The following is a 71,168-nucleotide window of genomic DNA, read 5'->3' on the forward strand; positions in this document are numbered from 1 at the left end:
TACCGTATTTTCCGCACTATAAGGCGCACCTAAAAACCACAATTTTTCTCAAAAGCTGACAGTGCGCCTTATAACCCGGTGCGCTTTATTACGATTCATTTTCATAAAGTTTCGATCTCGCAACTTCGGTAAACAGCCGCCATCTTTTTTCCCGGTAGAACAGGAAGCGCTTCTTCTTCTACGCAAGCAACCGCCAAGGAAAGCACCCGCCCCCATAGAACAGGAAGCGCTTCTTCTTCTACCCGCCCCCGGAAGAAGAAGAAAAAACGCGCGGATATCACCGTACGTTTCATTTCCTGTTTACATCTGTAAAGACCACAAAATGGCTCCTACAAAGCGACAAGGATCCGGTTCATAAAAAGACGCAATCTCTCCATCCGCACACGGATTACTACCGTATTTCACAGCAACTGATATTCCTGTGAACCGCACTGTGGAACGGGAGCACGTACGGTGAATATTCGCACCACAGGGAATGAGAAGTCATCCTTCACTGTGGTTCTAGCTTGCCATGCTAACTTCCACCCATGGTGATATTCAAAAGGAAGACCTTGCCAAAAGAGACCTTTCCAGCCGGCGTCATCATAAAAGCTAACTCGAAGGGATGGATGGATGAAGAAAAGATGAGCGAGTGGTTAAGGGAAGTTTACGCGAAGAGGCCGGGTGGCTTTTTTCACACAGCTCCGAAGGCGAACACACCTTCACTAAGACGGGCAGACAGCGCCGGACGACATACGACAACATTTGCCAGTGGATCGTAAATGCCTGGGCAGATATTTCGGTCACAACTGTGGTCCGAGCTTTCCGGAAGGCAGGATTCACAGAACTGCTGCACAACAACAGCGACACTGAATCCGATGACTTCGACGAGACGGAGCCGGCCATTTTTGGATCCCACGCTTGCGCAACTTTTCAATTCGGACACCGAAGACGAAGAATTCGAAGGATTTGCGAATGAAGAATAACTTCAGAAGGTGAGCGCTATGTTTATTTTGTGTGTTGTGACATTAACGTTCGAGCAACATTATGTTGCTTTTGCTCTACACCATTTTGAATTTTACTATGTTTGTGATTGCACATTTGCGTACATTTTGGGACAGAGTTGTTAGAACGCTGGTTTTCAATATATTATTAAAGTTTGACTGAACTATCTGACTGTTGTTTTGACATTTACTTTAGCGCAGCGTTTTTTTGACATTCACTTTAGCGCAGCGTAGGCGCGGCTTATAGTCCGGGGCGGCTTATTGGTGGACAAAATTATGAAATATGTAATTCATAGAAGGTGCGGCTAATAATCCGGTGCGCCTTATAGTGCGGAAAATACGGTAGTTGTCCTTTAGAACTGACATTGAAACAACGTTGATTATACATAGTAGTCCTTTAGAACTGACGTTCAAACGTTGATTAAACATAGCTGTCCTTTAGAAATGACATTGAAACAACATTGATTAAACATAGTTGTCCTTTAGAACTGACATTGAAACAACGTTGATTTAACGTACTTGTACTTTAGAACTGACATTGAAACATCCATCCATCCATCAATTTTCTACCGCTTGTCCCTTTTGATTTAACATACTTGTACTTTAGAACTGACATCAAAACAACGTTGATTATACATAGTTGTCCTTTAGAACTGACATCAAAACAACGTTGATTATACATAGTTGTCCTTTAGAACTGACATTGAAACAACGTTGATTATACAAAGTTGTCCTTTAAAACGAAAAAAAAAAAAAACCAGAACGGAGCAATAAAGGTTCATAGGGGCATTTACGATGCATGCGTCACATTAACTGAAAACAAATGTGAGTCATTCTCTCTGTGCCATGGTCTGGCATAAAAGGGTCTGAAATCCGCCCATGTGAACACCCTGGCTTGTGTAGTTTAGTGTTACAACATTTAGCTGCAGGCACTGGCAAACTGCGAGAGACAGACACCTGACAAGTGAATGTTCTCATCCAGGCGTGACAAACTGTAATCCAGGGATCACACTGAACTGTAACACATATTTTGGGAGCTTACGTAACAATAAAGTGGCAACACTTCACTTCACGACATGGAAGTGAGCACTATGCACGCATCAAGAAGGCCCCGCCCATTCATTTTTGCAGTCTTGCAGTGCAATTCTACTTTTTTTTTTTTTCAAAATAAGAGTTGCCTCATTTTTGCCGACAGTGCTCCATGGGCACAAAATATTGCAAGAAAATGTGCAGTTGACAAGAGTCTCTGCAAAAAAAGGCAACAGTGGAAAGTGGTGTGAACCTCTACCGTGCCCACGAAACCGGCGTTCAAACATGCGGCAACAATTACGTAAAGGTATGAACGCGTAGTAGTGGTTGTCTGGGAACATTGCTCCGCACCGTCTCCGGTGCCAAGAGTCCAAACCTCAATTATGTGGATGCTTAATGGCAGCTGACGGATTAAATACGATGGATGTCGTCACACACGCGGCCCGTTTGAAGATGTCTTCGAGCAAGGCACCTCGGCTCTGCACACAGTCACCATTTACTTTGACTTACCCCCTGCAGGCCCATGTGTGTGTGTGTGTGTGTGTGTGTGTGTGTGTGTGTGTGTGTGTGTGTGTGTGTGTGTGTGTGTGTGTGTGTGTGTGTGTGTGTGTGTGTGTGTGTGTGTGTGTGTCGATTATACGTCCTTTAAAAGTGACTTTGACACAACCTTGCAAAAAACTTAATATTTGTAAATTGAGACAACATCGATGTCTGACGTTGGATCCACGTTGTTGGCTGGGGAAATGACCAAATTTCAATGGTCAAATCAACGTCACAACCCAACATTGATTAAATGTCGTCAGAAAGCATGTTGTTTCAACGTTGTATTTGTGTTGTGGGATATTGGTTGGGAAATAACCAAATTTCAATGTCAAGTCAACGTCACAAGCCAACGTTGATTAAACTTTGTCAAAAAGCATGTTGTATTTGTGTTGTAGGATATTGGTTGGGAAATGACCAAATTTCAATGGTTAAATTAACGTCACAACTTGACATTGAATAAACGTTGTCAAAAAGCATGTTGTTTCTACGTTGTATTTGTGTTGTAGAATATTGGTTCGGAAATGACCAAATTTCAATGTCAAATCAACGTCAGAACCCAACATAGATTAAACGTTGTCAAAAAGTATGTTGTTTCAACGTTATGTTTGTGTTGTAGACTATAGGTTGGGAAATTACCGAATTTCAATCTCAAATCAACGTCACAACCCAACGTTGATTAAACATAGTCAAAAAGTCTCCAAGACTTCCGGTTCCGGTTCATCGTGCGTGACTGCTCGCTGACTGCTCGCCGTTTCGAAAAAGCTAAGTATCGTTCTATTTGTGTGCTTTGAATTGTTCTGCAGCTTTCTTTATTACTTTCTCAACATATTTAGTAGTACTATTTAACTTGCAAATCACCCGATCTCTGTCTCACCACCCCTCCCGCAGCTAGCTAGCAGCCTACAAGCTACGGTGTACCGGTTGAGACGCATAATAGATTTAGCTTTTTAGCTAGTCCTACACCCCAGTCTACCGGGCACCACACCTTAGTCATAGGGGACTCCATCACCCGAAACATAAAGCTTAGCAAACCAGCCACAATTAAGTGTATCCCTGGGGCTAGAGCACCTGACATTGAGGCTAATCTTAGGGAGCTAACTCGCAACAGGCCTAGTAAACACGTACGACAGGCTAATTGCACCACTAGTTATGCGAATATAGTTGTACACGTTGGCTCCAATGACACTAGAATGAGACAGTCAGAGATTACAAAGAGAAACATAGCCAGGACTTGTGATCTCGCTAGAAAGATGTCCAGGCATCGAGTAATTGTCTCTGGACCCCTGCCTGCGAGAGGCAATGATGAGAGATATAGCAGATTAGTCTCGCTTAACAAGTGGCTGGCTAGCTTCTGTAGACAACAGGGACTAACGTTTATTGATAATTGGCCCTCTTTCTGGGGCAAACCAGGCTTGCTGATGAGAGACGGCCTTCACCCTAACCAGGAAGGCGCCATCATCCTTTATAAAAACATAGACTACTGTTTAAGTCACATTTGACTAACTACACTAGAGCAAGCCCGGTCACAGGCAATTACAGAGCCTGCTAGTCCGGGTGAGGAGTCAGTTAAGCTAGAACTAGCCAGCGCCAGGCTGGATAATTCCTGTACGCATAGCAATTTTCTTAGAATAATACACAACTCACATAATGTGTTTTCTGTTGTGAATGTGTCAGAGGTAGATATGCATTCTACTGAGGTGGCAAATCATGATGCGTTCAGTCGATCGCAGCATCAAGCAAACAATCTGAAAATTCCCGTCGTATCAATTCCTAGATATGGTCAAAACTATTTAAAGTGCACTACGTATAATAAACGCAACATTATTAATATTGCTACTACGGATAATTTAAACAAAAACTCGTCAAAACAGCCCAATACTTATAATATGGGCTTTTTAAACATAAGATCATTGTCTCCCAAAACGTTATTAGTTAATGAGGTCATTAGAGACAACAATCTTAACGTCATTGGTCTTAGCGAAACCTGGCTCAAACCAGACGATTTTTTTGCGCTAAATGAGGCATCTCCTCCTAACTATACGAATGCGCAAATTGCCCGTCCCCTCAAAAGGGGTGGGGGGGTCGCACTAATATACAATGAAAACTTTAACCTTACCCCTAACCTAAATAATAAATACAAATCGTTTGAGGTGCTTACTATGAGGTCTGTCGCACTGCTGCCTCTCGATATGGCTGTTATCTACCGCCCCCCAGGGCCCTACTCGGACTTTATCAATGAATTCTCAGAGTTCGTTGCTGATCTAGTGACGCATGCAGACAATATAATCATAATGGGGGACTTTAATATCCATATGATTGTAGCTGAGATAGGCTCCAGCGCCCCCCGCGACCCCAAAGGGGATAAGCGGTAGAAAATGGATGGATGGATGAATACCCCATCGGACCCTCAGTGCGTGGCGCTCCAGACTATAATTGATAGCTGTGGCCTTTCACAAATAATAAATGAACCTACGCATCGCAACGGTAATACGATAGATCTAGTGCTGGTCAGGGGTGTCACCACCTCCAAAGTTATGGTACTCCCGTATACTAAAGTAATGTCCGATCATTACCTTATAAAATTCGAAGTTCTGACTCATTGTCAACAAACTAATAATAATAATAACTGCTATAGCAGCCGCAACATTAATGCTGCCACAACGATGACTCTTGCTGACCTACTGCCTTCGGTAAAAGCACCATTCCCAAATTATGTCGGCTCTATTGATAACCTAACTAACAACTTTGACAATGCCCTGCGCAAAACCATTGATAGTACAGCACCGCTAAAACAAAAAAGGGCCCCTACAAGGCGCACCCCATGGTTTACATAAGAAACCAGAGCTCATAAATTATCATGTAGAAAGTTGGAACGCAAATGGCGCGCGACCAAGCTTAAGGTTTTCCATCAAGCATGGAGTGATTGAATATGGAGTGATTTAATATCGTATAAACGCATGCTTACCTTAGCTAAAGCTAAATATTACTCAAATCTCATCCGCCTCAACAAAAACGACCCTAAATTTTTGTTTAGTACAGTAGCATCGCTAACCCAACAAGGGACTCCTCCCAATAGCTCCACCCACTCGGCAGATGACTTTATGAATTTCTTTAATAAGAAAATTGAACTCATTAGAAAGGAGATTAAAGACAACGCATCCCAGCTACAACTGGGTTCTATTAACACAGATACAACTGTATCTACGACGGATACTGCAATACAAAATAGTCTCTCTCTTTTTGATGAAATAACATTAGAGGAACTATTACGGCGTGTAAGTGGGATAAAACAAACTACATGTTTACTTGACCCACTTCCTGGGAAACTTATCAAGGAGCTTTTTGTATTATTAGGTCCATCAGTGCTAAATATTATGAACGTATTACTTTCCTCTGGCACTGTTCCCCTAGCATTCAAGAAAGCGGTTATTCATCCTCTGCTCAAAAGACCTAACCTTGATCCTGACCTCATGGTAAACTACCGACCGGTGTCCCACCTTCCCTTTATTTCGAAAATCCTCGAAAAAATTGTCGCACAGCAGCTAAATGAACACTTAGTGTCTAACAATCTCTGTGAACTTTTTCAATCCGGTTTCAGGGCAAATCACTCTACGGAGACAGCCCTCGCAAAAATGACTAATGATCTACTGCTAACGATGGATTCTGATGCGTCATCTATGTTGCTGCTTCTTGATCTTAGCACTGCTTTCGATACCGTCGATCATAATATTTTAATAGAGCGTATCAAAACACGTATTGGTATGTCAGACTTAGCCTTGTCGTGGTTTAACTCTTATCTTCCTGACAGGATGTAGTGCGTCTCCCATGATAATGTGACCTCGGACTATGTTAAGGTAACGTGTGGAGTTCCACAGGGTTCGGTTCTTGGCCCTGCACTCTTTAGTATTTAAATGCTGCCGCTAGGCGACATCATACGCAAATACGGTGTTAGTTTTCATTGTTATGCTGATGACACCCAACTCTACATGCCCCTAAAGCTGACCAACACGCCGGATTGTAGTCAGCTGGAGGCATGTCTTAATGAAATTAAACAATGGATGTCCGCTAACTTCTTGCAACTCAACGCCAAGAAAACGGAAATGCTGATTATCGGTCCTGCTAAACACCGACATTTATTTAATAATACCACCGTAATATTTGACAACCAAACAATTACACAAGGCGAATCAGTAAAGAATCTGGGTATTATCTTCGACCCAACTCTCTCCTTTGAATCACACATTAAGAGTGTTACTAAAACGGCCTTCTTTCATCTCCGTAATATTGCTAAAATTCGTTCTATTTTATCCACTAGCGACGCTGAGATCATTATTCATGCGTTCGCTACGTCTCGTCTCGACTACTGTAACGTATTATTTTCGGGTCTCCCTATGTCTAGCATTAAAAGACTACAATTGGTACAAAATGCGGCTGCTAGACTTTTGACAAGAACAAGAAAGTTTGATCATATTACGCCTATACTGGCTCACCTGCACTGGCTTCCTGTGCACTTAAGATGTGACTTTAAGGTTTTACTACTTACGTATAAAATACTACACGGTCTAGCTCTGTCCTATCTTGTCGATTGTATTGTACCATATGTCCCGGCAAGAAATCTGCGTTCAAAGAACTCCGGTTTATTAGTGATTCCCAGAGCCCAAAAAAAGTCTGCGGGCTATAGAGCGTTTTCTATTCAGGCTCCAGTACTATGGAATGCCCTCCCGGTAACAGTTAGAGATGCCACCTCAATAGAAGCATTTAAGTCCCATCTTAAAACTCATTTGTATACTCTAGCCTTTAAATAGCCCCCCTTTTAGACCAGTTGATCTGCCGTTTCTTTTCTCTTCTCCTCTGCTCCCCTCTTCCTGTGGAGGGGGTGAGGGGCACAGGTCCGGTGGCCATGGATGAAGTGCTGGCTGTCCAGAGTCGGGACCCGGGGTGGACCGCTCGCCTGTGCATCGGTTGGGAACATCTCTGCGCTGCTGACCCGTCTCCGCTCGGGATGGTGTCCTGCTGGCCCCACTATGGACTGGACTCTTACTATTATGTTGGATCCACTATGGACTGGACTCTCACAATATTATGTCAGACCCACTCGACATCCATTGCAATCGGTCTCCTCTAGAGGGGGGGGGGGGGTTACCCACATATGCGGTCCTCTCCAAGGTTTATCATAGTCATTCACACCGACGTCCCACTGGGGTGAGTTTTTCCTTGCCCTTATGTGGGCTTTGTACCGAGGATGTCGTTGTGGCTTGTGCAACCCTTTGAGACACTTGTGATTTAGGGCTATATAAATAAACATTGATTGATTGATTGATTGAAAAGTATGTTGCTTCAACGTTATATTTGTGTTGTAGAATATTGGTTGGGAAATGACCAAATTTCAATGGTCAAATCAACGTCACAACCAGACATTGATTAAACGCCGTCAAAAAGCATGTTGTTTCAACGTTATTTTTGTGTTGTAGAATATTGTTTGGAAAATGAACGAATTTCAATGGTTTAAATAACATCACAACCTGACATTGAATAAACGTCGTCAAAAAGCATGTTTTTTTAACTTTGTATTTGTGTTGTAGAATATTGGTTGGAAAATGACCAAATTTCAATAGTCAAGTCAACGTCAGAACCTAACATTGATTAAATGTTGTCAAAAAGTATGTTGTTTCAACGTTGTATTTGTGTTCAATCAATCAATCAATCAATCAATCAATGTTTATTTATATAGCCCTAAATCACAAGTGTCTCAAAGGGCTGCACAAGCCACAACGACATCCTTGCTACAGAGCCCACATAAGGGCAAGGAAAAACCCACCTCAGTGGGACGTCGATGTGAATGACTATGAGAAACCTTGGAGAGGACCGCATATGTGGGTAACCCCCCCCCCCCCCTCTAGGGGAGACCGAATGCAATGGATGTCGAGTGGGTCTGACATAATATTGTGAGAGTCCAATCCATAGTGGATCCAACATAATAATAAGAGTCCAGTCCATAGTGGGGCCAGCAGGAAACCATCCCGAGCGGAGATGGGTCAGCAGCGCAGAGATGTTCCCCGGGTCCCAACACTGGACAGCCAGCACTTCATCCATGGCCACCGGACCTGTGTGTCTCCCCCTCCACAAGGGAGAGGGGAGCAGAGGATAAAGGAAAATAAGCGGCAGATCAACTGGTGTTGTAGAATATTGGTTGGAAAATGACCAAATTTCAATTGTCAAATTAACATCACAACCTGACATTGACTAAACGTCGTCAAAAAGTATGTTGTTTCTACGTTGTATTTGTGTTGTAGAATATTGGTTCGGAAATGACCGAATTTCAATCTCAAATCAACGTCACAACCCAACGTTGATTAAACATAGTCAAAAAGTATGTTGCTTCAACGTTATATTTGTGTTGTAGAATATTGGTTGGGAAATGACCAAATTTCAATCTCAAATCAACGTCACAACCCAACATTAATTAAACATTGTCAAAAAGCATGTTGTTTCAACGTTGTATTTGTGCTGTAGGATATTGGTTGGGAAATGACCAAATTTCAATGGTCAAATCAACGTCACGACCAGACATTGATTAAACGTCGTCAAAAAGCATGTTGTTTCAACGTTATTTTTGGGTTGTAGAATATTGGCTGGAAAATGAACAAATTTCAATGGTTTAAATAACATCACAACCTGACATTGAATAAACGTCGTCAAAAAGCATGTTTTTTTAACTTTGTATTTGTGTTGTAGAATATTGGTTGGAAAATGACCAAATTTCAATAGTCAAGTCAACATCAGAACCCAACATTGATTAAATGTTGTTAAAAAGTATGTTGTTTCAACGTTGTATTTGTGTTCAATCAATCAATCAATCAATCAATCAATGTTTATTTATATAGCCCTAAATCACAAGTGTCTCAAAAGGCTGCACAAGTCACAACGACATCCTCGCTACAGAGTCCACATAGGGGCAAGGAAAAACCCCCCCCACTCTAGGGGAGACCGAATGCAATGGATGTCGAGTGGGTCTGACATAATATTGTGAGAGTCCAGTCCATAGTGGATCCAACATAATAGTAAGAGTCCAGTCCTTAGTGGGGTCCAGCAGGAAACTATCCCGAGCGGAGACGGGTCAGCAGCGCAGAGATGTTCCCAACCGATGCACAGACGAGCGGTCCACCCCGGGTCCCAACACTGGACAGCCGGCACTTCATCCATGGCCACCGGACCTGTGTGTCTCCCCCTCCACAAGGGAGAGGGGAGCAGAGGAGAAAGGAAAAGAAGCGGCAGATCAACTGGTGTTGTAGAATATTGGTTGGGAAATGACCAAATTTCAATTGTCAAATTAACATCACAACCTGACATTGAATAAACGTCGTCAAAAAATATGTTGTTTCTACGTTGTATTTGTGTTGTAGAATTTTGGTTCGGAAATTACCAAATTTCAATGGTCAAGTCAACGTCACAACTTGACATTGAATAAACGTTGTCAAAAAGCATGTTGTTTCTACGTTGTATTTGTGTTGTAGAATATTGGTTCGGAAATTACCAAATTTCAATGTCAAATCAACGTCAGAACCCAGCATAGATTAAACGTTGTCAAAAAGTGTGTTGCTTCAACGTTACGTTTGTGTTGTAGACTATAGGTTGGGAAATTACCGAATTTCAATCTCAAATCAACGTCACAACCCAACGTTGATTAAACATAGTCAAAAAGTATGTTGCTTCAACGTTATATTTGTGTTGTAGAATATTGGTTGGGAAATGACCAAATTTCAATCTCAAATCAACGTCACAACCCAACATTAATTAAACATTGTCAAAAAGCATGTTGTTTCAACGTTGTATTTGTGCTGTAGGATATTGGTTGGGAAATGACCAAATTTCAATGGTCAAATCAACGTCACGACCAGACATTGATTAAACGTCGTCAAAAAGCATGTTGTTTCAACGTTATTTTTGGGTTGTAGAATATTGGCTGGAAAATGAACAAATTTCAATGGTTTAAATAACATCACAACCTGACATTGAATAAACGTCGTCAAAAAGCATGTTTTTTGAACTTTGTATTTGTGTTGTAGAATATTGGTTGGAAAATGACCAAATTTCAATAGTCAAGTCAACGTCAGAACCCAACATTGATTAAATGTTGTTAAAAAGTATGTTGTTTCAACGTTGTATTTGTGTTCAATCAATCAATCAATCAATCAATCAATGTTTATTTATATAGCCCTAAATCACAAGTGTCTCAAAAGGCTGCACAAGCCACAACGACATCCTCGCTACAGAGTTCACATAGGGGCAAGGAAACCCCCCCCCCCCCCCACTCTAGGGGAGACCGAATGCAATGGATGTCGAGTGGGTCTGACATAATATTGTGAGAGTCCAGTCCATAGTGGATCCAACATAATAGTAAGAGTCCAGTCCTTAGTGGGGTCCAGCAGGAAACTATCCCGAGCGGAGACGGGTCAGCAGCGCAGAGATGTTCCCAACCGATGCACAGACGAGCGGTCCACCCCGGGTCCCAACACTGGACAGCCGGCACTTCATCCATGGCCACCGGACCTGTGTGTCTCCCCCTCCACAAGGGAGAGGGGAGCAGAGGAGAAAGGAAAAGAAGTGGCAGATCAACTGGTGTTGTAGAATATTGGTTGGGAAATGACCAAATTTCAATTGTCAAATTAACATCACAACCTGACATTGAATAAACGTCGTCAAAAAATATGTTGTTTCTACGTTGTATTTGTGTTGTAGAATATTGGTTCGGAAATGACCAAATTTCAATGTCAAATCAACGTCAAAACCCAACAATGATTAAACGTCGTCAAAAAGTATGTTGTTTCAACGTTATGTTTGTGTTGTAGAATATTGGTTGGGAAATTACCGAATTTCAATCTCAAATCAACGTCACAACCCAACGTTGATTAAAGGTAGTAAAAAAGTATGTAGTTTCAACGTTATGTTTGTGTTGTAGAATATTGGTTGGGAATTTACCAAATTTCAATGATCAAATCAACGTCACAACCTCACAATGATTAAACGTTGTCAAAAAGCATGTTGTTTCAACGTTGTATTTGTGTTGTAGAATATTGGTTGGGAAATGACCAAAATTCAATGGTCAAATCAACGTCAGAACCCAACATTGATTAAACGTTGTCAAAAAGCATGTTGTATTTGTGTTGTAGGATATTGGTTGGGAAATGATCAAATTTCAATGGTCAAATTAACATCACAAGCTGACATCGAATAAACGTTGTCAAAAAGCATATTGTTTCTACGTTGTATTTGTGTTGTAGAATAATGGTTGGGAAATGACCAAATTTCAATGGTCAAGTCAACGTCAGAACCTGACATTGAATAAACATTGTCAAAAAGTAAGTTGTTTCTATGTTGTATTTGTGTTGTAGAATATTGGTTCGGAAATGACCAAATTTCATCGTCAAATCAACGTCAGAACCCAACATTGATTAAACGTTGTCAAAAAGTATGTTGTTTCAACGTTGTATTTGTGTTGTAGAATATTGGTTGAGAAATGACCAAAATTCAATGGTCAAATCAACGTCAGAACCCAAAATTGATTAAACGTTGTCAAAAAGCATGTTGTATTTGTGTTGTAGGATATTGGTTGGGAAATGATCAAATTTCAATGGTCAAATTAACATCACAAGCTGACATCGAATAAACGTTGTCAAAAAGCTTATTGTTTCTACGTTGTATTTGTGTTGTAGAATAATGGTTGGGAAATGACCAAATTTCAATGGTCAAGTCAACGTCAGAACCTGACATTGCTTAAACGTCGTCAAAAAGTAAGTTGTTTCTACGTTGTATTTGTGTTGTAGAATATTGGTTCGGAAATGACCAAATTTCATCGTCAAATCAACGTCAGAACCCAACATTGATTAAACGTTGTCAAAAAGTATGTTGTTTCAACGTTGTATTTGTGTTGTAGAATATTGGTTGAGAAATGACCAAAATTCAATGGTCAAATCAACATCAGAACCCAACATTGATTAAACGTTGTCAAAAAGCATGTTGTATTTGTGTTGTAGGATATTGGTTGGGAAATGATCACATTTCAATGGTCAAATTAACATCACAACCTGACCTCAAATAAACGTTGTCAAAAAGCATATTGTTTCTATGTTGTATTCGTGTTGTAGAATAATGGTTGGAAAATGACCAAATTTCAATGGTCAAGTCAACGTCAGAACCTGACATTGAATAAACGTCGTCAAAAAGTAAGTTGTTTCTACGTTGTATTTGTGTTGTAGGATATTGGTTGGGAAATGACCAAATTTCAATGTCAAATCAACGTCACAACCCAACGTTGATTAAACGTCAAAAAGCATGTTGTATTTGTGTTGTAGAATATTGATTGGGAAATGACCAGATTTCAATGGTCAAATTCACATCACATTCTAACATTGAATAAACGTCGTCAAAAAGTATGTTGTTTCTACGTTGTATTTGTGTTGTAGAATATTGGTTGAGAAATGACCAAATTTCAATGTCAAATCAACTTCAGAACCCGACGTTGATTAAACGTTGTCAAAAATCATGTTGTTTCAACGTTGTATTTGTGTTGTAGAATATTGGTTGGGAAATGACCAAATTTTAAAGGTCAAATCAACATCACAACCTGACATTGAATAAACGTTGTCAAAATGTATATTGTTTCTAAGTTGTACAAACTTATTTGTGTTGTAGAATATTGGTTGGGAAATTACCAAATTTCAATGGTTAAATTAACATCACAACCTGAGATTGAATAAATGTTGTCAAAAAGCATGTTGTTTCAACTTTGTATTTGTGTTGTAGAATATTGGTTGGAAAATGACCACATTTCAATAGTCAAGTCAACGTCAGAACCCAACATTGATTAGATGTTGTCAAAAAGTATGTTGTTTCAACATTGTATTGGTGTTGTAGAATATTGGTTGGGAAATGACCAAATTTCAATCTCAAATCCACATCACAACCCAACATTGATTAAACGTCATCAAAAAGTATGTTGTTTCAACATTATGTTTGTGTTGTACCAAATTTCATTGGTCAAATCAACGTCAGAACCTGACATTGCTTAAACGTTGTCCAAAAGCATGTTGTTTCAACACTGTATTTGTGTTGTAGAATATTGGTTGGGAAATGACCAAATTTCAATCTCAAATCCACATCACAGCCCAACATTGATTAAACGTCGTCAAAAAGTATGTTGTTTCAACATTATGTTTGTGTTGTAGAATATTGGTTGGGAAATAACCAAATTTCAATGTCTAATCAACGTCAGAACCTGACATTGGTGGTAGCGGGGGGGGGGGGTATATTGTAGCTTCCCGGAAGAGTTAGTGCTGCAAGGGATTCTTGGTATTTGTTCTGTTGTGTTTATGTTGTGTTACGGTGCGGATGTTCTCCCGAAATGTGTTTATCCTTCTTGTTTGGTGTGGGTTCACAGCAGTGACGTTCAGTCAGGGGAGGCAGCTGAGGCGGGGCCTCACGTGCCATCATGGAAAGAAAAATAAAATAAAAAGAAAAAAAATTTTTTGAATTGTTATATGTATCCAGTGGGGCAGCACGGTGGAGGAGGGGTTAGTGCATCTGCCTCACAATACGAAGGTCCTGAGTAGTCCTGAGTTCAATCCCGGACTCGAGATCTTTCTGTGTGGAGTTTGCATGTTCTCCCCATGACTGCGTGGGTTCTCTCCGGGTACTCCGGCTTACTCCCACCTCCAAAGACATGCACCTGGGGATAGGTTGATTGGCAACACTAAATCGGCCCTAGTGTGTGAACGTGAGTGTGAATGCTGTCTGTCTATCTGTGTTGGCCCTGCGATGAGGTGGCGACTTGTCCAGGGTATACCTGGCCTTCCGCCCGATTGTAGCTGAGATAGGCTCCAGCGCCCCCCGCGACCTCGAAGGGAATAAGCGGTAAAAAATGGATGGATTGATGGATGTATCCAGTGATTATACTATAAAGTTATTTTCCATTTAACTTCACCAGTTTTACATTATTGTTATTAAAAATCGCTGAATTTTCACATTTGCCGTTCAAATACTGAGAAGAGACTTGCGGTGATCAGCAGCCAGTTGAGCCTCGCCATGGATTGCGCAATGACTCGGCTAACTGCTGGCCTGCTGTGCAGTGAGACCGTATTGCTATATGAATTATATTATACATTTCCATAGTTTAGTTAGCTGAGGTATATAATGTACAGTGTATTTTGTCAACAACTGTATGTGTGTAACGTATTTCTTGTGCTGAGCAATCATAAAACGGCTGCTTAGACGCACTGGGGGAGGCTCGCAGTAATCCCGCCTCATGGTGGTAGAGGGCGCTAGTGATCCCAGAGATCATTCTTGCGACTACTCGGCTGCAGAAGAAGTGACAACAAGCAGCAACAGTTAGCAGCGATCGTTTATTTTTTCCTCTCGCCTGAACTTTTAACATGGAGGATTACATATCTAAAATAAAACAGTTTTTGTTATGCCCGTTTCATTGTGGACTTTTACTGACACCTTGTGGCGATGGGAAACTGCTGCACGTCATCAGTTTGGGCACTTCTGGTTTACGATGTTAGTTCAGTTTATGAGACAATAAGAAGTAGACAAGTTGTGTTACCTCTTACAAGCCTTGGAAAAGATAAGTCTGTAAGTAAACTGTTTAACTTGTTTATGTGGCTCAATATGAAGGTGGAAAGTGGCTAAATTTGATAGTAAGATGTGTATTGAAAAACGATTTTTGTGCACTAATTTAATGGATGTTTGAGGACTTAAAATGGCTGCCGGTCGTGTATTTCCACCATAGAAATAGTTTCAACACTCAGAAGTATTTGTGTGATGATATTGCTGTGTATTTGTGTGGAGCTGATGTTTACATATTGTCTATTGCATTTCAGTGTGTTGATTGAATCATATAGTTTATACATTGTCATTGTGTGTATTTCAGTTTTACAAAAAAAAAAAGTCCAGTGCAAGACAAAGCAAGATCAACAACAATAAAGAGCCTAAATGGATTCATCTGCTTTGGAACTTTATTAGAACGTCATGGATTGGTTGTTAGCTGTCTGCCAAGCTGTGAAACCTCAACACATATAGTGAGGGCAGAACAGTTTTCTAAACTGGACTTTCAATCGAAGCAGGAGGTAATAATTAAAGGAAGATCTCCATCGAGACAGAGAGACTTTTAAAACTGAAGAAAGATAAGGAAGACTTCTATGAACAAGTTATCGAGGCTTTTGTTCAGAAGGAGCGGCGCATGGACTTCATTTATAAGTAAAGGTAAGACCATAATAACGTTTTTTTTATTAAATGTGCTTTTTTTTGTGTGCTACAGTTTGTATGTGTAAAGTTAAAGTTAAGTTAAAGTACCAATGATTGTCACACACACTAGGTGTGGTGAAATTTGTCCTCTGCATTTGACCCATCCCCTTGATCACCCCCTGGGAGGTGAGGGGAGCAGTGGGCAGCAGCGGCGCCGCGCCCAGGAATAATTTTTGGTGATTTAACCCCCAATTCCAACCCTTGATGCTGAGTGCCAAGCAGCGAAGAATGCTGGTATGAGCTTTTAAACATAACCCGTTAACTGCTACCAGTCAAATGGTGAATAACATACTCTTTAGGGTTCATATGTTTGTAAATCTGACTGTGATGAAGTCAGTGCCTCACCAGCCATGAACCTCACCGCACGTCACTGGTTCACAGTGTGCCGCATATTTGTAACAGTGTTAAAGTTGTTTATATGGCCACCCTCAGTGTGACTTGTATGGCTGTTGATCAAGTATGCCTTGCATTCGCTTGTGTGTGTGTAAAAGCTGCATATATTTTGTGACAGGGCCGGCACGCTGTTTGTATGGAGAAAAAGCGGGCGTGACGACAGGTTGTAGATGACGCTAAAGGTAGTGCCTTTAAGGCAGGCCCCCGATATTGTTGTCCGGGTGGAAATCGAGAAAAATTCGGGAGAATGGGTGCCCCGGGAGATTTTCGGGAGGGGCACTGAAATTCGGGAGTCTCCCGGGAAAATCGGGAGGGTTGGCAATTATGGTGTGCAGGCCTCTCCTATTATTTTCCCTTTAATCAGGACTGGTGACGACCACAGTAGTCGTCGCAGGAACAATAAAGGACAAAATGCGTTCCACTCCAAGAGACGCTGTGTGGCCCTGGGTGCGGCTCCCCCACCCAGAATGCAGGCTCCAACCTGTTCCTGTTGCATTCTTTTCATCCAACATTGGCTTCCTGGAATTACGCTGCATGGTGTGACAGAATGGCCTTCATAACCTTTATTGTGTATTGTTGACTTCCTTTGGAATCAGGAGAGTTGCGCGCTTATTTATAAATAATTAGGGTAGCAACTTGGCAAGTGGACACAAACTGACAAAATACATTTTGCGAAGTTTGATTTATTGAGGTCAGGTTTTTAAAAGCTATACCACATTGCCATCTGGTGGATACATGCATGTACTGACGCGCCTTCCATTTGAATTGATTGTATCTTTTTTTTATTTCTCCAAATCAAACCAAGGCTCACTCTTCAGCCGCTGCCTCCACCTGCTCCTGCTCCTGCTCTTTCTTCTCCTCCACAGCGGGGACCTCCACCTTCACCTCCACCTCCTCCTTCTTCCCCTCACTGGCGGTCACCACCGTCTCTGACTTGGTGACTGTGATGGTGCTCTTCACTGCTGCCCCCTCGTGGCCGGAGGCGGAACCTCCGCTGGCCTTGACAGCGCCGAAGGAGCAGCTCATGTAGGACGGGGTGCGAGAACTCTCCAGACCATAAGTCTTGTAGTTTAAAGCTGTATATTCATAAAAAATAAAAAATAAACATCTGTTAGACATTTAGATGATCTTAATGTGTATTTTTCTAATTGCAGTGGTAACTCAACTTAAGAGTGTTTTGAGACACGAGCTTATTGTTTTTGCTTTAAGTTACAAGCATCTTCGCCGGGAGTTGGCATAGCAAACGTTACATTGCATCTGCCTAAAACATCTGGTCTTACTCGCTAGCATTAGCTTACACTCGGAAAAAAACGCTAGGTTGAAATATACCCAATTTGGGTCGTTTTCTACCCAGCTTCTGGGTCATTATTGGACACAACCAACCAGCAAGATGGGTTAAATATTCAACCCAAATGCTGGGTCATTTTAACGGTAATGCTGGGTTAATTCTAACAAGTATATTGGTTAAATAAATACTCAACCCAAATGCTGGGTCATTTTAACGGCAATGCTGGGTTAATTCTACCAAGTACATCGGTTAAACAAATACTCAACCCAAATGCTAGGTAATTTTAACGGTAATGCTGCATTAATTCTTCCAAGTACATCGATTAAATAAATACCCAACCCAAATGCTGGGTCATTTTAACTACAAAGCTGGGTTAATTCTACCAAGTACATCGGTTAAATAAATACTCAACCCAAATGCTGGGTCATTTTAGCTGCAATGCTAGGTTATTTCTACCAAGTACATCGGTTAAATAAATGCTCAACCCAAATGCATTGGTCATTTTAACGACAATTCTGGGTTAATTCTTCCAATTGGTTAAATAAATACTCAACCCAAATGCTGGGTCATTTTAACTACAAAGCTGGGTTAATTCTACCAAGTACATCGGTTAAATAAATACTCAACCCAAATGCTGGGTCATTTTAACGGCAATGCTGGGTTATTTCTACCAAGTACATCGGTTAAACAAATACTCAACCCAAATGCTGGGTCATTTTAACTGCAATGCTGGGTTAATTCTACCAAATAAATGTAGAGTTTTTTTTCATGTTTTTGTAGTCCAAACTCCGTGACGGGCAGAGGTCGGTATTTCAACTTGTTGTTTTTTAAACTCGGCGCCAACCAGTAACACAAAAACTACCCGACCCCTTAGAAATAACCCAAAATATGACCCAACAGGCCCAACCCAGCATTTGGGTAGAAACAAATAACCCAGCATTTTTTTACTGTGTATAGCTAGAGATCCACACAACTTTGTTTTCAAGCGTAGGTGAGCGCGAGGGACAGTGCTGAGAAGAAGAAATGGACAATATTCATTGAATTAAGGAAGGAAATCGTCAGCTTGGCAAAGCAATTCGGGCGTATCACTGCTAGGCTGCGGCAAAACAGCCAAGAACGACGGACATTTAACAAATTAAATATGGAAACGGTGCTGATGGTGTGTTTGACGGAAGCTGGAATAACACACTATTTCTATGTCTATTTTACGGAGGACTGTAGTCAATCATAGAACTGGCACCCAATGTTATTTAAAAAAAAAAGTATTCATTTTGAATTGAGAATCTTTTTGAATCGAGAATCGATTCTGAATCGAATCATTACCCCCCAGAATCGAATCGAATCTTGTGGTGCCCAAAGATTGACAGCCCGAGTAAATACTGTACATTATTTTCACATGACTTCATAAAACATGTGTGGTAGTTAGTAGTCCAGTCGGTGGTATTGTTTTGATACAATATTGATTAGCTAGAAGTTTGTTTTTATTTCAAATGCATCTCACAGACGTTTTGAGGGAGACTATTTGAGATTGGTCACAGTAACTTGAGGTACTACTGCGTGGGAAAACATGAAATACGCACAAGTCACTTTGGACACGTTGGTCTTGATTCCAGCTGCCAGCCTACAAAGAGAAGGAGATGATGCATTATTACATGACGTCATGACGATGTCCATGCTGGGTGACCCCATACCTGTCCTCCTCTCCCTCCAGCAGCTTCCTGTAGGTGGCGATCTCGATGTCCAACGCCAGCTTGACGTTCATCAGTTCCTGGTATTGGCGCACCTGCAGGGCCATGTCCTGCTTGGCCCTCTGGAGGGCTTCCTCCAGGTCTCGGATGCGGAGCTTGGCGTCTTTCACCGCCAGCTCACCGCGCTCTTCGGCCTCCGCGATCTGAGCCTCCAGGCTGTTGATCTGCACAAGGAAATAGTTTAGCAATGGAGAAAAGTCTGGTTGTTCTACTTAATAGTACACAGTATTCAACCAAGTAGTGCACAGTATTCTACTGAGTAGTACAAAGTGTTCTACTGAGTTGTACATTGTGTTCTGCTGATTAGTGCACAGTATTCTACTGAGTAGCACACAGTATTCTACTGAGTAGCACACAGTATTCTACTGAGTTGTACATTGTGTACTGCTGAGTAGAACACAGTATTTTGCTGAGTAGTGCACATTATTCTACTGAGTAGTGCACAGTGTTCTACTGAGTAGTACACAGTGTTCTACTGAGTAGTACACAGTGTTCTACTAAGTAGCACACAGTGTTCTACTGAGTAGTACACAGTGTTCTACTGAGTAGTACACAGTATTCTACTGAGTTGTACATTGTGTTCTGCTGAGTAGTGCACAGTATTGTACTGAGTAGTGCACAGTGTTCTACTGAGTAGCACACAGTGTTCTACTGAGTAGCACACAGCATTCTACTGAGTAGTGCACAGTGTTCTACTGAGTAGTACACAGTGTTCTACTGAGTTGTACACAGTGTTCTACTGAGTAGTACACAGTATTCTACTGAGTTGTACATTGTGTTCTGCTGAGTAGTGCGCAGTTTTGTACTGAGTAGTGCACAGTATGCTACTGAGTAGTACACAGTGTTCTACTGAATAGCACACAGTATTTTACTGAGTTGTACATTGTGTTCTGCTGAGTAGTGCACAGTATTCTGCTGAGTAGTACACAGTATTCTACTGAGTAGCACACAGTATTCTACTGAGTTGTACATTGTGTTCTGCTGAGTATTATACGGTATTTTACCGAGTAGTACACAGTATTCTACTGAGCAGTACACAGTATTCTACTGAGTTGTACATTGTGTTCTGCTGAGTAGTACACAGTATTCTGCTGAGTAGTGCACAGTATTCTACTGAGTAGTTCACAGTGTTCTACTGAGTAGTACACAGTGTTCTACTGAGTAGTACACAGTGTTCTACTCAGTAGCACACAGTATTCTACTGAGTAGCACACAGTATTCTACTGAGTTGTACATTGTGTTCTGCTGAGTAGTACACAGTATTCTACAGAGTAGTGCACAGTAATCTACTGAGTAGTATACAGTATTCTACTGAGTAGCACACAGTATTCTACTGAGTTGTACATTGTGTTCTGCTGAGTATTATACGGTATTTTACCGAGTAGTACACAGTATTCTACTGAGCAGTACACAGTATTCTACTGAGTTGTACATTGTGTTCTGCTGAGTAGTACACAGTATTCTGCTGAGTAGTGCACAGTATTCTACTGAGTAGTTCACAGTGTTCTACTGAGTAGTACACAGTGTTCTACTGAGTAGTACACAGTGTTCTACTCAGTAGCACACAGTATTCTACTGAGTAGCACACAGTATTCTACTGAGTTGTACATTGTGTTCTGCTGAGTAGTACACAGTATTCTACAGAGTAGTGCACAGTAATCTACTGAGTAGTATACAGTATTCTAATGAGTTGTACATTGTGTTCTGCTGAGTAGTACACAGTACTCTACTGAGTAGTGCACAGTATTCTTCTGAGTACTACATTGTGTTCTGCTGAGTAGTACACAGTATTCTACTGAGTAGTACACAGTATTCTTCTGAGTAGTGAATTGTGTTCTGCTGAGTAGTGCACTGTATTCTACTGAGTAGTACATTGTGTTCTGCTGAGAATTACACAGTACTCTACTGAGTAGTGCACAGTATTCTACAGAGTAGTGCACAGTATTCTACAGAGTAGTGCACAGTATTCTACGGAGTAGTACACAGTATTCTACAGAGTAATACACAGTATTCTACCCAGTAGTACACAGTATTCTACCGAATAGTACGCAGAATTCTACTGATAAGCACACAGTATTCTACTGAGTAGTACGCAGTATTCTACCAAGTAGTACACAGTATTCTACCGAGTAGTTTGCAGTATTCTACTGAGTAGAACAGAGTATTCTACTGAGTTGAGTAGTACACAGTATTCTACTGAGTTGTACACATTATTCTAGTACATGCACCTGGGATTTAACCATGTCGATTTCAGACTGCAGTCTCATGATCCTGCGGTTCATGTCGGCGATCTCTGCTTTGGTGGACTTTAGGTCGTCGCCACATTTGCCTGCAGACTCCTGCATCTCTGCGTACTGGACACACATCAATGATGTCACATGTCATGTGTTCATTTATTCAACATATCAATGATGTCACATGTTCATGTGTTCATTCTCAATACAGCGTTTCACATCTCTTGTTGGTAAGAACAGGGCTTCTTAACCTTTTTGACCTCGGGACCCAACTTGTCCACTACACAGAGGGCCGGGGCCAACACAAATATTAACAATGATCGTATACAATAATAACATCTAACCTGCTTACAGTTTACAAACTTGTTAAATGGTATGAAACCTTGTTTTAATCATTAAGAATATTATTTATTTAACAAATAAACCTTAGGCTTTGGTCAGGCTGATTAGAAAAATACCAAAATTATTACAAACAATATACTACATAAGAAGGGACACATAAAAAGACCAGGATGTTGTGCTGAAATAAATCAACCTAATTAATAATAAATAGTTTTAACTAAACTGTCAATACAATTAAAGTGTAAATTAAAATACAGCTTCAGTATTTTAGTCATCATTTTTGCGCTTAAGAAATGTCTCTATGTTTGTTGGACATTGTCATTACTGCCACACGGACCACAGCTGAGGAAAAGATTTCATCTGGCGGCTCTCGAGGAGGAGCTGGCGGCCCAAAAGTGAAGTGAATTACATTTATATAGCGCTTTTTTCTAGAGACTCAAAGCGCCTTACAAAGTGAAAGCCATTATCTACATACTTAAGTTGCATTTAACCAGTGTGGGTGGCACTGGGAGCAGGTGGGTGAAGTGTCTTGCTCAAGGACACAACAGCAGTGACTAGGATGGCGGAAGCGGGGATCGAACCTGGAACCCTCAAGTTGCTGGCACGGCTGCTCTGTCAACCGAGCCAAAAATGTAGGAATTTTTTTTTTTTTTTTTTGCAACGATAATATTTCATGCATACTGTACATTTATATATGTAGGAAATAATTATTGAACATATTTTAAATAAAAAAATGTTTATTAGCTTTTTTCTTTCTTTCAAAGTTATTTTTATTAATTTCACATTTACATTAACATTTATTAGCTTTTTTAATAATTTTTATTGATGATTTCATGTTCAAAATGAATCATACTTACTAGCCTTTTTTTCTCGAATGGGTATTTTTTTTTAAACAAGAAATGACTCAAGCAAGCAAGTAAATATTGTATGTATATATATATATATATATATATATATATATATATATATATATATATATATATATATATATATATATACATATACAAACAAGCAAGTAAATATTGTATGTATAAAAATAAATACATTAAAAAGCTAATAAATATTTTTTAAATACATGTTTAATTATTTCCTACATGTACAAATATATATATATATATATATATATATATATATATATATATATATATATATATATATATATATATATATATATATATATATATATATATACATACAATATTTACTTGCTTGCTTGAGTCATATATATATATGTATATATATATATATATATATATATATATATATATATATATATATATATATATATATATATATATATATATATATATATATATACCGTATTTTCCGCACTATTAGCCGCACCTAAAAACCACAAATTTACTCAAAAGCTGACAGTGCGGCTTTTAACCCGGTGCGCTTTATATATGGATTAATATTAAGATTCATTTTCATAAAATTCGGTCTCGCAACTACGGTAAACAGCCGCCATCTTTTTTCCCCGTAGAAGAGGAAGTGCTTCTTCTTCTACGCAAGCAACCGCCAAGGTAAGCACCCGCCCCCATAGAACAGGAAGCGCTTCTTCTTCTACTGTAAGCAACCACCCGCCCGCGTAGAAGAAGAAAAAGCGCGCGGATATTACCGTACGTTTCATTTCCTTTGTGTGTTTACATCTGTAAAGACCACAAAATGGCTCCTACTAAGCGACAGGGATCCGGTTCATGAAAAGACGCAATCTCTCCATCCGCACACGGATTACTATTTCACATCAACTGCCTAAAGACTTTCAAGAAAAGCTGGCTACTTTCCGTGCATATTGTAAAAACAAGATAGCTGAAAAAAAGATCCGGCCAGAGAACATTATCAACATGGACGAGGTTCCACTGACTTTTGATATTCCTGTGAACCGCACTGTGGATACAACGGGAGCACGTACGGTGAATATTCGCACCACAGGGAATGAGAAGTCATCCTTCACTGTGGTTCTAGCTTGACATGCTAATGGCCAGAAACTTCCACCCATGGTGATATTCAAAAGGAAGACCTTGCCAAAAGAGACCTTTCCAGCCGGCGTCATCATAAAAGCTAACTCGAAGGGATGGATGAAGAAAAGATGAGCGAGTGGTTAAGGGAAGTTTAAGTTTACGCGAAGAGGCCGGGTGGCTTTTTTCACGCAGCTCCGTCCATGTTGATATACGATTCCATGCGCGCCCACATCACGCTGGTTTTAATATATTATTAAAGTTTGACTGACCTATTTGACTGTTTTTTTGACATTCCTTTAGCGCAGTTAACACGGGGCGGCTTATAGGTGGACAAAGTTTTGAAATATGCCGTTCATTGAAGGCGCGGCTTATAACCCAGGGCGCCTTATGGTGCGGAAAATACGGTATATATATATTTGTACATGTAGGAAATAATTAAACATGTATTTAAAAAATATTTATTAGCTTTTTAATGTATTTATTTTTTATTGACAATTCCATGTCCACACAATGTCCACACATACCTGTTTTATCATTTGCTGAATGGGTGTGTTTTGTTTTTTCTAACTACAAAAGTAATTAGCTAAACACTGTAAGATTTTTTTTTCCCAAGTAGAAAAAAAAGAAATAAATAAATAAATAAAAAATAAAAAATAAATAATGAATAATAAATAAATAAATTATATATATATATATATATATATATATATATATATATATATATATATATATATATATATATATATATAGGAAATACTTACATATTTTTTAGTTTTTGTCATGTATTACTATTTCCCTTTTATTACCGCCTTTTTACATTTTTTATTAAATGTTTTTTTTTTTGTAACTGTATATGACCCAAGTAAATTGCTATAAATATTTTAAAAATACTTATATCATATTTTTTAGCTTATTTTCATATATTACTTTAAAAAATTCCATACATTATACCCTTTTTTTATTTTATTGAATTAAATGGGTACTTTTTAAAAAGATATACAACCCAAGTAAATGGCTGTATCCTGTAAGAAGTAGTTGTTTAAGTAAACATTACATATACATATATATATATATATGCTGTACCTTGGACTGGTACCATGATTCGGCCTCAGCTCTGCTTCGATTGGCGATGTCTTCATACTGAGCCCGCACTTCAGCAACAATGGCGTCCATGTCAAGGCTGCGGCTGTTGTCCATCTCCACCACCACCGACGTGTCCTTGATCTGACTCTGGAGCTCTTGGATTTCCTGCAGAGGGCAGAGCCAAGGACATGGCAGGACCAGGAAGGACACGGACGACTAATAGTCTGAGGTAAACAAAGGTTTTTACGGCGTCATAGATCTGCCTCAGGAAGTCCAGTTCGTCAGAAAGTGCGTCCAGTTTGGCCTCCAGCTCTGCCTTCACCAGGTAGGCTGCATCTGTGTCCTGCATGGTCAACAATCATCCTTACATCAAGTCACAACTAATATTATTTTTTTTTTAGAGGTGGACCTGATACAAACCTTCTTTAGGAGGACAAAGTTGTTCTCACAGTCGTTGCGCTTGTTGATCTCATCCTCGTATCTAACAAAAAAAAGTCCATATGTATTCACAGTGAAATATGTCAACATGATGCAAAAATACCCTATTTTTGGGACTTTCATTTTCCAACGCTTTGGACCCTGCGGTTTATAAAACTGCGTGGCTAATTTATGGATTTTGCTTAGCTAACGGCCATAAAGTTTTCTATTCAACAAATCATTTTAATACTACAAGAGACACTGAAAAGGTGTGTCATTTTTTGTTTGTGTCATCTTTTGGACGAGTTTGCTTACTGCAGGGTTGAAAATGTACTTCCTGTTTTGTGTCTCGAACCTGAAGTATAACCGTCCATAGCATCCTGCTTCGAAAAGATTCTTCATTTATCGCTCCGAGCAACGTTTGTAAGATTTATAATATAACTAAAAAAATCTTACTTACCAAACCGTCCCACGTGTGATGTCTGTAGGAGTGTTTTCATGCATATTTGTATGTGCTATTTAATGTAATCAAGCTAGCGTTGTTAGTATTAGCTAGTATGCTAACACATTTACGAGTGTCATTCTTTTTGTATTGTTTCACTTTCATAAATTCACCAAAACGTCACAGTGGAGTTGTTGAGTCTGTTTTGCTGATTGGAGAGCTAGCTTGCGCAGCTAGTGGATCTATGACCATGACTTCTGTTTTGTTTGATCAGCCGTTTTTCTGCCGTGTTACAGACACTGTTTGGAAACAATTAGGTATGTAAATAACAATTTACAAAATATTTCTGTGCAAATAGCTTATTTCACAATGTACCTGTACCTGTACCTATATGGCTATACATAACGTATATATATGACTATATATAATGTATATATATGACTTCTGTTTTGTTTGATCAGCAGTTTTACTGTTTTGTTCCAGACACTGTTTGGAAACAATTAGGTATGTAAATAACAATTTGCAAAATCTTTCTGTGCAAATAGCTTATTTCACAACGTATTTATCTGCGGCTGATTTATGGAAAAAAATATTGTTTTCTTAAATTTTTTTACCAGGTGCGGCTTATGTGCACTTTATAGTACAGAAAATACGGTAAAAAAAGTGTTCCTCCTATGCTGCCTTTCCACAGAAATCCACTTATTAATTGAAGCAATACCTATAAAACGCAGCTGTTTCCTGTACAGTGCTCTTATTTTTTGTTTCCACTTCCTGTTTGCCTCCGTCACTCCTCTAGTCTGAGCGCTGGCTGGCTCACCTGTGCCTGGTTGACAATCAGGACACACCTGTCCTTGCTGGCTGTCCTACCTCAATGAGGTGCATAGCTGTCCTCATACCTCCTTGCTGCACTAGTCTTGGTGTTTACCCTACTTGCACTTCTCCTGCTCTCCCTGTGTCCTGGGGTCCAGACCTACAACACCAACACGGACTGAACTATTTTCCTAAATGTATTAATTTTTGCATTTTTAACATTAGCCTACTCTATGTGTAATTCTTATGTGCAATTTTGTATGTGCAATTACAAAAGGTGCTATTTGTTTACATTGTCTATTTGCCTTATATTCAAATAAAATATTGTTTTTTTTAATGGAATTGAACTGATTTAGAGATCTATTTAGTGAGTATCGCCAACCTAAGTGGAAAACAGCGTCACTCACTTGGTCTTGTAGTCCTCAACCAGACCGGCCATGTGGTGCAGGTCCGATTCCAGTTTGACCTTTTCGTGCCCCAGGTTGTCCGCCTGCTGGCGCAGGTTGGCGATGTAGGCCTCGAACATGGCGTCGATGTTGGAGGGCGCCGTGGTTTGCTCTTGCAGAACTTTCCACTTGGTCTCCAGCATCTTGTTCTGCTGTTCCAGGAAGCGCACCTGCAGAAGGGGCAATTATTTAGGAATAATAATGGGGGTTATCCTGGTAGCAGTGTTCTGGAAATCACTTTTAACAAGTAGTGAATTATTATTATTATTATTATTTTTTTTTTTTTCTTTATTTGTATTTATTTATTTATTTATTTTATTTTGGGTTTTTTTTCATATTTGTTTTTAATTTTGTAATGAATTATAGTTACTTGTTACATTTACTTTACCAAAACAAGTAAATGAATTACTATCAGAATTACTCTTTCATTACTAGGGAAAGTAATTTATACCTTACTTCAAAAAAAGCTTCAAATATCTTACGTTTGTGTCTCAATTGTTTGTGCTTTTTAAAGGCGGGGGCCTTTTTTTTGTTAGCTTTAACAGTTAGCAGCGGCAGTGTATTGGCTTTGACGCCAGCTCTTTGGAATCTTTTTTAACCGGATTGTGTTACCTCTGGTTAATAAAGAGACTCAATGGCTGTCATGTCTTCTTGTCAACAAACGGGGTATTGTTTGGACAGCAAGTAATCAAACAAAGGCTCCTAATTAGTCTGCTGACGTATGCAGTAACATATTGTGTCATTTATGTACCATTTATTGTGTCTAAATTATGAGGGACAAACTGTAAAAAATGGATTACTAATCTACTTGTTCATTTACTGTTAATATCTGCTTATTTTCTGTTTTAACATGTTCTATCTACACTTTTGTTAAAATGTAATAATCACTTATTCTTCTCTTCTTTGATACTTTACATTAGTTTTGGATGATACATCAAATTTGGGTATCGATCCGATACCAAGTAGTTACAGGATAATGCATTTGTCACATTCAAAGTCCTCATATGTCTAGGGACGTATTTACTGACTTTATAAACATGGTATGAATTTAAAAAAAAGGAAAAAAGATTTTGTGACAATACTTGGTATCATTACAGTGGATGTCAGGTGTAGATCCACCAAAGGCATTTGTTTACATTCAGGGGTGCTAGCTTGCTGTTAGCGGTGAGCTATTGTATCCTCCTACGGTGTGTAGTGAAGCAGGTTTAGCTATTCCTCGCCCTGCAGTGATTATGGTACTTGTAAGAAACATACTTTATTTGTCGCCATGGAGGCAAAGATTAGTGATTTAGAAGTAGCTAAAACACTGTGGATGGATGTTAGCCGCTAGCTAGCTAGCCATGTCTTAAAACACCTCTTCCTGAGGTTTCAGTGTTATAACTTCACCTTTATCTTTACTTTTTACACCAAAATGCACCCATTCCCCCTTTTCTGTCTACACACTGTGTCTGCTTGTAAGTACTCTATGTGTGCTCTGCTGAACATGCTTCTCTGCTCGTAAAACCCGCAATGTCATGACGTGACGACCCGCCGTCATGCCCGTTAAAAAAAAAAAACATTTGGGGTAACACTTTATTATGGGGAACATATTCACCATTAATTAGTTGCTTATTAAAGTAACAAAGACTTAATTTAGAGTTATTTGGACACTAGGTGATTTGTATTTTTTTTTTGTTTGTTTGTCATAAAAAAATACAATCATGTGTGCTTACGGACTGTATCCCTGCAGACGGTATTGATCTATATTGATATATAATGTAGGAACCAGAAATATTAATAACAGAAAGAAACAACCCTTTTGTGTGAATGAGTGTGAATGAGTGTAAATGGGGGAGGGAGTTTTTTTTGGGTTGGTGCACTAATTGTAATTGTATCTTGTGTTTTTTATGTTGATTTAATTTTAATTTTTTATTTATTTGTTTTAATTTATTTATTTATTTTTTTAATTCTTGTGCGGCCCGGTACCAATCGATCCACGGACCGGTACCGGGCCATGGCCCGGTGGTTGGTGACCACTGCTGTACAACTCTACATTACACACAGGAAAACACCAAAAAACTGTGATGTGACAGGTGGTGACAGTACTCTGAGACAAGAGCTAAAGTGATGCATGCTGGGGTTTGAATTAATATCCCACAATTGCCAGAACGACTTTTACCGTCAGTATTGGCTGCTGAGTTACATTTTTCAATGTTTTCTGCTGGTGGTGTGCCTCCGCATTTTGTCAATGACAAAAAATGTGCCTTGGCTCGAAAAAGGTTGAAAAACACTGAAATAGATTACCAGTGAAAGTTATGATATAGTGGTGTTATTTGGAAGTCTGGTATAGACACTGATGAATGCACTGAATGAAATGAGTGTGTAGAGGGGCGGGTCCATGGAGAATGCATGAAGAACACAAGAATAGGTTCACTGTGTGGAATGCATGATTGACTGAAAGAAAAATGAATGCTTCTCCTCTGACACTCATATCACATGGATTATTTCATAGTTCATTGTGAAGACATGAATAACGACTGTACTCATGTCCCATTGATTATTGCACAGTCCATTGTGAAGACATGGTAAATGGGTTATACTTGTACAGCGCTTTTCTACCTTCAAGGTATTCAAAGCGCTTTTACACTATTTCCACATTCACCCATTCACAAACACATTCACACACTGATGGCGGGAGCTGCCATGCAAGGCACTACCCTCGAACCATCAGGAGCAAGGGTGAAGTGCCTTGCTCAAGGACACATTGGACGTGACTAGGTTGGTAGAAGCTGGGGATCGAACCAGGAACCCTCAGGTTGCTGGCACGGCCACTCTCCCAACGGCGCCACGCCGTCCCCTAACACATGAATAACAACTGTACTCATGTCTCATGGATTATTGCACAGTCCATTGTGAAGACATGAACACAACTGTACTCATGTCACATTGATTATTGCACAGTCCATTGTGAAGACATGAATAACAACTGTACTCATGTCCAATTGATTATTGCACAGTCCATTGTGAAGACATGAATAACAACTGTACTCATGTCCCATTGATTATTGCACAGTCCATTGTGAAGACATGAATAACAACTGTACTCATGTCACATGGATTATTGCACAGTCCATTGTGAAGACATGAATAACAACTGTACTCATGTCCCATTGATTATTGCACAGTCCATTGTGAAGACATGAATAACAACTGTACTCATGTCACATGGATTATTGCACAGTCCATTGTGAAGACATGAATAACAACTGTACTCATGTCACATGGATTATTGCACAGTCCATTGTGAAGACATGAATAACAACTGTACTCATGTCCCATTGATTATTGCACAGTCCATTGTGAAGACATGAACACAACTGTACTCATGTCACATTAATTATTGCACAGTCCATTGTGAAGACATGAACACACAACTGTACTCATCTCACATTGATTATGTCATAGTCCATTGTGAAGACATGAACACAACTGTACTCATGTCACATTGATTATTGCACAGTCCATTGTGAAGACATGAACACACAACTGTGTGACAATCCCCTGGGCGGGGTCAAACACAACAAGGGTGCATGGGTGTGTAGTTTTTACAACGGCATGTGACTTTTTGTGTAGTTTTTTGACACTAGTGGGCCACAGGTTAACTTCCTTGCCCACATTTCTTAGCGGGGCCTCCTCAAACAAGAACAGCCATGCGTGGCAGATAACCTCCAGATAACAGCTGATCAATTACAGGGAGAGTTGGCGTCCGTCTGCAGGCTGACATCAAACCTTATCATCATGGCAGCTCAATAAAGTTTGTTCAGAATTTACTTCAATCAATAACGGAGCAGCATCTCCTCATCCGTGTCTCACTAGTGCAACAACAACGCCCGAAATGTGTCCCGTGAAAAAACGTCCGAGCGGAACTCTCTAATAACTAAAGTTCATTGGGTGAATAATGTAAACTCACTACACCGGTATGTTTTAGCGCTTTCATGGCGAGTTTACTGACAGATATAAGTAAGAACTTTACACTACTTTATATTAGGAATGGCAACAGTGGAGGATGAATGTCCCATAACAAGAAGATAGACAAAAACACTACGGTGTCGGCACGGACTACAATGGCGGAAGAGCGCAAATTTTCAGGACTTATGCAGATCTCAAATACACATCAGCAGGTACCAAAGGGTAAGAAAAGTTGCTTTTGCATAATATTGTGAAACAAAACGCCAGAAAATATGTCTTACCTTATACACACACCATTATACTCCTGTCGAAGCACAGCACAATCCTAATTTTCCAAAGTCGTACCAAAATATTTTGACAGATTTTTGAGCGCCTTGTGTAATGTTCTATATTCTCAATGGAACATATAAAATGGATGTCGTTGTGGCTTGTGCAGCCCTTTGAGACACTTGTGATTTAGGGCTATATAAATAAACATTGATTGATTGATTGATTGATATTGCAGTCTGCACGTATCTCTTATGCGTGACTGCCATCTACTGGCCACACTTAGCATTACATCATGTACCAAATAAAATTGCTTCGAGGTCGGTAAGCAAAACCAAAATGATGCCGCACATTAGGCGCACCGGGTTATAAGGCGCACTGTTGATTTTTGAGGGGGGGGAAAAAGGATTTTAAGTGCGCCTTATAGTCCAAAAAATACAGTATATGTTTGGACTGATGAGCCCAATTCTTCTTGTAACGGCTTTTCCAACATGTCCCAGGTTCCAAACCAAAGGCCGCGGGCTGAGCCAGCACAGGTGGTGCACTTTCAAACGCAACTTCAACTTAAGTATCTCAAAAAATAGATTTATTTGCAAAAAGGTCTTCTTGCCACGGTGAACAAAATTGAGTTGAACTGCATACAAAGCTATAAACAGAAAACTAAGGCTCGAGTGTTACGTTAGAAGTGGTCAAAAACTGTTTTCACCGCCAGTCTCTCAACCTAATAATTGTCCAATTAGTTCCACCTGTGCACCTACATGCTCTCACATAGGTGCTGAAAATGACACACAACGTCAATGACGCTTTATAATTCAATAAATTAACTTGCAATATATCAAAACATATTTTCATGGCAATTCCAAAAAATATTTAACTTAATAATATATGCAGTACTAGAAAAGTATAAATAACCAGAAGTGGGTAGAGTAGCCAGAAATTGTACTCAAGTAAGAGTACTGTTACTTTAGAGATTTATTACTCAAGTAAAAGTAAGGAGTAGTCACCCAAATATTTACTTGAGTAAAAGTAAAAAGTATGTTGTGAAAAAACTACTCAAGTACTGAGTAACTGATGAGTAACATACACACTCATATATATATATATATATATACATACATATACATTGATATATACAGTATATCATTTATATGTATTTATTTTGCTGTTTTTGTTTACATGTTAAAGGTGTTTTAATGAATATACATGCATGTTTAACATATAGATTCCTTTCTTTAATGAAGACTAGAATATAAGTTGGTGTATTACCTGATTCTGATGACTTGCATTGATTGTAATCAGACAGTAGTGATGATAATGTCCACGTTTTCAAATGGAGGAGAAGAAAAGTTCCTCCTTTCTGTCTAATACCACATGAAAGTGGTGGGTTTTTGGCATCCTATTTGTCCAGCTTCCATATTCGTTTTTATACACTTTACAAGAAATATATTGGCGTCAAACTCCGTAGCTTGCTAGCTTGTTTGCGCTGGCTTTCGGAGACTCTTGTTTTGAAAGCGCAGGCGCGATGGAGCGGCACTTTTATTGTGAAGACAGGAACGTCCTCATGTGCGGTCAGTCTTGAGGCTTTTGATGGGATGTACGGTTGAAATAAAAAAAGTATATTTTTTCCTTCACACTTTTGATTGATTGATTGATTGGAACTTTTATTATTAGATTGCACAGTACAGTACACATTCCGTACAATTGACCACTAAATGGTAACACCCCAATAAGTTTTTCAACTTGTTTAAGTCAGGTCATGTGACCACCTGGCTCTGTTTGATTGGTCCAACGTCACCAGTGACTGCATCTGATTGGTGGAACGAAGTGAAACGTCACCAGTAAGGCAGGCACTTTGAAGGTCTGTCTGACAGACCAAAACAAACAAAGCGTGCATTAACAGATCGATAAAAATTAGTAGCGAGTAGCGAGCTGAATGTAGATAAAAGTAACGGAGTAAAAGTAGCGTTCCTTCTCTATAAATATACTTAAGTAAAAGTAAAAGTATGTTGCATTAAAACTACTCTTAGAAGTACAATTTATCCCAAAAGTTACTCAAGTAGATGTAACGGAGTAAATGTAGCGCGTTACTACCCACCTCTGTAAATAACACAACAATGGCTACCACAAACATAATTAGCTAAATTAAAATGCAGTAGCGCAGTAGGCCCAAGTATTCATCAAGCACCACCACAATGACCAACACCAAAGTGCAGTAGCGCAGTAGGCCCAAGCCATCTTTAAACCATAATAATATATGCAGGACTAGAGAAATATAAATAACACAAAAATGGGTGCCACACTTCTGTTTTGTATCTGGACTATGTTGCCATGGATTGTTGAAATTAGTTCACGCTCATGCGCAATCATTCCTTAAATCTAATGGCCCCGACTCATGAGACTGTTTTATTATCAGTTTTACGAAATCTGTTTTAATTACCGGACAATAAGCCACTATTTTCTTTCCTAGGCTTTGAACCCCGCGGCTTGTAAAAACGTTGCAGCTAATTTACAGATTTAGCAAATAGTTTTCATAAAACACATGCAAATACACTCAAATGGTGCATTATTGTTTGTGCTATGGCGCCATCTTTCCGTGAATGCCTTCAAGTGTTTCCTGCCGTTTAAAGCTTTGAACCGGAAGTAGAAGTGTCGTTTTGTCTTTTCGTCGTAAATAGCATATAGATTCTCCATTCATCACTCCAAGCAACGTTTGCAAGATTTACAATGTACTAAAACAATTCAGATTTACTAAACCGTGTGTGATGTCTGTAGGAGTGTTTTTATGCATATTTGTACGTGCATTGTGATGTAATCAAGCTGGCGTCATTAGCAATAGCTAATATGCTAACAGGTTTACGAGTGTGTGTGTTAGTGTTATTAACTTACAATGGCATTCTTTTTGTATTGTTTCCGTTTTCACAAATTCCTTTAGCTGATTGGAAAGCTAGCTTGCGCAGCTGGTGGGTCCATGACGTGGACTTCTGTTTGATCAGCCGTTTTACTGCCGTTTTACAGACACCATTTGGAAAGAATTAAGGTATATATGTAAACATTTACAAAATATTTCTGTGTAAATAACTCATTGCACGACGTATATAGCTGCGTCTTTTTGTCCAGTGCGGCTTATATATGGAAATAAGTCATTCTTACTCAAATTTAGAGGGTGCGGTTTATAAATCGGTGCGCTCTACAGTCTGGGAAGTACGGCGTTCATTGAGAAGTTAGCACTTTTTGTTCGCACGAAATTCCTCTGTTTCTGTGTAGCATCTCATTATACGAATGGACCTACGATAAAACAGCAGTATGTTCTAGCATTTGCAAAGTTAGGGGTGCTCTAAAAAATCGATTGACTTCCTAATTCCAATTTTAAATCATTCTGATTGCAATTCGATTCATATTTTTCAAAAATCTTTAATAAAATATATTTTTTTAAATAAAATAAAATACATGTTTTTAAAAAAAAAAATTCAAAAATACATACACACTGGACAAGTTGCCACCTATTTTTCAAAAATATATTTTTCAAAAATACATTTTTCTAAAATATAAATTTCTAAAATATATTTTTCAAAAATATATTTTTCTAAAATATATTTTTCTAAAACATTTTTTTCGAAAATATTTTTTTCAAAAATACATTTTGTAACCTGTTTTGAAAAGGTTTTATCATAATTTGTAAACCATATCTTGTATGGGGGTGGCGTGGCTCAGTTGGTAGAGTAGCCGTGCCAGCAACCTGAGGCTTCCCCAGCTTCCGCCATCCTCATCACGTCCGTTCAATCAATCAATCAATGAGCAAGAGACTTCACCCTTGCTCCTGATGAGTCGTGGTCAGTGCCTTGTGAATGTGTGTGTGTGTGTGTGTGTGTGTGTGTGTGTGTGTGTGTGTGTGTGTGTGTGTGTGTGTGTGTGTGTGTGTGTGTGTGTGTGTGTGTGTGTGTGTGTGTGTGTGTGTGTGTGTGTGTGTGAATGGGTGAATGTGGAAATAGTGTCAAAGCGCTTTGGAGTACCTTGAAGGTAGAATGGCACTCTACAAGTATAACCCATTCACCATATCGGTTTGAGGTTGAGAATTGAGAATCAAATCGTCACCCCAAGAAATTAATTTTGAATCAAATAATTCCCATTCCTATTAAAAAAAAAAAAAACTTTTACATTGTACGTTTTACTTCACCCATGGTGGTTGCAGCTTTGGCCCGGATGCAAGTCTCGAGTTTTGTGTGTTGTAATTTGCACTCAAATGAGCTTATGTTGCTTGAGGTTTTTTTCTGGTCCCAAACTGAGCTCCTATGTGGCGAGAGCTTCACTTTTCTCCCCCTTCCGCCATGTTTACCTTTCCTTCGTACCCCTTTAAAGGGTGCCGCTAGTTTGTTACCCTTCAGACTTCCTGTTCTGTCTACTCCTGTTCTTGGACAGCTTGTAGTGAAAACTAATATATTTGTACTTTTTCAGTGCAATGACTATTAAGTTATATTCTATTCTAATATTCTCAAATTCTTGCACCTTTTTCAGGGTCGCGGTTCTGTGTAAACGGCACCGAAAGGGTTGCAGCAAGTCAGACGTGCACGGTCCTCTAGTCCACGGCTAAGTTATTTCCTGTCCTGGCAAGTTGAATACCGCCATACGGGCAACATCCCACCTTTGTTGTGGTGTGGCTACTAAGTCCAAAGGTGGACTTCATCCCCCATTCCGTGCCAGAGCCGCTTATACGGACCAACAGTGAGACAACTTTGGTGTAAACATATCTCACTTTGCTGGGTACTAGTGTTGTCCCGATACCAATATTTTGGTTACCGGTACCAAAATGTATTTCGATACTTTTCTAAATAAAGGGGACCACAAACAAATGTCATTATTGTCTTTATTTGAACAAACAATCTTAGGGTACATGAAACATATGTTTATTATTGTAATTTAGTCCTTAAATAAAATAGTGAACATACTAGACAACTTGTCTTTTAGTAGTAAGTAAACAAACAAAGACTCCTAATTAGTCTGCTGACGTATGCAGTAACATATTGTGTCATTTATCTACCTATTATTTTGTCTACATTATGAGGGACAAACTGTAAAAATGGATTATTAACCTACTTGTTCATTTACTGTTAATATCTGCTTATTTTGTCTTTTAACATGTTCTATCTACACTAATAATCACTTATTCGTCTCTTCTTTGATACTTTACATTAGTTTTGGATGATACCACACATTTAGGTATCGATCTGATACCAAGTAGTTACAGGATTATTCATTATTTATAATTAAAGTCCTCATGTGTCCAGGGACATATTTCCTGGCTTTATAAACATAATAAAATTTGCTTTTTTACAAAAGAAGATTTTGTGATGCTAAAAAATATCAATTTAATCATAGTAGCATCGACTAGCTACACTCTTGTTCTTGGTATCATTACAGTGGATGTCAGGTGTAGATCCACCAATGCCGTTTGTTTACATTGTGACACCGGTGAGGTACGGTGTGTAGTAAAGCATGTTTAGCTTTTCCTCGTCCTCCAGTGATAATGTACTTGGAGGCCAGGATTAGTGATTTATAAGTAGCTAAAACACTGCCGACTGCGGATGGATGTTAGCTGCTAGCTAGTTAGCTATGTCTTAAAGCACCTCTTCCTGAGGGTGTTTCATTGTTATAACTTCACCTTTATCTTTACTTTTTACACCAAAATGCGTCCGTTCTCCCTTTTCTGTCTACACACTGTGTCTGCTTGTAAGTACTCTGTGTGTGTGAACTGCCGAACATACTGCTCTGCTCATAAAACCAGCAATGTCACGACGTGACGACGACAGGGGGTCGGGGGGTGGTGGACCGGTACTTTTTAGAGGCAGTATATTACCGAATATGATTCATTAGTATTGCGGTACTATGCTAGTACCGGTATACCGTACAACCCTACTGGGTACCGCATAAAAGACACAGATAGGAAAATAATGTAGATGTAAAAAAAGAGGCTTTAACAGTAACTGACTGACCTTGTCAATGAAAGAAGCGAAACGGTCGTTGAGGGTCTTGATCTGCTCCTTCTCCTGGATGCGGACCGCCTGGATGGTGGGGTCAAAGTCCAGGTTCAAGGGAGCCAGCAGGCTCTTGTTCACAGTCACTGTCGTGATGGGAGCCACCACCTCCTGGGCCATGCCACACCCCATGCCTCCACCAAAGCCCACAAAGCCAAACTCTAACCCCCCGGCCCTTTGGGCTGACCCCCCGACGACATACCCACCGGCTACCTTGAACCCCCCGGCGCCGACCGCGGCGCCGCTGCTGCCTATCCCGCCGTAAGAGCTGCGGACGGCGCAGCTCTGCCGGGCGCCGCCCACACCTCGGCCGCCGTAGCCGGAGAAGGAACGGCTACTGAAGCCCTGGCCTGGGCCCCTGGATGAGGACACGGTGGTTAAGGTGGTGGTCTTCAAAGCTCGGGCAGACATGGTGGCAGCGAGGAGCAGGTTCAGAGACTCAACTGAGGGTTGTGGAGTCCAGCAGATAGACCATCCCCGGGTGTTTGCTGCTATTTATCTGAACATGGGAGGGTCCTTTCTTGTCCGTGATTGGCCGCTGTCCTCAACATGGCATGAGGTGTGGGGATGGGTGGTGGTGTCAGTTGCACATTTACAGCATGTCAAGAACGAAACAAGATTTTCTCTGCGGACCACCAAATGACACCTGGCTACGGCTAAACAAACAACATACTCTGAAATTCATTATTGGCAGATCCCCCTCGACAACCCCAACAGGGACAAGCGGTAAAAAAAATGGATGGATGGATGTGATGGCTGATGAGTGTATATGAATTCAAGTTAAAGTTAAAGTACCAATGATAGTCACACACACATGCTAGGTGTGGCGAAATTATTCTCTGCATTTGACCCATCACCCTTGAGGGTGAGGGGAGCAGTGAGCAGCAGCGGTGGCCACGCCTGGGAATCATTTTTGGTGATTTAACCCCCAATTCCAACCCTTGACGCTGAGTGCCAAGCAGGGAGGTAACGGCTCCCATTTTTATAGTCTTTGGTATGACTCGGCCGGGGTTTGAACTCACGACCTACCCATCTCAGGGCGGACACTCTAACCACTAGAAACACTGAGCAGGTTATTGCGGGTATTTGCACAACTGGGAGGGGTCCAGTTTCTGTACAAATTCATGCACCTTCACGATATTTCAAAGAAAAACTGAAAAACTGGGTGTAATATGCAATTATTTTGTATGTGTTTTTCACTTTTCTCAACTTTTTCTTTAAAAGCCTAACCGGGGACGAGGGTTGCAAATTAGCCTGTGGCTAGAAGTCTTCTGTACTTTGACATGGCTTTACCTATGTTTCATTGTACTGTCCCTTGTCAAATAAATACATAAAAGACTGGCTGTACGGAACTCTCTAATAACTAAAGTTCCTTGGGTGAATAATGTAAAGTCACTACACCAGTATGTTTTAGTGCTTTCATGGCGAGTTTACTGACAGATATAAGTTAGAACTTTACACTACTTTATATTAGAAATGGCAACAGCAGAGGATGAATGTCCCATAACAAGAAGATAGAGAAAAAGAAGAAGCTTACACTTCTGTGTCGGCACGGACTACAATGGCGGACGTGCGCAAAGTGTAAGCTTCTTCTTGTTATGAGACATTCATCCTCCGCTGTTGCCATTTCTAATGTAAAGCAGTGTAAAGTACTTACTTATATCTGTCAGTAAACTCACCATGGAAACACTAAAACATACCGGTATAGTGAGTTAACATTATTCACCCAAGGAACTTTAGTTATTAAAGAGTTCCGTACCGTCAGTCTTTTATGTATTTATTTGACAAGGGACAGTACAATGAAACATAGGTAAAGCCATGTCAAAGTACAGAAGACTTCTAGCCACAGGCTCATTTGCAACCCTAGTCCCCGGTTAGGCTTTTAAAGAAAAGTTGAGAAAAGTGGAAAAACACATTCAAAATAATTGCATATAACACCCAGTTCCGTTTTCCGTTGACAAACAAACTATTGCCAAGTTGACATTGCTATATCCTCCATGGCAAATATGCCATCTGAAGTCCAACCTTAGCAATAACGAGGAGACGCGAGGATTTTTTAGCCTCCTCCACTTTGCCACACTTCTCACACTAGTGACATATTGCGAGGCAAATTATGTTCGCCCTGTGCGATGTGCTCCCCAACCCCCGGCTCGCGGCCATCGACCGTATATGTCTCAGAAATGTGACGAAAACATCTTTATCGACCGAGTTTCTCTGCCCTCGAGATAAAAATCCACATTAAACATTTTTTACAGGCGGCACATTGCAAGGAGGCGCTGACATTCCTTCTTTATCAGGTGAGTGCAGAGCAAACAACGTTCTTTTTTCCCCCTTGGCCCACCTTCGGTCTTCAACATCCTACACATAACATCCAACATAAGGAGAGGTTGCGAACAACCGGAACTAAATGTCAACATGCTGGAAAGTTAAACTCGTTATTCACTCACAGCCACTTAGAAACCATAAATTCTCCACCTTTGCCTTATTCTTTCTCCTGGAGGAAAGTGGGCGAAGATGCCGAGGCTCAGATGGCGAGTCTATTAGGAGGACGCTTGGTATGAAGTCGTGAAGTGCCACGCCGTGTGAAGAATGTGCTGAATGGCACACATACATGCGACAAAGTCAAAGAGGACGAGATGAGCAAGAAGCTAGAAGAAGAAGTTAAAGGGGAATTGCACTTTTTGGGGGGGAATTTTGCCGAGAAGGTTTACCGTATTTTAAGTTAAAGTACCAATGATTATCACACACATACACGAGGTGTGGCGAAATTATTCTCTGCATTTGACCCATCATCCTTGATCACCCCCTGGGAGGTGAGGGGAGCAGTGAGCAGCAGCGGTGGCCGTGCCTGGGAATCATTGTTTGGTGATTTAACCCCCAATTCCAACCCTTGATGCCGAGTGTCAAGCAGGGAGGTAATGGCTCCATTTTTTAAAGTCTTAGGTATGACTCGGCCGGGGTTTGAACTCACGACCTACCGATCTTAGGGCGGACACTCTAACCCAAGGGTAGGGAACCTATGGATCTCGAGCCAGATGTGGCTCTTTTGATGACTGCACCTGGCTCTCAGATAAATCTTAGCTGACATTGCTTAACATGATAAGTAATGAATAATTCCGCTGGTAATCACAGTGTTAAAAATAACGTTCAAAATATAAAACATTCTCATGCATTTTAATCCATCCATCCGTTTTTTTCTACCGCACCTGTTCAAGAAGTATTTTATTTATTTTTGGTTAGCTTCAGGAAAACAATGTTATTAAAAAGAATAAGAGACTTATTATACTCTAAAAATGTTGGTCTTACTTAAACGCATTTAGTTCTATTCAGTGTTAAAAAATATTATGTGGCTCTCACGGAAATACATTTTAAAATATTTGGCTTTCATGGCTCTCTCAGCCAAAAAGGTTCCCGACCCCTGCTCTAACCAGTAGGCCGTTTTCAGACTATAATCCTTTCATTTTCATGCCCCTCTCCTTCATGGAGGGGGGTGGGGAAGGCACAGGTTTGGTGGCCATGGATGAAGCACTGGCTGTCCAGGGTCGGGACCCAGGGTGGACCACTCGTCTGTGCATCGGTTGGGGACGTCTCTGCGCTGCTGACCTGTCTCCGCTAGGTATGGTCTCCTGCTGGCCCCACTATGGACTGGACTCTCACTATTATGTTAGATCCACTATGGACTGGACTCTCACTATTATGTTAGATCCACTATGGACTGGACTCTCACTATTATGTTAGATCCACTATGGACTAGACTCTCACAATGTTATGCTAGATCCACTCGACGTCCATTGCACCGGTAGGCCGGGGGGGGGTCCCACATCTGCAGTCCCCTCCAAGGTTTCTCATCGTCATCCCATTGGGTTGAGTTTTTTCTTGCCCTGATGTAGGATCTGAGCCGAGGATGTCGTTGTGGCTTGTGCAGCCCTTTGAGACACTCGTGATTTAGGGCTATATAGGTAAACATTGATTGATTGATTGATTTTCTCAAAACTCGACAGTGCGCCTTATGTACGGAATAATTCTGGTTGTGCTTACCGACCTCAAAGCAATTTTATTTGGTACATGGTGTAATGATAAGTGTGACCAGTAGATGGTGGTCACACATACACTATATTGCCAAAAGTATTTTGGCCACCTGCCTTTACTCACATATGAACTTGAAGTGCCATCCCATGGAATTGTCCAAAATGTTTTGGTATCCCGGAGCATTCAAAGTTCATTTCACTGGAACTAAGGGGCCAAGCCCAACTCCTGAAAAACCAATCCCACACCATAATTCCTCCTCCAACAAATGTAACACTCGGCACAATGCAGTCCGAAATGTAGCGTTCTCCTGGCAACCTCCAAACCCAGACTGGTCCATCAGATTGCCAGATGGAAAAGCGTGACTCATCAGTCCAGAAAAGCCGTCTCCACTGCTCTAGAGTCCAGTGGTGACGTGCTTTACACCACTGCACCCCACGCTTTGCATTGGATTTGGTGATGTATGGCTTAGATGCAGCTGCTCGGCCATGGAAACCCATTCCATGAAGCTCTCTGCGTACTGCACGTGGGCTAATTGGAAGGTCACATGAAGTTTGGAGCTCTGTAGCAACTGACTGTGCAGAAAGTCTTTGCACTATGCTGACCCCTCTCTGTCAGTTTACGTGGCCTACCACTTGGTGGCTGACATGCTGTTGTTCCCAAACCCTTCACTTTTCTTATAACAAAGTTGACTTTGGAATATTTAGGAGCGAGGAAACTTCACGACTGGATTTGTTGTACAGGTGGCATCCTATGACAGTTCCACGCTGGAAATCACTGAGCGCGGCCCATTCTTTAACAAATGTTTGTAGAAACAGTCTCCATGCGTAAGTGCTTGATTTTATACACCGGTCCAAGCAGGCCCGGCCCTAACCAATCTGACGCCCTAGGCAAGATTTTAGGTGGCGCCCCCCCACATCGGCAGTGAAGTGTATATACTCACAAGAAACCGAATAGCTTTGTCTTTGACCTTTTTTTTTTACTTACAACTATACCTAATATATAAAGGGGTGGAAAAGTGACTATTACCTGCAGGGCAAACATTAGCTAACCAGAAGGCAATAACAATGTAAACAAAAACACCTGCTTAAAAGATCTAATACAAATGTCCCTGAGGAATGTAAGGTGGGAGTACTGTAATTACCTAACGTTACATTATTATTTTCCATAACAATTTAGCCCCCTCCACAATATTAACCCGACGTTAAAACAGAACTAGCTATTTATTGATTAGCAATTGCCGAATCATGTAACATTAGCTTAATGCTAAAAAGCCAGGTTACTATCACATTCTGTAACAGACAAATAATTTCATGTAGGCTAACGTTACCTACCTGCTACCTCTGTCTTTTCTCGTTTCTCCTCCTCTTCTTTTCTCTTTTTTCTTCCCTGGGCACCTGACAGTTTTGGCCGTTTTGACATCTTGTGTTGATTTTTTGATGTGGTGACGTCCAAAAAGAGACATGATACGGGAAGGGAGGGGGCGCACCGTGCGGGGGGAGGGGGGGGGGGGGGGGGGCGTAATGTTGTAACAAATAATATTTCTATTAAATAGGCTTTAATTTGCATTTTAATTAACGTGGGATTATTTTTTGTATTTAGAAATAATAGTACCAACTTTTTTTTTTTTTTTTTTCTCCAACATTTGTGGCACTGGCGTGGCGCCCCCTGATGGACGGCGCCCTTAGCATTTGCCTATACGGCCTATGCCACGGGCCGGCCCTGGGTCCAAGTGATTAGGACACCTGATTCTCATCATTTGGATGGGTGGCCAAATACTTTTGACTATATAGTATAAGAGATACGTGTAGACTGCAATATGACGCCAGTGAACAACACCAAAACGTTAAATGTTCCATTGAGAAAATAGAACATTACACATTACACAAAAATCTGTCAAAATGTTTTAGTATGACTTTGAAGCCGCACCGCTTGTCGGATTGTCGGCGTATTACGGCCACCGTAGTCAGAAGTACGAGTATTACTATGGTGTGTGTATAACTACCGCACAATGGCACCCATTAGCAGACATATTATCTGGTGTTTTGTTTCGCAATATTATGCAAAAGCAGTTTTTCTTATCTTCCGGTACCTGCTGATCTGTATTTGAGATCTGCATAAGTCCCGAAAATTTGTGCAAGTCCGCCATTGTAGTCCGTGCGACACCGTAGTGGATAAGCTTCTTCTGTTTCTCTATCTTCTTGTTATGGGACATTCATCCTCCGCTGTTGCCATTTCTAATATAAAGTAGTGTAAAGTTCTTACTTACATCTGTCAGTAAACTCACCATGAAAGCACTAAAACATACCGGTGTAGTGAGTTTACATTATTCACCCTAGGAACTTTAGTTATTAGAGAGTTCCGCTCGGACAGTTTTTCACGGGACACATTTCCTGTGTTGTTGTTGCACTAGCGAGTCACGGATGAGGAGATGCTGCTCCGTTATTGATTGAAGTAAAGTCTGAATGTCATTAAAACAGTTAGCGCCATCTTTTGAGTTTGTAATGCACAACACTGTGATAGGACACCAATATGTACTGAGTAAAAAACATGAACAATCATATTACAGTATCTGTGAAGTATTATTTCATGTTTTGTGTATACACAGCTAGCCAGACAGTGTGTGTACTGTAGTCGTAATAACACACATGACATGCTGTGTGTATCATCATCAATATTATAGTGACTCACTCCATGGACAGTTGATGTTTTTTTCCAGTTGATTTTGGGTAAGCACTCCATTTATGTCGGCAAAACTTGTCTGCAAGTTCTTCATTTACAGCGACGTAGTCACGCCGACCTCACTCTCTCGGCTTGCGTCTGCTCCAACATCTCACCCTCTTCTCGTGCTCAATTCTTAGTAGTTCATCCTCCGTATATTCAGCTTCAAAAAGATAGGGTTGTTATTCCTCATTTTTTCAAAAATTATTGTCTTCATTGTCTGTTACCAAGTCTGCAGTGTTTACAACACACACTCGTGTTTGTTTCCGGGAGTAGGAACACACATTTGTTGATGGAAGTTAAAACTGTGCTGAAAAAAATGGGGGAAAAAATGACCAAAATACAGTAAATATTGTACATATTACATATTGTTATGAAGGTGTCTGTTACTACATTATATATATATATGTGTATATATATATATATATATATACATTTACTTGCAGTGTGTATATTGTACATATTACATATTGTTATGAAGGTGTCTGTTACTACATTATATATATACTTGCAGTGTGTATATTGTATATATTACATATTGTTATGAAGGTGTCTGTTACTACATTATATATATACTTTTGCAGTGTGTATATTATATGTATTGCATCTAACAACTCTGCCTCCCAAAACAAACTGTTCTTTGAAGGAAGTCAACAATTGTCTTGACGATAGGTCTTTACAGCAAAATCTATGCAAAACGTTGGCCAAAGAACCATCATTACATGTTGTATAGACCAAAATGAAGTCTTTTAAAAATAGAAAACAAATCATGATCCCCTTAAAGGCAATGGAAAGTGAGGTTCACACAATATACTATCGCACAGCCACGCTAGCTGGCATCCAATGCACATTCCTTTATTTTCTATTTTTTAAATGTGTTATTTAATTATTTCTCCAGGGGGGGGAAACAAACTCATTTTTAAGGGAGTCCTGGCAGGCGGCAGCAAGCAAAACACAAACTTACATCACACACAAAATCAACAAGACAAATGGATACAAATGAACAGTAAAAAATTAGGTCACCTCTCGTGCTTTCAAATTGTTTTTAAAAGCATTCAGGGGTATCAACTCAATCAATTTCCAGTCTTTTTGCAACATATTCCAAGTATAAGGGGCAGAAAACTTAAAAAAAATACAAATACAAATGTTTACCCAGCTGTATGTGAGCATAAGAAACAGAAAGTTTATATTTCTTGGCGCTTGTAGCTTACAAATGTAGGTTGTACTAATAAATACCGGTACTTTTTTTCTTGCTACTGACAGTTTGGTCATGTTTGGGTTTTCCTGTGTTTGATGTTTCATTTCCTGTTTTGTCCGTATTTCCTGTTTGGTGCCTGTGTTTCGAAGCACCTTTATTTTCTGTTCCACGCACACCTGATTCTCATGACTTAGTTCCATTTAATTGCACCTGTGTCCCTCCTTCTGTGATGGATCATTCCGCTCATTGGCACCTCCCTGTTGACAATAAATTAGTTGAACTCGCGTTCCGCCTGCTGTCTCTACATCCTCGGGGGTCACACTACAAGCATCGCACGCCAAATCCTGACACATGTTGGGCAACGCACACGCACGGTGTACTTACAAACAAAAACAGTGTGGAGATAGAAGAGGGAGAATGGACGCATTTCAGCTTAAAAACAAACTAAACAGGTGAAGTTTTTCACACTGAAGAGGTGTTTTAAACATAGCTAGCGGCTAACGTCCATCTGCAATCAGCAGTGTTTTAGCTACTTCTAAATCCCTAATCCTCGTCTCCATGGCGACGAATATAGTTTGTTTCTTACAAGTATCATTATCACTGCAGGACGAGGAATAGCTAAACATGCTTCACTACACACCGTAGGAGGATACAATAGCTCACCGCTAACAGCAAGCTAGCGCTCCTGAATGTAAACAAATGGGTGGATCTACACAGACATGGACTATTACGATACCAAGTACAAGAGTTGTGTATAGGATGATTAAATCGATATTTGTTATTATCACAAACATGTGTTATCTTTTTTATTGTTTATAAACAATGGACACGTGAGGACTTTGAATATGACCAATGTATGATCCTGTAACTTGGTATCATCCAAAACTAATGTAAAGTATCAAAGAAGAGAAGAATAAGTCATTATTACATTTCAACAGAAGTGTAGATAGAACATGTTAAAACAGAAAACAGCATGACACCTACCCTTTACATCAGTATTTCTTAACCATATCAGTATTGGTTTATTAGGTATTATATTTTATTGTATGATCCTGTAACTACTTGGTATCGGATCGATACTTTATTATTATTATTATTTTTATTTTTATTTTTTTCCGATACCTAAATGTGTGGTATCATCCAAAAGTAATGTAAAGTATCAAAGAAGAGAATAATAAGTGATTATTACATTTTAACAGAAGTGTAGATAGAACATGTTAAAACAGAAAGTAAGCAGATATTAACAGTAAATGAACAAGTGGATTTTTACATTTTTACAGTTTGTCTCTCATATTGTAGACAAAATAATAGGTAGATAAATGACACAATATGTTACTGCATACGTCAGCAGACTAATTAGGAGTCTTTGTTTGTTTACTTACTACTAAAAGACAAGTTGTCTAGTATGTTCACTATTTTATTTAAGGACTAAATTACAATAATAAACATATGTTTCATGTACCCTAAGATTTTTGGTTACAATAAAGACAATAATGACATTTTGTTTGTAGTCCCCTTTATTTAGAAAAGTAGCGAAATGCACTTTGGTAGCGGTACTAAAATATTGGTATGGGTACCACCCTAGTGGTAGTTAAAAGTGTACCAATGTCTAACATTGGAGTCGGTCGTTCTACCCGAGCACAGCTGACAAAAAAGTGTCCTGGCTTTACAGTCGGTAATAAATCATTTGAAGATATTAAGACGAGGCATTCAGATAGAGAGAGGAAAATGGCCACTTTTAAAACCTCAATTTCAGTTTGAGTTTTGTCACAAGATTGTGGTTGGAAGTGAGGGAAACGTCAATTTAAACCCTAAAGTGTTTATTTACACATCTGTGATGTTTCCATTAAGATGGACAATACTTTCTTTCATTTGATCCGTTAAACCGTATCCAATTGTACTTACAATACGCAAAGTATGTGAAGACATTGTCTAAACCAGTCTTTCTTAACCAGAGGGCCCATTGTTGGGCCCCTACAGCAAGCCTGGGCAATTATTTTGAGTTCGGGGGCCAAATTTAGAGAGAAAAAATGTCTGGGGGCCAGTATATCTATTTTGAGGAACACTAATACAAAACCTCACAATAATGACTGATTGAATGTAAAAACGTTAAGACAGACAGCCTTAAAAAACGGAATGGAATCTTACATTTTTTTACTGAATGAGACACCCAGAATGTACATGAAAATAAAAAATGTTACAATATTAACTATGAAGGATAAAACACTGAATATTGACAACATATGAACGTCACACCCCCTCTCCACCCACATATTTTACAATCACGCGAAACGCAACAAAAATGCAACAAACAGTGAAATATGAACGTGAAGGGTAAAAAAAAAAAAACACCTAAAATCTGATATATCTGCTATATCACTAAGTGTCATGTCGGGGTCGCATCTATGTGCGGGGTCGTTCTCCCAGGAATGCAGAACGGACAACTCCGGACGACAGCATGAGGTAGGAGTGATTTATTGTCCATAAATCATGCAAAACACAAGAATACCAAAAAGCATTCTGATAGCATGGGAGCTACGGCGAAGCTTAGCACATGAACTAGAAGTCAAGAAAACAAGGAATACCCAACGTAACTGTTGCATTCGCAAACAAGGAAGCCAGACTGAGCGTGGCGAGCAAGGTGAATAAAAAGCTCTCTGATTAGTGGTTGACAGCAGCTGAGCGTAGGACCACTAACCAGAGGCAGGTGAACCCAATAATCCCTATGGTGACCAAAATAATCCCAGGAGTGCACACAACAGGAACTAATTGGGAGTCCAAAACTAACAGAACATAACTAACCAAAACATGATCCGGGCCATGGATCCTGACACTAAGCTTTAGAGCTTTGTTGTAAACCCACACTGCTTGGTGCCTAGTCTGATCTGCTGTGACTTAGATGACCATAGTAACTAATTACATTACTAAAGTAACTAATAAGATGACCATAGTAACTAATTAGATGACCATAGTAACTCAGTAGATGACCATAGTAACTCATTAGATGACCGTAGTAACTCAATAGATGACCATATTAACTAATTAAATTACCATAGTAACTAATTAGATGGCCATAGTAACTCATTAGATGACCATAGTAACTCATTAGATGACCATAGTAACTAATTACATTACCATAGTAACTAATTAGATGGCCATAGTTACTAATTAGATGACCATAGTAACTCATTAGATGACCATAGTAACTCATTGGATGACCATATTAACTAATTAGATGACCATAGTAACTCATTAGATTACCATAGTAACTAATTAGATGACCATAGTAACTAATTAGATGACCATAGTAACTAGTATATCATGCAGATTCCAAGCATTGAAAGACTTAGTATAGTTAAAGACTTAGGGTCATTAGAAAACATCACTGCACATTAGAGATGTCCGATAATGCCGGCCGATAAATGCTTTAAAATGTAATATCGGAAATTATCGGTATCGTTTTTTTATTATCGGTATCATTTTTTTGTTTGTTTTTTTTGTTTTTTTAAATCAACATAAAAAACACAAGATACACTTACAATTAGTGCACCAACCCAAAAAACCTCCTTCCCCCATTTACACTCATTTACACTCATTCACACAAAAGGGTTGTTTCTTTCTGTTATTAATATTCCGGTTCCTACATTATATATCAATATATATCAATACAGTCTGCAAGGGATACAGTCCGTAAGCACACATGATTGTGCGTGCTGCTGGTCCACTAATAGTACTAACCTTTAACAGTTAATTTTACTCATTTTCATTCATTACTAGTTTCTATGTAACTATTTTTATATTGTTTTACTTTCTTTTTTATTCAAGAAAATATTTTTAATTTATTTATCTTATTTTCCATCCATCCATCTTCCTCCGCTTATCCGAGGTCGGGTCGCGGGGGCAGCAACCTAAGCAGGGAAGCCCAGACTTCCCTCTCCCCAGCCACTTCGTCCAGCTCTTCCTGTGGGACCCCGAGGCGTTCCCAGGCCAGCCGGGAGACATAGTCTTCCCAACGTGTCCTGGGTCTTCCCCGCGGCCTCTTACCAGTCGGACGTGCCCTAAACACCTCCCTAGGGAGGCGTTCGGGTGGCATCCTGACCAGATGCCCGAACCACCTCATCTGGCTCCTCTCGATGTGGAGGAGCAGCGGCTTTACTTTGAGCTCCCCCCGGATGGCAGAGCTTCTCACCCTATCTCTAAGGGAGAGCCCCGCCACCCGGCGGAGGAAAGTCATTTCGGCCGCTTGTACCCGTGATCTTGTCCTTTCGGTCATAACCCAAAGCTCATGACCATAGGTGAGGATGGGAACGTAGATCGACCGGTAAATTGAGAGCTTTGCCTTCCGGCTCAGCTCCTTCTTCACCACAACGGATCGATACAGCGTCCGCATTACTGAAGACGCCGCACCGATCCGCCTGTCGATCCCACGATCCACTCTTCCCTCACTCGTGAATTATCTTATTTTATTCAATAATTTTTTTTAAAAAGGACCTTATCTTCACCATACCTGGTTGTCCAAATTAGGCATAATAATGTGTTAATTCTACGACTGTATATAACGGTATCGGTTGATATCGGTATCGGTAATTAAGAGTTGGACAATATCGGAATATCGGATATCGGCAAAAAAGCCATTATCGGACATCCCTACTGCACATCATAATGGCAGCTACTCTTTACATCTTAAACATCTAAAAAATTATTTGGGAATGTCCGGCGGGCCAGATTGAAAAGTTTCACAGGCCACATGCGGCCCCCGAGGGCCTTAATTTGCCCAGGTCTGCCGTAGAGGGCCGCCAAAAATATCTGTTTCTCCTCTCTGGTTCGTACGAGCCTGGATTTTTCCTGGATAAAAACCAACGCTTCCCATCCAACCTGATGGAGCGTGAGAGGTGCTGCAAAGAGGAATGGGCCAAACTGCCCAAAGATAGGTGTGCCAAGCTTGTGTCATGGTGTTCCAAAATAATTTGCAAAACACATTGTCATTATGGGGTATTGTGTGTAGAATTTTGAGAACTAAATTAATGTATTCCACTTTGGAATAAGACTAAAATAACAAAATGTGGAAAAAGCGAAGCTCTGTGAATACTCACTGTCAATAAGAAATCATCACAAGTGAGCTGGAGCCTACCCTAGCAGACATGGTGGCACACCCACGCCACATAATCCCAGGACACGTCTGAACAAACAACTTTTATAATGCATACACTAATTACTTTGCATATCAGAAGCGTGTTTAGCCCCAACACACACACACAGAGAAAAGGCACAATTGTGTCAACTCCCTCATTAGTTCAAGGTCAAGGTTTCTTAACCGTAATCGTTGAGCAGACATTTGTATTTTAAACATGAATCATATGAAACTCATTTAAAACCCCAATGGATCACCAGCACACTGTGGAACAGTCACATATATCCCCAAATGAGCCAATAAAATCATCTTGATGATTTTATTGAAAAGTGATGATTTATCATATTGTAGGTGTTTATTACACTTTGCATTCATATTTTGCTGTTTGTTACATTTTTGTTGTGTTTTGCTTGATTGCAAAAGATACACAACTATGGAGGAGCTGGTCTGAGAAGTACAAACCCCGTTTCCATATGAGTTGGGAAATTGTGTTAGATGTAAATATAAACGGGATACAATGATTTGCAAATCCTTTTTAACCCATATTCAATTGAATGCACTACAAAGACGAGATATTTGATGTTCAAACTCATGAACTTTTTTTTTTTTGCAAATAATAATTAATTTAGAATTTCATGGCTGCAACACGTGCCAAAGTAGTTGGGAAAGGGCATGTTCACCACTGTGTTACATGGCCTTTCCTTTTAACAACACTCAGTAAACGTTTGGGAACTGAGGAAACATATTTTTTAAGCTTCTCAGGTGGAATTATTTCCCATTCTTGCTTGATATACAGCTTAAGTTGTTCAACAGTCCGGGGGTCTCCGTTGTGGTATTTTAGGCTTCATAATGCACCACACATTTTCAATGGGAGACAGGTCTGGACTACAGGCAGGCCAGTCTAGTACCCGCACTCTTTTACTATGAAGCCACGTTTATGTAACACGTGGCATTGTTTTGCTGAAATAAGCAGGGGCGTCCATGGTAACGTTGCTTGGATGGCAACATATGTTGCTCCAAAACCTGTATGTACCTTTCAGCATTAATGGCGCCTTCACAGATGTGTAAGTTACCCATGTCTTGGGCACTAATACACCCCCATACCATCACAGATGCTGGCTTTTCAACTTTGCGCCTATTACAATCCGGATGGTTGGCCTGGGGTGTGTTCGCTGGTTCCGGCCTTGCGGGCCGATCCTTGAGTGGTCTAGCGGTCGGGGGTGGATGGGGGTGCCTGGGTGGGGGTTGGGGTGCGGGTGGGCCTGTGAGCGGCCGCCTTGGGTCGGGTGGGGGGCTGTCCCTCTCGTGGGTGGTTGGGCGGGGGGTTGCGCTCGGCGGGATGGGGCCTTGCTGCTGTCAGGCAGGGGTCGGCTCGTGCCCCTCTGGCCCCGGGTGTCCCTGGGCTTCCTCCTTCCCCTGGGGCGCTGGGCGGGGTCTGCCCGGGGTCACCCTGCGCTGCGGCTGTGCGGGCCGCCTGATGCGGGTTGGGGGGCTGCTTGCCTCCCTTGTTGGGGCCCCGACGGTGCTGCCCAACTGCCCTGCGGAAGTACCCCTCCTGTGTTTTTCTCCGCCCTTATTTATTTATTAATTTTATTAATGTATTTATTTTTTTATTTTTTAATTATCTATTTAATACATTTTATTTTATTCTGTTAAATTATATATGTGTATATATGGGTGTGCGTGTATGTGTGTGTGTACGTTTGTATATATGTATGGTGAAATCTGTGTGTGGCCCTGCGATGAGGTGGCGACTTGTCCAGGGTGTACCCCGCCTTCCGCCCGATTGTAGCTGAGATAGGCTCCAGCGCCCCCCGCAACCCCTACGGGAATAAGCGGTAGGAAATGGATGGATGGATGGATGGATGGAAATCTGTGTTTGTATGTAGGTACATATATATGTGTCGCTGCCCCGGTGTGCATTGCTGATCGCAGCACCGGGTCTGCAGAGGTGCCGTAGCATGCCTGCTGTGGGCGCGGAGCTGGGCCCTTATGGCTTTTTGCCGGATGAGATGCCTGGTGGTTGGTGGGCGGGGGGGGGGGGGGGGGGGGGGGGGGGGGGGGCCTGGACGTGCGGGATGTATTGCGGGGTTTGGTGGCGCTGGGCACTGTTGGCGACCAGGCCTCTTGTTTATTTTTATTTATTTTACGTTAAATAAAGGGTTGCTTTTTGTGTGTATGTATGTGTATGTGTATATGTGTGCATGTGTATATGTATGCAGGTGTATTAATGTGTATATACGTGTATGTGTGTATGTGTATATGTATATGCATGCATATGTATGTGTGTATATTTATGTATATACATATATGTATGTATGTGTGTATGTGTGTGTATGTATGTGTATATGTAGGTGTAGGTGTGTGTATAGGTGTGGATGTCCGGTGGCTCGATTGGCCTGGCTGTGGATGAGTTGGTGTAGGTGGGTTGGCGGCCTCGGTGGTAGCTGGGGGTGTGCGTTGTGGTTTGCGGGGTCGGTCGCTTTTTTTTTTGTTTCGGTTTCGGCGACCGCGGGTGTTTGTACTGCGAACGGGCGGTGATGGTGATGGTTGCTGTGGTGCTACCAGCGGTTGGCATTGCTGTGTTGAGTTGGAGTGGTTGGGGAACTGTGATTGGTATCTGTGCGCTTGTGTGGTTGTGGGGGCTGGCTGGCGTTGGCTTGCCGGCTGGTTTTGCCGTAGTTCCTGGTTGTCGCCTACATGGACTGGGGGGTGGGATGTCCGGGCCCTCTACTCCTCCGACTTATAGCACACACAGTCGCAAATATATAAGACTTTGGGGGATTGTCCTGCGGGGAGACATGGCGGGGGGGATGAGGATGCCTCCTATGGGGCCCCAGTCCTGTTGTCTTGTCCCCTGCTCGTCCATCCCTCAATCTTAGCTGCATATTAGACACTCGGCTTGGTTGGGACCCACCATGACCTTGATGTACCCCAATTTTAATCGCATTATTAGTTCCCACAAGCATACATACGTGCCCGTGTGGCCCGACATTGCGCTGTGGGGTCTCTGTTGGTGACTTGATGTGGTGGCGGCGCGGCCCCCATGTCTGGTCTGGATGCTGTGTCTCGGTTGTTTGGGCGGTGGTGTGTTTGTGCGGGTTTGGGTTGGGATGGTAGGGTCTTTTGGTGGTGGGGGTGGGGGGGGGGGGGGTGTTAGTGTGTTAGTGTCTCTTGTTTGCGTGTTGGCGTTTGGGCTGACAGGCGGGCTGGCGCTGGCTGGTCTCCGTGATCCTGATGGCGTGTGGTGACCGGTCGCAGTTTTTTCGATCGCTTTGATTTAATTGGGTAGTGCTGGCTGTCTGGGGGTATTGCGGCTGCTGTTTCTGCTGCCGTTTGTTTGTGGTGTGGGCGCCCGTGGCTGCTGGGTCTGGTGCAGGGGGGTGGCTGATGTTGTGACTGGTGGCAGCGCGCGTGGTGGTTGTCGGGGCTGACGAACTGTGTATATGTATGTATATGTGTGTGTAAGTGTATGTATGTATGTATGTATGTATGTATATATATGTGTATGGGTATATATGTGTATGTATGTGTATGTGTATGTGTGTGTATGTGTACATGTATATATGTATGTGTATGTATATGTATATATGTATGTATGTATATTTCTGGGGGTACGCTCTGGGCCTGCTTGTCAGGCGGGGGTCGGCGCTTCAGGTTACTGCATCCGGACTGCGTGTCTGGAGCTCCTGGGTCTCACCGTCCATCCCTTCCGGGTGCCCGTCTTGGTTGGTGCCTGCTGGGTCTAGTCCCTGCGTCTATTGTGGTAGCTTGGTGCTGCAAGGTATTCCGAGGTGCTGCGAGTCGGCCAGCTGCTGGGGTTGTGACCTTGTGTGTCAGCATGTCCGTGATCTTCTTTTAATTATTTTTTTAATTTATTTATTTATGTATTTTTTTAATATATTTTATTAATATTATTTATTTTTATTTTTTTCCCCCTCCCTCAGGGGGGAAACTCTGCGGGGCAGTTGCTGGTTGTTCCATCTCCATCGTTGGGGTCCCTGCGGGTGAGGTGGGTGGTTCTCCGTGGCCCCGTGCTGGGTGGTCCTGCGGCCGCAGACTTGGGTGGGGTGGCCGGGGAATGGCCTCGCCGCGCTCTCCAGGGGTCGGGGGTGGGTTCGTGGGGGCCCGGTTGATGGTGGGGCGGGGGCGGTCCTCCCGTCCGGTTGCGGGGAGTCTCTGGGACCCCCGTGCGGAGTGTCCCGCCTTTCTGCCGGTGTGGGGTGTGGTCTCTTGCTGGCTTGGGGTCTGGCTGTCCCCTGCTTTTCTCGTGCCTTGTCCTCTGCCGGGTGCGTCTGTCTGCGGCCTGCTGCTGGCCCTTGTGGGCGCCGTGGTGGGACGGGCTCTGGGGATCCTGTCGCTGGCCGGCCTGGCTCCGTGGGGGCAGTGGCCCTGGGTTCCCTGGGCACCACACCTACTGTTTGTGGGTTGGGCTCTCGGGGAGAATGGGGCCATACTCTGGCTCCCACGCACACTGGGAGTCAAATATATTGTACATACAAATTCACATATACTCACATACATACATACATACATACATACATACATACATACATAGGTACCTACGCTCCCACATACATACACAAATACAGTACATGTTTACATACTCAAAGTTCGTACATCCACACGCACATTCATTATACAAACATACACAACACATACTGTACATATACATTCACTGTACAAACATACATATACACATACTGTACATATACATTCACTGTACAAACATACATATACACAATCTGTACATATACATTCACTGTACAAACATACATATACACATACATGTACATATACATTCACTGTACAAACACATATACACATTCTGTACATATACAAGTACATATGCATACATACACTCATGCACATAATCACGTTTCATCAAACATATATTAACGTTGTTGCCCTAAGGTAAACTGGGTATAACACATGGCACACTGACAAAGCTTAACCTATTGTTACTATAACAATCTACAAGGTTAATATAGGTTGCTTCTCTTTCTTCCCCTCCATTTTTCTGCATTCTTTCGTATCTCTAGTTATCATTACATATATTATTGTTGCATTTGAACAACTGTATTGTTGATCCATCGATTTTCTACCGCTTATTTCCTTCGGGGTCTCGGGGGGCGCTGGAGCCTATCTCAGCTACAATCGGGCGGAAGGCGGGGTACACCCTGGACAAGTCGCCACCTCATCGCAGTGTATTGTTGATAATAGAGGTAAATTATTGGTATTGTTCATTATCAATAGCGCTATTTCTATTGGTATTTGTATTGCTCCATTTGTAGTGTAATAATCCTCATTGTCATTTCTGTATTATTTTTTATTTTCGCTAACTGCGTATTTGCTATCACTTTTACCATCATATTTGTACATGTCATATTTGCTGATGTTGCTCTATTGTTGTTGTTGTTGTTGTTATTGTTGTGTTTGCTGTTGTTGTTTTTGTCTCTCTGTCTAATCCTCCTCTCGTCCCCACAATTTCCCCATCTGTCTTCTTTTTTTCTCTTTCTATCCCCTCCTGCTCCGGCAAGAAGAAAAAAAATTAAAAAAAAGAAATAAAAAAATTAAAAAGTAAAAATGAAAAATAAATTGCGCCTATAACACTCCGGATGGTTCTTTTCCTCTTTGGTCCAGAGGACACGACGTCCACAGTTTCCAAAAACAATTTGAAATGTGGACTCGTCAGACCACAGAACACTTTTCCACTTTGTATCAGTCCATTCTAGATGAGCTCAGGCCCAGCGAAGCCGACGGCGTTTTTGGGTGTTGTTGATAGACGGTTTTCGCCTTGCATAGGAGAGTTTTAACCTGCACTTACAGATGTAGCGACCAACTGTAGTTACTGACAGTGGGTTTCTGAAGTGTTCCTGAGCCCATGTGGTGATATCCTTTACACACTGATGTCGCTTGTTGATGCAGTACAGCCTGAGGGATCGAAGGTCACGGGCTTAGCTGCTTACGTGCAGTGATTTCTCCAGACTCTCTGAACCCTTTGATGATATTACGGACCATAGATGGTGAAATCCCTAAATTCCTTGCAATAGCTGGTTGAGAAAGGTTTTTCTTAAACTGTTCAACAATTTGCTCAGGCATTTGTTGACAAAGTGGTGACCCTCGCCCCATCCTTGTTTGTAAATGACTGAGTATTTCATGGAATCTACTTTTATACCCAATCATGGCACCCACCTGTTCCCAATTTGCCTGTTCACCTGTGGGACGTTCCAAATAAGTGTTTGATGAGCATTCCTCAACTTTTTCAGTATTTATTGCCGCCTTTCCCAACTTCTTTGTCACGGGTTGCTGGCATCAAATTCTAAAGTTAATGATTATTTGCACAAAAAAAAATGTTTATCAGTTTGAACATCAAATATGTTGTCTTTGTAGCATATTCAACTGAATATGGGTTGAAAATGATTTGCAAATCATTGTATTCCCTTTATATTTACATCTAACACCATTTCCCAACTCATATGGAAACGGGGTTTGTAAAAGATGTTCACATGTTGTTAATATTCACTGTTTTATTGTTCATAGTTAATATTGTAAATCCCACTTTCTTTATTTTCATGTGCATTTTGGGTGTCCCATTCAGTAAAAAAAACTGTAAAATTCCATCCCTTTTTTTTAAGTGCTTTGTTTTTAGAACTCTAGGGGGACATTGTGACTTTTGGTATTATTGTTCCTGAACAAAAGGGAGCCAAACACACATACTGTACAGCTAAATATGTATACATCATTTATACACACATACTGTACAGCTAAATGTGTTTATATCATTTATACACACATACTGTACAGCTAAATGTGTATATATCATTTATACACACATACTGTACAGCTAAATGTGTATATATCATTAATACACACATACTGTACATACACATGTGTATATATCATTTATACACACATACTGTACAGCTAAATGTGTATGTATCATTTGTACACACATACACATTGGGCCCCCCACACACAATTTTTCTCTCAATGTGGCCCCCGAGTCAAAATGTGCGGCCGAGTCATAGCAAAGACTATACAAATGGGACCCGTTACCTCCCTGCTTGACACTCAGCATCAAGGGTTAGAATTGGGGTTTGAATCACCAAAAATGATTCCCGGGGGCGGCCACCGCTGCTGCTCACTGCTCCGCTCACCCCCCGAGGGGTGATCAAGGGTGATGGGTCAAATGCAGAGAATAATTTCGCCACACCTAGTGTGTGTGTGACAATCATTGGTACTTTAACTTTTAACTTAAAAATGTTTGCCCAGCTCTGGTTTACTGTGTGACTGCTGCCACCCTGTGGTAGCAGAGTGAAAGTGCATCATGGCTCATGACGTCATGGGCCATGGTGACCAGTCATCAGTCATGTCCCTAGACGCGCCAAAGCAGATCACATGATGGTTCTTTGAATAGAAGTAAATAGTTGGAGACGATGCAAACCTTTTACTTGACCAAGTCTAACAGGAATGTACCAAACATCACCTTTGGTACGATTCCTGACGATAAAGAAAGTTTACCGTATATAATATTCCTTAGTAAAGCACTTTGCTACTACTAAGAGTTAGTACATTGAACTTGATAGATATAACCTTACAGTGGAATTTGTCTATAGTGACCACTCAGGGGAAAGAAAGAACGTGTGGGTGGCCACTATACGCAGGTTGGTCCTTACATGTAAACAATTACTTATACATGTACGTGTGCATGTATGCGGAACTGTAGTAAACCATTTTGCGAGCTTGAACAGTGCTGAATAGGACTCTGTTTTCCATCCGTGCCGGACTTTTGGGGATTCTTTAGATGCGCAAAGCTTAGAGGGGCTTCAATGAGACTTGCCAAGTCTGACCCCGAATGTGTCAACCTGCCTGCTAGTTCCCAGGTTAAGATCCCGTTGCGGCCACCGTGTCTCCCTCTTAAGGGACCGTGGTATGGCAAATTTGATATTGGTGGCCGATATACGGAGTCAAAAAACTGTTTGGGGATGCAAAATGAGTGGCCGCGTTAAACAGGTGGCCACTATCAGCAAGTGACCGCTACAGACAGGTGGCCACTAACACAGGTTTGACTGTATATAAATGTGTGTGTGTGTGTGTGTGTGTATATATATATATGTATATATATATATATATATATATATATATATATATATATATATATATATATATATACAGTCGTGGTCAAAAGTGTACATACACTTTTAAAGGACATAATGTCATGGCTGTTTTGAGTTTCCAATCATTTCTACAACTCTTATTTGTTTGTGATAGAGTGATTGGAGCACATACTTGTTGGTCACAAAAAACATTCATGATGTTTGGTTCTTTTATGAATTTATTATGGGTCTACTGAAAATGTGAGCAAATCTGCTGGGTCAAAAGTATACATACAGCAGTGACGTGCGGTGAGGTTGATGGCTGGTGAGGCACTGACTTCATCACAGTCAGATTTACAAACATATGAACCCTAAAGAGTATCTTATTCACCATCTGATTGGCAGCAGTTAACGCGTTATGTTTAAAAGCTCACACCAGCATTTTTCCCTGCTTGGCACTCAGCATCAAGGGTTGGAATTGGGGGTTAAATCACCAAAAATTATTCCCGGGCGCGGCGCCGCTGCTGCCCACTGCTCCCCTCACCTCCCAGGGGGTGATCAAGGGATGGGTCAAATGCAGAGGACACATTTCATTACACCTAGTGTGTGTGTGACAATCATTGGTACTTTAACTTTACACATAAAAACTGTAGCACACAAAAAAGCACATTTAATAAAAAAAAACGTCATTATGGTCTTACCTTTACTTATAAATAAAGTCCATTCGCCACTGTTGTGCTGGATTAATGAACCCCCTGACGGGTGTGTTATATCAACTAAAACCCTCACTTAAACTTTCCACGTGCAAGATTGAATCTATTTAAAAAAGTGTAACCGAGGGTTTATAAATGTCGCCTATACTGTATGAAACTACAAAATAACAAACACGGAGGCTCCAGTTTACACGAGGACCACTTTATTTACCTTCTTTCAAAAACCTCCGCTCCACTACAACATGTCATCACTTCCGCTCTTGGCGCCTTCAAAATAAGAGCTCAAGGCATATACTGTATAACAGCGCATAACAGGAACTTAACATCACAAAGAGGAAAGCCCATAAAAATAGGTTACAAAGGTTATTTAATAAGAAGCCAAAAGGTGCAAAAACAATAATGTTCATGTTGGAGGAGTTGTGAATTAGATACACCTGCAGTCTGCAGGTTTACCTAATGTTGTGGCCCCGCAGTCATTCACAACTCCTCCAACACGAACATTATTGTTTTTGCACTTTTTGGCTTCTTATGAAATAACTTTTTTAAATAGATTCAATCTTGCACGTGGAAAGTTTAAGTGTGGGCTTTAGTTGATATAACAATTCTACGGCAGGGGTGCAGGAGGCGGGATTACTGGAGCCTCAGCCAATGCGTCTTTTGCAGCCGTTTTATGATCGCTCAGCACAAGAAATACATTACACACATACAGTTGTTGACAAAATACACTGTACATTATATACCTCAGCTAACTAAACTATGGAAATGTATAATATAATTCATATAGCAATACAGTCTCACTGCACAGCAGACCAGCAGTTAGCCGAGTCCGTCCATGTTGAGGCACAACTGAGTGACGTGCCTCAACTGGCTGCTGTTCACCGCACCGTCTCTTCTCAGTATTTGAACGGCAAATGTGAAAATTCAGCGATTTTGAATAAAAATAATTTAAAACTGGTGAAGTTAAATGGAAAATAACTTTATAGCATAATCACTGCATACATATAACAATTTAATTACATTTTTTTCTTTTTACATTTTTTTTCATTCCATCATGGCAGGTGAGGCCCCGCCTCTAGTGACTGCACGACACTGACATACAGCAATGTTAATATTTGCTTACATGTCCCTTGGCAAGTTTCACTGCAATAAAGCGCTTTTGGTAGCCATCCACAAGCTTCTGGCAAGCTTCTGCTTGAATTTTTGACCACTCCTCTAGACAAAATAGGTGCAGTGCAGCTACATTTGTTGGTTTTCTGACATGGACTTGTTTCTTCAGCATTGTCCACACGTTTAAGTCAGGACTTTGGGAAGGCCATTCTAAAACCTTAATTCTAGCCTGATTTAGCCATTCCTTTACCACTTTTGACGTGTGTTTGGGGTCATTATACTGTTGGAACACCCAACTGCGCCCAAGACCCAACCTCCTGGCTGATGATTTTAGGTTGTCCTGAAGAATTTGGAGGTAATCCTCCTTTTTCATTGTCCCATTTAAAGCACCAGTTCCATTGGCAACAAAACAGGCCCAGAGCATAATACTACCACCACCATGCTTGACGGTAGGCCTGGTGTTCCTGGGATTAAAGGCCTCACCTTTTCTCCTCCAAACATATTGCTGGGTATTGTGGCCAAACAGCCAAATTTTTGTTTCATCTGACCACAGAACTTTCCTCCAGAAGGTCTTATCTTTGTCCATGTGATCAGCAGCAAACTTTAGACTTGATATCTTAAGGGTACATAAAAAGTCAACAATATACGGCAAGAATGAAAAAAAGAAACCGTTAGTTTTTGCTAGAAAACGACACACAGCACCACACAAATTGTTTACAAAACTCACCTCAGCGTCGCAAGCAGGGTGAGGAGGAAGGAGAGGAGCTACAGCAGCTACAGGAAACTACGGAAGCCTGACGGTATGCCATGGCTGGAAGGAGTAAAATAAAATAACAGTCAATCACCAAAAATAACTATTTTAAGATCAAAGTACAATTCTGTAAAAACACTGTGAATGTTACTGTAAATTCTATTGTTGTATACAGTGTACAATTTGATGAATAACTTGCTTTGAAATCACAAGTTAAGCAAGTATTTAAGTATTTATTTTTATTTTAACCAAAAAAATAAATAGTGTGGCAAATACGATAATATAATATTTGTTGCGATATTGGATACTATTAATGTTTAAAAAGTCATGCAAATTCATGCAGTACATTTTTTTCCTGTCAAAATGAAAATATATTTATATATTAGGAAAATATTATGTACTTTGTTGACGCATATTATTTCCAGGTATGTGACACCTGTGCTGTATTTTTAAACTGCATCTCCAGTCAATATTTGGCACTTTTTGAGCCACAACTACTTGATAGTAAAAATATTCATAGCAGCGACACAAAGTCCCTGATTACATCCAACAGATGGTGCTGTTGTGCTACAAAAAAGTGATTTTGTGGCACAATGATCACTTCAACACAGTCGAGGCTTTCCCTGTTCAACTTTTGTGATGTTTGCTGCCAACACCAAACTCAACTTCTTCTCTCATTGTAAGAACGTCAAATGCATTCCTCCAGCATTTAAAATAGCTGAAAAATATATTTTTCTCTGGTTTTCTCAAGCCGTTTCCCTGATCTCCTGAAGTCCTGCAGTATCTTACTATAAACAAAGGCAACATCCAAATGCTCCAAACACAGAAATGACCAAACACCACGGAAACACATGCAGCAGGAAAACGCTGCAGATCGAAAAATGCTGCAGTGGCATGAACCAGGGGTGTCAAACTTGTTTTCATTGAGGGCCACATTGCACTTACGACTGCCCCTCAGAGGGCCGCATGCATGGATGTAATTTGGGGAGGGGGAACATGTCTCTTGCACTTTTTCCAAAAGGCAGTTTTACGTCCAAAAAGAATGTAACACTATTGAATAGAGAAAAGTCAAACACTTGTACCAGGCGGAAAACCGCCGCAAAAATAGCTTCCAAAAAATGCAGATTAACAAACAAGTTGTTTATTTCCATTGTTTAGATTTTGGAGAGCAGTGCAAAAAGGTAACAAGAATGTTAAGACAAGACAAAACAAAGACACAAGCAGGAGAGCTAAGGGAGAGGGGAAGTTTCCGCCTTTGATAAGTGCCAGAGAGAAAAAATAAAATCATAATAATGTAAAAATATATATATGTATAATAAATGTAAAAATAATAATTAAATTAAAGTTAAAGTATGGACTCAGACTTAAACTTTAACAGCCACATTAAGTTGATAACATCAGCAGATTTTTACCACCTAAAACATTGCCAAAATCTGAGGAAAAATGTCTAGATCAGACTTAGAAAGACTAGTCCGTGCCTAGGCCAGACTAATGTAAAGGCCTTCTCACTGGGCTCTCTAAACCAGCTGTAAAGCAGCTGCAGTATATCCGCAATGCTGCTGCTCGAGTCCTGACTGGAACCAGGAAACACAACCATATTAGTCCAATGATTAGGTGACTGCACTAGCTTCCTGTTGCTCAGAGGGCAGACTGTAAAACCAGCTGTAGAGTAGCTGCAGTACATCCACAATGCTGCTGCTCGAGTCCTGACTAGAACCAGGAAATACGACTCTTTTAGTCCAGTGCTTAGGTCACTGCACTGGCTTCCTGTCGCTCAGAGAACAAACTTTAAAACGAGCTGTAACGCAGCTGCCAGTACATCCACAATGCTGCTGCTCGAGTCCTGACTGGAACCAGGAAACACGACTATATTAGTCCAGTGCTTAGGTGACTGCACTAGCTTCCTGTTGCTCAGAGAACAGACTTTAAATTCAACTGTAAAGCAGCTGCAGTACATCCACAATGCTGCTGCTCGAGTCCTGACTGGAACAAGGAAACACGACCATTTTAGTCCAGTGATTAGGTGACTGTACTAGCTTCCTGTTGCTTAGAGAACAGATTGTAAAACCAGCTGTAAAGCAGCTGCAGTACATCAACAATGCTGCTGCTCGAGTCCTTAGCTCGTGCTCCCATGATGATCAGTCGCAATTTTTTTTTCGCTCCCACCATTTGATTCCACACTTACTCCTTTTTCTATTGTGGATCACGGATTTGTATTTTAAACCACCTCGGATTACTATAACCTCTTGAAAATGAAGGTCGAGAACGCGAAATGAACATTCACAGTGATTTTTATCTCCTCTGCAATACATCGGCGAAGCACTTTAGCTTCGGAGCTAATGTGATAGCCTCGTGCTTGACTGCGGATTGAAACAGAAGAAACATGCCCCTGACTGGAAGGATAGACCGAAGATCAACAATACTACTATTACTTCTACTCTCAGGAGACACTGAACTAAACCCTGGACCTGTAACCACCCGGTTAACGTTGTCCCGCCTGGCGAAGCCTAGCAATGCTGCTGCTACCCACACAGCAAAAAGACTCCGCGGCGGATCCCCCGTGGAGGTATCGCACTTTCCGGAACGGACCCGCGAAACGGACCCGTATCGGCGTCCACTTGCTCTCAGGAATGGATCCGCCACGGAGGCGTGGCGCGGACCCGCCGTGGCGCCGAGCTGGATCCGCTCCGCATCCATGATCAAAACCTAACCGCGGACCAGCAACGGACTCATGAAAACCCTGGCTCATCTGGCCCGGGTCCGTTTTGGACCCGTTTATCTTATTTTCAAAATCCCTTCTGTTCTTGCTGTAGGATAACTAAAAAATTCACTAGGCGCTACTACAGCAATATAGGCTTACATATGCATTGCCTTGTATTTTTAAACTAACAATATTGTCAATAGGCAGAAACAGAAAATGGTCAATTCACTCTATAAAGTAAATATATAATATATATAAATAGTAAATATACATATTTAATCTATTAGGCTACAACTTCAACGAAATGCTGCTCCATGCACAGCTAACATCAGAAAATGAATAACTGGTGAATGACAAGAAGTTCAATAAAAGATTGTTTAATTGATACATTTCTATTCCTCCTGAGGAGGTGGAGGCGGGACTCGTCTCCTGGTTGCCCGATCCGCCGCCAGGTTGAACCACCCGATGGCGTGTTTGGTGACCTCAGCGTCCGTGGCTGACCTTGTCACCACATTTTTTCTCACAGTACCTGTAATCAAACAAGATTACAAGATAGATATGTTTATGTTTATGGTATGTAGCATCCAAAGCCAAGTATGCTTACACAATACAAAATATCCCATCCATCTTCTTCCGCTTATCCGAGGTCGGGTCGCGGGGGCAGCAGCCTAAGCAGGGAAGCCCAGACTTCCCTCTCCCCAGCCACTTTGTTCAGCTCCTCCTGGGGGATCCCGAGGCGTTCCCAGGCCAGCCGGGAGAGATAGTCCTCCCAACGTGTCCTGGGTCTTCCCCGTGACCTCCTACCGGTCGGACGTGCCCGAAACACCTCCCTAGGGAGGCGTTCGGGTGGCATCCTGACCAGATGCCCGAACCACCTCATCTGGCTCTAGGTATTAAGGAGATTACATTTGGAAAAAGAAACAATCCAAAATGTTCAAACAATATCATTATTTGGTTCCTTGATCAGAGTACTGTATGTGGATAAATCTGTGTGGTTTTGTCATGTTTGTTTGATTCTGTTGGATGACGGCGGCGGGGGGCATAAATAAATATCCATAACCCAACTTTGGGAAGTTGACATTGTTTTCTTATTATATTTGTACTATCATTCTATGTTTGTATTCGTGTAGGCCAGGGGTGTCCAAAGTACGGCCCGGGGGCCCGCAGGTCATTTTTTTAACGGCCCCACGGCACATTTTAAAAATACGATTGAAAAAAATAAATAACATTAAAAGTGGTATTTAACGAGTAAACAGGTGAAATGTAACAAGAAAATGTAGCAATGGTTCCTCTAATCACACAAAGCTGCCATGTAGACTGTTTCTTTCTTTAAAAAATAATAATGAATGCGAAGAAACGCAATAAAGGAAGTCGACAAACATCAGTTGAAGCGTTACGTTAATCTGACCAAGAGAATAAGTTTGGGAGCAGCTACAGGTATGATGGTTGCTACGATTTTTAAGGCTGCCCCCACTATTGACTTTGAACGTATGTAATATTACTTTGAATTATATACTTACTGAAATGCAAGGTCTTTGTTGCCATTCTGCTAAAGGCCTTTTTGTTGTTGACACCCTTCCAATTGATCTGATCTGAAATGTCATCTGTGAACATCCTGCCCAGGATGTTCCAAGTCACCCGCTTCACATCCTGGCCTCCAATGGTGGCCAAAGAAGGAATCTAAACGGCAAAGACATCTCTTTAAACAAACAGATAAACATTTTTAAGCTTAAGTTGCATTTAAAATGTTTTTGTTCCTGTTGAAAGCATCCAGAAATGTAAAAAAAACAGAACCTGTTCTCTTGGCTCATGGACCTATGCTACCTTTACACACGATGTCAAACCAGGTAGATTGTGGCTCACTGACTTAATCTTATCACTGGGAAAAGGCGGTTCAGGACAGGCCTGGTTGTCAGGGCTGATTCAATAGAATATTCGCATAATCACGGACAATCAATAAACCTAATGGCACCATTCATATTAAGTAAGAAACCTCACCACTCTTTGTCGAGCTGGGCCATTTGATGGTTCATTCAAAATGCCTCCACTGCCTCCAACTGTTCCAGTGGAAACTGGATATTGGCCGGCATTTCAACTTCTGGCCCCGGGGTAATGGTCAACCTGCTGGTTGAGAAGTTGACCTTCGCCATCAGCTGGTCTTGGGTGTGTTTAATAGTTTCCAGCAGGCTAAGGATCTGGACCTCAGCCACTGTTGACAAACAGCAGTATAAAATGTATCATGTTTCAGTGTTTCTCCTCATTACTCATAATCCTGACATTAGCTATTGACCTTAGTTAATGACAAAAGTTATTGACAAAGTTTGAAGAAAATATGTGATTGGTTGTGAATTTGATTTTTTTCCAAAATCTGTGGCACAGAATGACCATGCGGTATTTGTCAGTTATTGCTCACCAGAGCAGGAAATGTTGTCGGAAATTCTTCCCCCTCGCCATGTTGGCCTGTAGGCCAGGCTGGATCCAGGCTCCTTCCTATTACTGTAGAAACATGACAAAAACAAGACAGAACACACTTACACTGGCTACCTGTTCCTTTTTTCTGGCAGCTCGACCTCATTCTCTGCCTCAGATTGCAGGTCTGAGGTGTTGCAGCCGTTTCGATATTGTTGCATTATTTTTAATGCGTCTTTGTAGTTGTATAAAATTTAATATGTTAAAATTAACATGAGTTTCAAATTAGCTGTAGCGCTGAACAGAATATTATTATTATTGATGATGATGTATCAGGTCTCTCTCTTACAAGAGACCTGGTCAGAACATAGACAGAATAAGTTATTCCAAGCAGAAAGAGAAGCAACTATGACGTTATTTTTAAACAAGAAATTTATGAATTTGCATACCACAATGATGAAGCCTTTTTTTAACGTCTACACGTGTCCTTCGTCTTAAGGTGTCATGACTAGGACTAAGGCTTGGTTTGTTCTCCCGAGGTGCAAGTGAATTGGACTGGTCATGGCGTGAAGGTAAATACATTTTTAATAATAACACTCAAAGGAACAAAAAGCGCGCTCAGGGCGGATGTACAAACTTGACTAACGAAAACAAAAGACTTGCACGGGGGCAAAAAACTATGAACAACAAAAAACACTAACTGTGGCAATAATAAACAAACTTACTTGGCATGGACATGAAGTGCGCAGAGATGGACAGAGTGTGACAGGGGGCATAAATGCGGGGATGTCGTCAGGACGAACAACAGAAAATGAATGAACTTAAATACTATGGACATGATTAGTGAAAGCAGGTGCGTGACTCAAAACGTGAAACAGGTGCGTGACGTGACAGGTGAAAACTAATAGTTGCTATGGTGACAAACAAGAGTGCACAATGAGTCCAAACGTGGAACAAGTGAAACTAATGGGTAATCATGCAAACAAGACAAGGGAGTGAAAAGCCAGAAACTAAACAAAACATGACTTAAAACAAAACATGATTACACAGACATGACATAAGGTTGATAAAGAGACAGGCACAGTCTTTCTATTCATGTTTGCGCTAAAAGACAAGAAAATACAGTAAAGTTTATCAATGATCATTGTTTCTAATGTTATATTTAAATAAATACATTGTTAAATGGTGGTGTTGTCTGTTTCATTGCTACAAACTAGACAAGATATAGGGCAACGTTAAATTGTGGGTGCACTTCTTGATTCGGCCCCCTGAATAGGCCAAGAGCTGCTAGAAAAATGTGTAAGCAACATTACAGTTTAACAAACCAGAAAGTATCTTACTTGATTAAGTGAACGCAGCAGGAGCAGTTGTAGGCAAAAATCCAGGCAGTAGATGATGCTGCAAAACACACAAAATAGAAGATGGGACCAAGTTCCATACAGTCCCATAAGAAATTATGAACAGGCGCAAAATACATTAGTTGTCTGAACTGATGTAAACAGTGATTAAAATAATTTCTAATTCATTCATTTTAATTATAAAGATTGCAGATAGACACTTTACTTTAAACATTATATATGTAACAGTCACTGTTCTGCGTTGTGTCTTTTATAGTGATGCACACACAGGAGTTGAGTCATGGAGGATTTATTCACCTTTTCTTTTTTGAATGGAAACAAAAACAGGGCGTCACACACAGTCCACAGTAAACTCTCTCCACAGCTCTCAGCGTCATCAGTGCTCACTCAACTCAATTATTTATGCTTACATGTGGAAATAATAATAATGCATAAAATAATACTAATAAAAAAGTAAATAAAGCATAAAATAGTCTCTAATAAATTAATTAAATAAAAAACAGTGTATAAAATATATACATCAGCAAATAACAAAAATATATATTAAGAAAAAGGATCCTTAATATGTGCAGCAATATACCTCATTTTTCCCACTCACATCAACTCATTTTATATTTTTTTCTACAATTAACTATGCCAAAAAACTCATGACAGACATACCTTTTTTTTGAATGGATACAAAAACAACAGGGCGTCACACACAGTCCACAGTAAACAGGATCTCTCTCCACTAAAGAATAAAAAAAGAAATAATACACACTCATATTAATACCACAGCGGCACACAAGATGTCCACACAGCAGCGGAGTTTTTGGCCCGTGCGCAAACTCACCAGACCAGAAACACCGTAATAACTGCCGCTAGCTACCATTAAGCTAATCCACGTGGTTAGCTTAGTGCTAGCGGCAGCATTTAGCATATAAAAGTCTGTTTTTTACAACAATTTAACACCCCTAATACCGGGATTTAACCCGCATGCTTATCAACAAGTCACAAGACAGTGTGCATTCTTAAAGAATACTTTAAGAGCGACAACCAAAAAGTTTATAAAAAAATAAAAGGAGATGAGACATAAAAAAACGTGACTTACCAGTTCCGAGCGTCGCATCAAGAAAAATACACAGCAAAGAAACTTTACTTAACTACCATAACATATTCTGCCGAAATTGCTATTCCATTTTAAATAAAATAGCTTTTTTTTACAGAATATAAAGTTAGCCACAAACACGTCCGTACTGCAGCAGTCAACAGGCTGGCGTTGTCCTTCTCTGACGTGACGAGACTACCACGTTGACGACGGTTAGTCATATACTTGAGTAAAAAACTAATTTCCCTCCCTAACGAGGACGGACGCCGCCATCTTCGTCCCTTTGTGTTTTCCCTCTCTCCTTGTCCCGCCCCTCCTCACCTGTCATTCGCCAGTCCACCAGCCTGCAAGTCATTGATTGGCCGAGCCTATGGCCAAGGTCCTGGGTGCAATTGGATGATAACATTGCTATTCCATTTTAAATAAAATAGCCTTTTTTTTACAGAATATAAAGTTTTACTGCTAGTCTTAATATCAAACAACGTCATTACAATCATACATAAATGATGATGGAAACACAAAGGCCGATCTTTACTGTGAATCTAGCAATACATCAATAAATCTATACTTACGTTCGTGTTCCAGCAAAGAAAGTCTACAAATGATCGATCTTGGCTCATGCGCGTACTTACCAGTAGGCGTGTCCACGTCCGCGGGTGCAGACATTGGTCACTCAGTATCCGTGTAGGCGGAACCTATACTCTAGGCGGCGCGCGCCGGTTTAGTTTGCCGCGTCCGCGTACGCGAATCAGACACGGGTCCGCTCAGGATCCGCTGTCAATTTTCAGAGGCGGAGCGGATCCTCTAGGCGGAGCCAAAACGAATGTGACAGTAATGCGGGTTGGGCGACTTGAAGGCGGATCCGCAAAGGAGTCTTCTGCTGTGTGGGTAACGACGCCATTGAAGCTAACTTAGCTACGGTATGATGGAGCTATGCTAAAAACATTAGCTCTCCACCTACGCCTATCTGCTCATCTCAACCCGAGCTCACCTATGCTCCAGCGGTCGGCAGCTCGACAGAGGATTTCACCCCGTTCATCGACACGGTTGGCGGCCCGGCGGCGGCGGTGGAGGACGGCCCAGACATCGGTGAAGACAGCGGTCTGGCGGCGAACAGCGCGGCGGCGGACAACGAGGTGACTGTCGATAACAACACCCCGGTCTGCAGTAGAGACGGCGGAGCGGAAGTCATCGCGGCCTCTTCCCGGTCCCTGACGGTCGGGGACGCGGCGTCTGGACCTGCGGCGTAGACAGGATTTAAGGGCTTTTTCATCCATCCATGGTCTTTTTTTTCAGTATCACCAAAGCCCACGAAAATGGCGGCCCCCCTGCCTGCCCCCCCCACTCTCCAGCTCTGCCCCTCACCAAAGCCCGCGAAAAAAAAAAACACCCTCAGCCCCGCTCCCCTTACCTGCCCCCCCCCCCCCCCCCTCTCCAACTCCGCCCCTCCCCCATCACCTGGCTGATGAACGATGGGCATCTCTCCCCCTCCTCTCCCTCCTCCTCTCCCAAGCATCTCCATCCAAACAGTGGACTGAACTGCTCTTCTACTTCAACTCCAATAACAACCAACAACTCTTCTGGTCATTACCACTACACAGCGGACTCTGATGCTCTTTTTGGTTCCAGTGGTCTACACATCATCCACCTTAATGTGAACAGCCTCTCTGGAACCAAACTCGACCAAATCAGAGAAATTTTCCTCAACATGAAGGTAAAAATCATGTGTTTCTCTAAAACCAAATTAGATCAAAGTGTTTCTGACTCAGAGATAGAGATAGAAAACTTTTCGGTTATCTGAAAGGACAGGAATAAACATGGTGGGGGTGTTTGCATGTATATTCACCAGGATATAAAATACATAACTCAAACTGATCTCAACCACAATGCCCTTGAATCTGTGTGAGCTGAAATCAAATTTAAAAACGCTAAGCTGGTACTGATAGGGACTGGGGTAGACAACGTGGAGAAAATTATAACTGGAGATCCGAACACAGATATTCAACGCAGAGATGCGCCTGTCTTCGGATCCTACAGCAATCTTTGTAATCTACACGGCCTCTCCCAGCTAATAACACTACCTACAAGGGTGTGGGATTCCACCCAATCAACCATAGATCTCATTCTCACTTCAGACAGGCCTAAAATAAAAAACAGTGGGGTCATGATTGGTGGTCTTCGCGACCACTATCTAACCTTCTGCACCTGCAAAATAGCTAAACCCAAAGCAAACGGCCACATAACAGCCCAATCCAGATCCCTTAAAAAATACTCCAGTGATAATTTCAACCTAAAATTAAGTGAGTGGGACTGGTCCCCTGTGCTCACGAGCAACCTGGTCAATGATGCTTGGGATCGCTTCAAAACAGCTTTCCTAACGATACTAAATGACATGGCTCCCGTGAGAACAGACAGGATCCAAGCCCACTCTGAACCATGGATGACCTATTAGTTGCCATAAAAGACAAAGACAGAAAATACTCCGAATACCAAAAGTGTAAAACTGAAGTAGATAAACAACCCAATAATAACCTCAAATCACTCCTTTCAACACTCAAAAAGCAATGCAATAAATTAAGAAATTAGACAACCAACCTGA

At 41.0% G+C, this 71,168-nt stretch overlaps 1 protein-coding gene across 1 annotated transcript; it reads right to left on the minus strand.

Annotated features, from left to right (window-relative positions):
• Positions 1-17,057: 17,057 nt before the first annotated feature.
• LOC133622569 (keratin, type II cytoskeletal 8-like) lies at positions 17,058-37,679 on the minus strand. Its single transcript, XM_061985403.1, has 9 exons — positions 37,227-37,679; positions 26,986-27,194; positions 25,330-25,390; positions 25,157-25,252; positions 24,910-25,074; positions 21,515-21,640; positions 19,230-19,450; positions 19,119-19,159; positions 17,058-17,326 (listed from the first exon to the last, which is right to left on the minus strand). Exons 1-9 carry the CDS (start codon positions 37,677-37,679, stop codon positions 17,058-17,060), a joined length of 1,641 nt encoding a protein of 546 aa, XP_061841387.1.
• Between the last annotated feature and the right edge of the window lie 33,489 nt (positions 37,680-71,168).

The sequence above is a fragment of the Nerophis lumbriciformis genome, linkage group LG23, assembly GCF_033978685.3.
Source record: "Nerophis lumbriciformis linkage group LG23, RoL_Nlum_v2.1, whole genome shotgun sequence".
In the NCBI taxonomy this organism is placed as follows: domain Eukaryota; kingdom Metazoa; phylum Chordata; class Actinopteri; order Syngnathiformes; family Syngnathidae; genus Nerophis; species Nerophis lumbriciformis.

Bases quoted from the DNA above. Each gene is read 5' to 3' on its own strand.
- LOC133622569 (XM_061985403.1), bottom strand. From the start codon at position 37,679: ATGTCTGCCCGAGCTTTGAAGACCACCACCTTAACCACCGTGTCCTCA. The intron at 19,451-21,514 runs GTGCATGTACTA...TTCCTTGTGCAG, and splicing joins TCGACATGGTTAAATCCCAG to ATCAACAGCCTGGAGGCTCA. The intron at 17,327-19,118 runs GTGCGTATTTCA...ATGAATATACAG, and splicing joins CAACGTGTCCAAAGTGACTT to CTTTAAACTACAAGACTTAT.